The sequence below is a fragment of the Giraffa tippelskirchi genome, chromosome Y, assembly GCF_054371585.1.
Source record: "Giraffa tippelskirchi isolate mGirTip1 chromosome Y, T2T-mGirTip1v1.2.pri, whole genome shotgun sequence".
Classification (NCBI taxonomy): domain Eukaryota; kingdom Metazoa; phylum Chordata; class Mammalia; order Artiodactyla; family Giraffidae; genus Giraffa; species Giraffa tippelskirchi.
The window spans coordinates 19591571-19663659 of NC_137290.1; the positions used below are offsets into that span (position 1 = coordinate 19591571).

At 43.8% G+C, this 72089-nt stretch overlaps 1 protein-coding gene across 1 annotated transcript; it reads left to right on the plus strand.

Annotated features, from left to right (window-relative positions):
* The first annotated feature begins 34973 nt into the window (after nt 1-34973).
* LOC145537723 (MYND-type zinc finger-containing chromatin reader ZMYND8-like) lies at nt 34974-57888 on the plus strand. Its single transcript, XM_081568560.1, is given in 11 exon segments — nt 34974-35467; nt 42001-42130; nt 45556-45597; nt 46763-46805; nt 47745-47903; nt 47906-47983; nt 50606-50763; nt 51888-51935; nt 52041-52055; nt 55403-55406; nt 57749-57888. Coding segments are annotated over 11 exon segments (1311 nt in total).
* The last annotated feature ends 14201 nt before the right edge of the window (nt 57889-72089 follow it).

Below are 72089 nucleotides of genomic sequence, written 5' to 3' on the forward strand. Positions count from 1 at the left end.
CATATCGAGTGCAGCACTTTCACAGCGTCACCTTTGAGGATTTGAAATAGCTCAACTGGAATTCCATCACCTCCACTAGCTTTGTTTATAGTTATGCTTTCTAAGGCCCACTTGATTTCACATTCCAGGATGTCTGGCTCTAGGTGAGTGATCACACCATCGTGATTATCTGGGTCGTGAAGATCTTTTTTGTACAGTTCTTCTGTGTATTCTTGCCACCTCTTCTAAATATCTTATGCCTCTGTTAGGTCCATACCATTGCTGTCCTTTATCGAACCTATCTTTGCATGAAATGTTCCTTTGGTATCTCTAATTTTCTTGAAGATATCTCTAGTCTTTCCCAATCTGTTGTTTTCCTCTATTTCTTTGCACTGATCACTTTCTTATCTCTCCTTGCTATTCTTTGGAACTCTGCATTGAGATGGGAATATCCTTCCTTTTCTCCTTTGCTTTTTGCTTCTCTTCTCTTCCCAGCTATCTGTAAGGCCTCCTCAAACAGCCATTTTGCTTTTTTGTGTTTCTTTTCCATGGGGATTTTCTTGATCCCTGTCTCCTGTACAATGTCACGAACCTGTGTCCGTAGTTCATCAGGCACTCTGTCTATCAGGCCTAGTCCCTTAAGTCTATTTGTCACTTCCACTGTATACTCATAAGGGATTTGATCTAGGTCATACCTGAATGGTCTAGTGGTTTTCCCTGCTTTCTTTAATTTAAGTCTGAATTTGGCAATAAGCAGTTCATGATCTGAGCCACAGTCTGCTCCCGGTCTTGTTTTTGCTGACTGTATAGGTACTTGCAAATTTAGCTCAAATGAATCCTTTTATACTTCTAAATTTTAGTAATGCTTTTTCACCTTAAAATCCATTTGCTTGACAGTAATAAACTGGGGAAAATTCTGAAAGAGATGGGAATACCAGACCATCTGGCCTGTCTCTTGAGAAACCTGTATGCATGTCAGGAAGCAACAGTTAGAACTGGACATGGAACAACAGACTGGTTGCAAATAGCAAAAGGTGTACGTCAAGGCTGCCTATTGTCACCCTGTATATTTAAGTTATATGCAGAGTAGATCATGAGAAACGCTGGGCTGCAAGAAACACAAGCTGGAATCAAGATTGCCAGGAGAAATATCAATGACCTCAGATATGCAGATGACACCACCCTTATGGCAGAAAGTGAAGAAGAGCTAAAGAGGCTCTTGATGAAAGTGAAAGAGGAGAGTGAAAAAGTTGGCTTAAAACTCAACATTCAGAAAATCAAGATCATGGCATCTGGTCCCATCACTTCATGGGAAATAGATGGGAAAACAGTGTCAGACTTTATTTAGGGGTGGGGCTCAAATATTACTGCTGATGGTGATGGCCCCCATGAAATTAAAAGACGCTTCCTCCTTGGAAGGAAGCTTATGTCCAATTTAGATAGCATATTTAAAAGCAGAAACATTTCTTTGCCAACAAAGTTCCGTCTAGTCAAGGCTATGGTTTTCCCAGTGGTCATGTATGGATTGAGAGTTGGACGGTGAAGAAAGCTGAGAGCGGAAGAATTGATGCCTTTGTACAGTAGTGCTGGAGAAGACTCTTGAGAGTCCCTTGGACTGCAAGGAGATCCAACCAGTCCATCCTAAAAGAAATCAGTCCTGAGTGTTCATTGAAAGGTCTGATGTTGAAGGTGAAACTCCAATACTTTGGCCTCCTCATGTGACAGTTGACTCATTGGAAAAGACCCTAATGCTGCGTAGGATTTGGGACAGGATAAGAAGACGAAGACAGATGATGAGATGTTTGGATGGCATGACCGACTCGATGGAGATGTGTTTTGGTAAACTCCGAAAGTTGGTGATGGACAGGGAGGCCTGGCGTGCTGCGATTCATGGGGTCACAAAGAGTCGGACATGATTGAGCAACTAAACGATACTGAGTACAGCTGCATTGGCTTTCATTGTCAGTATATATATATATATATTCTTATTGTGTATTTTTCAACTGTTGTATATATTAGGAATCTTTCATATTTAGCCAGCTTTAAACAAACAAAGAAAAAAGAAACTGTCAGAAAATCTCTTGCGTTGAAACTTTGCCTTATTCCCATTTATTGTGATGAAATTTGGCTTTTTTGGATATCAGTTTACTTTGTGTCTTCTATTTGTCAGACTTCCCTTGTTTTCTTGTATCACTTCTTTGCCATATTTTAAAAATGTATTTATCTTTGCATGTGTTGGTTTTCATTTCCATGAGGGCTTTCTCTAGCTTAAGGTGGCAGGGGCTACTCTTTAGTTGTGGCGTTGAGGCTTCTCATTGCAGTGGCTTCTGTTGTTGTCCAGCATTGGCTCAGGTCAAGTGGACTCAGTAATTAAGCCTCCCGTGCTCTAGAACACAGACTCAGTAGTTGGAATGCATGAGCTCAGCTGCTCCATGGCATATGGGATTCTCCTGGATCAGGGATGGAACCAGTGATTCCTGCATTGGCAGGTGGATTTTTTACCACTGAGCCCCCAAGGAATTCCCCTCTTCTTTGCTTTATTTTTAATTACATTCTTTGCTCATTCTGTCTTTCCCCTTTGTTATGTGCAAAGTCAGGTTCCTGTTTTCTTTCTCTGCTGACTCCCCTGGAGAGAGACCCTCCTCTGAGTTTCTGCAGATGGATTTAGCTTTCTCCCCCACCCCCACAGGCCCAGGGAGTATTAATGACACCCTCTTTGGGTTCCTGAGGGCTAACTCTGCACAGGTCCTCTGCTGACCCCCTTGGCATCTGTTCTCTGTAGGTGTGACAGAGAAAAAGGCAGTTCAGAGAGGGTTGCCACTGGCTGAAGGCCACACAGCTAACAATGGCAGAGCAGGGATTCAGGGCAAAATGTGCTCTCCTTGTCACCTGTTTCTGTGAGAGGCAGGTGGCTGTAGGGTGAAGCGAGGGAGAGACCTGGGAAACAGAATTGAAAGAGGCACCTCCAGGACTTCCCTGGGTGTCCAGTGGTTCAGATTCTGTGCTTTCACTGCAGGGGGCATGGGTTCAAGCTCTGCTTGGAGAACTAAGATCTCAAAAAAAAAAAAAAAGGAACTATTTTATTCAGCTTTCCTCATAACTCTGTTGGTAAAGAATCTGCCTGCAATGCAGGAGACCCCAGTTCCTGGGTTGGGATGATCCCCCGGAGAAAGGGATAGGCTACCTTATCCAGGATTCTTGGGCTTCCCTGGTGGCTCAGCTCGTAAGGAAACTGCCTGCCATGCAGAAGACCTGGGTTTGGTCCCTGGGTCAGGAAATCCCCTGGAGAAGAGAAAGGACACCCCCTCTAGTATTCCGGCCTGGAGAATTCCATGAACAATATAGCCTAAGCGGTCACAAAGAGTTCTATATGACTGAGCGAATCCACTTCACTTCACTTCAGTTTATAAAGCGGCATCTCTGTCAGCTCTACCTCTTCGTGGCTCACTAAGGGAGGGCGGCCTTAGACCAGCAGTTCTTGAAGAAGGAGGAGTGACTGTGACAAATTCTAGGGGTGTGGTTTTTGACTGTTGTCATGATATGGGGGGCCACTACACATGGGGGCAGGTGCCTGCTTCATGGCATACACGTTAGACGTGAATGATTCTCAAATGTCCTGCCAGATATTTAGGTAAGTCCAAACCCATTCATAATACCCCGAGTGGAGGCCCTTATCTGCACTTTGTCCCATAAGTTTAATAAAAGATTTCCAGGGCTGCAATTATGGTGCAAACTGGAGAAGTCAATATTTTGTTTTATTCAGAGCCTAACCATGGGTTGCTTTGCAGTTTGTGGCAATCACATGATGGCCACAGTACCTCGATGGCTTTGTGAATGGCCGAGACTGCACACTTGTGTCCTCCTGCATTTGCCAGGCTGAATCCTCAGTGAGGGCACATTTGGGTGCAAGTGTGAGTGCTCAAACATTTACCTACGGGAGCATGCATTGTTGTGAGTATAAATACATGTGTGTGCTCAGTTGTGTTCAACTCTTCGTGATGCTATAGACCCCAGGCTCTTTTGTCCTGGGATTCTCCAGGCAAGAATACTGGAGTGGGTTGCCATGGCCTCCTTCAGGGGACCTTCCTGACCCAGGGATCAAACCTGTGTCTCTTATGTCTGCTACATAAGGTCTGCCTAAGTAGACCTTATGTCTACTGCATATGGGGGAATCTTTACCACTACCGCCACCTGAGGAACTGAATCCTTGAGTATAAATGACCTACTCTTAGTTCTTTAAAAAAAAAAAAATATGTGGACCATTTTTAAGCTCTGTATTTAATTTGTTATCATCACTTCCTTTATGTTTATGATAACATAAACACTTGTTTTATGTTTTGGTCTTGAGACACATGGGATCTTAGCTCCATGTGGATAGAAGCTGCACCCGCTGCATTGGAAGGTCAAGTCTTATGCACTGGACCACCAGGCAGTTCACTCCCTATTTCACTTTGTGTTACTGGATGTTGATCTCCAGGACAGTTTGTTTTTTTTTTTTTTAATTTCCTGGGACAGAACATTTTGGTTTTAAGATGGTTTTATTATCCATCAGTATTTCATTTCAGGATAGTAAATGATCATTTCAAAACATCTGCTACACCACCCTAGGAAACCTCCTTTAATGTGAGAAGGCAAGTGAATAGCAGTGACAGCTCTATGGACTTCTCTGTCATTCTCCACGTAAGAATGAGAGGGCAGGTAGTGGGGTGTCCACGACCAGGAGCCTAAGCAGGTCCTCAATCTAACTGATAGAAGCAAAGTTTCTTTTGATCACTCTCACATGCTCAGGGTAGAGTTTCTTCTCAATTAGATCTGTACTTGGAAAAGGGCCTCTAGACTCCCCCTCCTACCCCAGCAGAGGGCTTCACATAGGCTCACCTGAGACCAGCTCTCGACCCGGTACACCCATTCTGGAACCATGTGGTAATTCATTAGGTTCGCACCACTGATTTGTTCAGACCCTGGTATATCACCCTTATCAGTCAGTTCACTCTCTTAGTCATGTCTGATTCTCTGCGACCCCATGGAATGCAGTACGCCCTTCCGTACACTTCCCTGTCCATCACCAACTCCCAGAGGTTGCTGAAACGCCTGTCCATTGAGTCAGTGATGCCATCTCACCAGCTCATCCTCTGTCGTCCCCTTCTCCTCCTGCCTTCAATCTTTCCCAGCATCAGAGTCCTTTCCAATCAGTCACTACTTCCCATCACGTGGCCTAGGTATTGGAGCTTCAGCATCAGTCCTTCCAATGAATATTCCAAATGGATTACCTTTAAAATGGACTGGTTGGATCACACTGCAGTCCAAGGGAGTCTCAACAGTCTTCTCCAGCAACACAGTTCAAAAGCATCAATTGTTCGGTGCTCAGCTTTTCTCATGGTCATCCTTATAGCTATTATTAATATTGTCTCCTCCAAACTGAATATATACCATGCCATATCATGTGGCATGCAGAATCTCAGTTCCCCATGCAGGCGTCAAACCTGTGCCCCTGCATTGGGGTCCCTGAACCACCAGTGTTAAAGACAGACAGGTAACAAAATTCCTCTATATCAATTCACTGTTAACGTTAAAGAAATCTTCTCTAAAAAGAAGTGCTTGGACAAAAAGTTGAAGTGCCTCTGAAGGCCCCAGGCACCTCCATGACCCCACCATCCCCACCCCACCCGTTGCCTTTTGCTTGGTGCATCCTTGAGGGCACTCTGGCTCTCCACAGGAAGCTCCAGCCTTTGGACCTTTGAACTCCTTGCTTCCTCTCGGGAAATTCCGTCCTTCTTATGCTCACTGGGCTTACTTCCTCTCCTCCCACCTGTGTCCTGCTGTCACCTTGAAACCAGGCCGGCCTTGATCACCACCTACCCTCCCATCCTGACCACCCCTAGACACTCCTCTGTTCTCCATTCTCCACTTTATTTTTCTCCAAAGATCTGGTGGTCAATTGACACACTTGTTACACTTAGGTGCTGACTGCTTGTAGCCAGGCTGTGAGCTTGGTGAAGAATGAGACGGCCTGTGTGTTCTGCTCACTGCCCATGCACAGTGACTGTGCATGAGAGGCCAGCACACAGTAGGTGCTCAGCTAATGGAACTTACATTCCACATGGAGGGTCGTTGATGAAACCATGTGTCACAAAGGTAAATGTTTCTTGACAAGAGAGGAGGAGAAATATTGGGAGCTGGTGGAGGGAATTGCGGGCAGGCCTGGCTGAGCTGGAGGGTGGGAGTGCGAGCTGGGAGGGAATGCTTCCTCTAGAGTGAGCCGGAGCTGGAAAAGCGTGAGTCCAAAGAGCTGGGCAAGGGGAGGAGCCTTCCAGGAGGCTGGAACGGTATATGTATTTTTATCCCCATTTCACCGACTTAGAAACTAAGGCTTGGGGAGTAAGACAGTGGCAGCATTGGGACTAGAAATGGGTTTTATCCAGTCAGAGGCCCGAAGTTCTTCCTGGGACTTTACTCTTTCTGAGAACGGGGTCAAGGTGTAGATGGCAGATTTTATTATCCGCCTACTCAAATTGTATTCCCTTTACCAGCCAGTAGCTGCTTAGAGTCATCATGATAATCAAAAACATCCCCATGTGCCTCCTGGGGGAGAAGCAGCCTCACCTGTAAAGAGTCAAAGACTTAGAGAACTCCAGAAATAGTGATCAAGGGTCATTGGTGAATCAACCCTGCCTCCAGCACCTTCCAGGTTTCTTGTACAATATGATAAACCAATCCTCTCCTGACACTGAAGCTGGTGGCTTTCATAACTTGTCCACACATTAGAATCCCCCAGGGAACTCAGTAAGTCCCAATGCCAAGCAGCAGCTAGGCCAAAAAAGCAGAACGGTAAATTCGTCAGGGGATCCCAATAGGAGTCAAGCTTGAGAACAAATGTTTTCACGAATCACCTGGGAGTCTTGTTAAAGACACAGATCTGACCCTGATGCCTTGGGAGGGGCTTCGAGTCCACATTTCTAACAAGCTCCCAGGAGATGAACTCGTGTGGCTGCTCCAGGGACCACAGTCTGAGTAGTCAGGGCGAAGCCCGAGGTTCTCAACTTCCAAAAAGCATCAGAATCACCTGGAGGTCCAGTTAAGATTCAGAGGGCCAAATCCCACCCCAGAGCTGTCAATCTGACACGTTTGAGATGGGGACCAAAGAATCTGCATTTCCAAGACCCTGCATGTGACCCTGATGCTGCTGGTCCAAGGACCACATGTGGAGCACCACGGTGGGGCTGGAGGCATAATCATGGACGGGCAACACAAGTCATCTCTCCGTCAGCTTCCCCAGACCCAAAGTGGGGATGATGAGATCCTCTCCCAGAGGGTGTCATGAGGGCAACACTGAGTGAGCTAGGATGTGTAAGCCTCTTGGAAGCTGGCACCGAGCAGGTGGGATATGAATGATAGCATCCATTCTTAATGAATTTCCCTTGGTCCTGGGGTGCTCCTGGAGCCCAGGCAGACAGACCCTTCAACCACCATGGATGGCCCTCTCCCTGGCCCACTCACTGCCGACACTGTTTCTGTAGGCATTGTATATCTCCTTCACCCAATGGTCGCAGAAGGCCAGCTTTCTGATCCAGTCCACAGCATAGTGCACACTGGAACCTAGGCACAAGCTGGCTCCCGGGGCGGAACTGTGGAAGCCATCAGTGGAGAAGTTGCAAGTGCTGGGGAGACGGAAGAGGGCAGGGGGATGGAGAAGAGACAGTGTCACTGTGGGGAGCTGGGAGCTTTTTACCAGGAGACCCATGGGTGGGCTTAGGGCTGTGTTTCACTCTGTCCCCGAGTGCGTGAGAGTACTGTGAGTATCTGTCTTCTGGGAGAAGCAGGATCAGAGCTTCCATTAACTGCCCAAACAACAGTGGCTCCCTGTGCTCATGCCCAGTCAGCCTCCATTCTCTTTTCTTCCGGTATCAAAGAACATCTTTGGTTTTTTGAGGGGCAGTCATCCAGTCCCCTGCATGCACTGAGTGACCAAGCCAAAGAAAATCCCTCTATCTCCCACTTTGGGCTTTGGGGCACAAACACAATTACAAAATGTGGTTGGCCTTAGTGCATCCCAAAAGTAGGGTGCAGAAGAAAATACCAGTGGGCTCTTGATATTTTGATCCCCAAATTTGCTTGTTTCACATGCCTTGAAAGGCCTGGCTGCTAACCCTTTCTTCCTATTTTGTGAGCATCTCCGTATCTTTCTATAGGCATTCCTCATGTTAATTTTATCTTTTCAATTAGGCGGAGTCAGACTTCTCTGCTGGCCCACTGGTTGGGAATCCAGTTGGCAATGCAGGGGGACACAGGTTCAATCCCTGGCCCCAGGAGATTTCACATGCTATAGAGTAGTTAAGCCCCCAGGCCACAACTACTGACAACATATTCTAGAGCCTTTGCTCTGCAACAGGAGAAGCTACCTCAATGAGAAGACTGCACTCTGCAATGAGGAGTAGCTCCTGCTTGCTCTAACTATAGAAAGCCTGTTCACAGTGTTGAGGCAAAAAAGAAAAAAAGTAATAATAATAATAACAATAATAATAATCAGGCAGAGTCAATTGCATACGTACAGAGTACTTTGCATACAGTACCCTCCTTCAGCATGAAGCATGCCCTGGGAACACATCCGAGTGTCATGGGAAGTTAATGACAGGAGTGGCAGCTGAGAGCCAGAAAGGGAGTTGTGGGAAATTTGTCACCGATAGCAGCTAGAGTATGAAAATGAAAATCCCAGCTCTCATGGAACACCGGTGATTTTCTTTCCCTCCACCAGAAGCCTGGTATAGGTCTGCAAAATCACTGGACATCCCAAGGCAATGTGTAGACCAAAAACTTCAAAAAAACTTTTCAGAGAGTAAAAGCCTGAGTGGGGAGCAGTCAGCATGGTACACCAGGGCCTCTTAATGGGTGGATTTGGCTGACACTTTTCTTTTTCTCTTATTTTGCTGTTTCTGGATTTTCTGTGATGAGTTTAAGGGTAGAGATATGATGTACTAGGAATGAAAAAAATGCTTGGGAATTGTACCTAAGGTATTCCCAGATTAATGCCAGTGCTGCCACAGAGAAAATGAATTTGGAAATGGGAAGCACAGGATCATTCTCTCCTGTGCTTTAGGCTCAGCTTGAATATCAAACCGGAGACAACAAAATCCCTGCAGGATCCACAGAGATGCCTTGAGTGATACCTCAACTTCGAAAGCAAATTTCACCACTGGGGCAGGCAGACCAGAAGAACGCTGACTTAATCTGAAAGGGCTCAGTGGCAGACTCTAGCGTTCTCTCCAGGAGAGGCTGGAAAGACAATCACAGAGATACCAACGGACTGACAGAAGCTGTTCTTCAGATATCTTCAAATTCTTGCCAATATGCCCAGTAAACATACACTCAAGCACATACACTTTCACTTTAGTCGTTTTTCACAGACATTTGTGAGTGTGTACAAGATTGGAAGCAAGAAAGTGATAATGTCAGGAAGTGGTGTTTTGGAGATGGTGGGAATAGGGGTGATCACAGTCTCTGCTCTGCTCTTTACCGAATTACTCAGATTTAAAAAGATGAGGAATTCCCTGGTAATCCAGTGGTTAGGATTCCGTGCGTTCCCTGCTGAGGGTGTGGGTTCATTCTCTGGTCAGGGTACAGGGAGCCCATAAGCTCTGTAGCATGACAAAAAAAAAAAAGAATAATCAAACAAAAATCATGTGCATTTAACTTGATAGACCACTAGCTTGATATCATGGTATTGAACATCCTAACTTCTGAGATCTTGAGAAGATCACCAAAAAATGTTTTCTGCATGAAGATAAGTTGTGGCTGTTCTAATAACTTGCCGGTATGACTCTGTTCCCAGAGCTGACCGCCTGTGTCTCCCAGAGACACTTGGGTTAACACGCCCACTGCTGTTCTGTGTGCAGACTCTCCTCCCCACCATCCATGCACCACAAGGGAGCCTCCACAGTGGATCTGATGTAGTGGATGCTGGCCAGGAAGCCCTGCCTATGCTGGGACCATCTTCCTTGAGTACTAGAAAGTGAAATTATGAAATCCTTCTTCTTCTCCTCGAGAGATACCAGTGGGTTTATTACACAGAGGTGTTGCTGTCACTTTTTTCTCATCCCCTCCCTTGGGTGGCAGTAATCTGGGGCTAAAGAGAAAGAAAATACCGCCAACTACTGAAAGGGAGCAGACAACATCTAATCAGAAAGACAGAGAGCCATTTAGTGAGGATTACTCACTGTGCTTGTCACTTTTTGAGCACATTCTTAACTTTATGAGGAAGGGGTTATGTGACTTTATCCCATCAGGGCTTCTCTTTTCCAGAACCTATGAGTTTTCTTTTCACCTGAGAATTTTGATTTATTGGATGTTTTGGAAAATATAAGGTTACTTCTCATTAGAGTGACCACCACTATGACTAACGTAAAATGGAAATCATCACCTAGCTTCTTGTATATAGACAACTACAAGGCCTCTTACTCTTTTTTTTTTCACTTTTAACTCATTATTTTATCAGGTAAAGGGAATTTTATGTTTTTGTATCCGTTGATACAGTGAGGGAAAGTTTTTGGATATTTCATGATGCTTTATAAAAATATTAAAACCCTTTTTCCTGAAATTTAATATTTTCCGTTTTGAAATAGTATTTAAAACCATGGATATGACTAACCTAATGAGTGAGATTTGACTAGAATTTTTTGCATATTTTGTAAAAATTCATACTTTTTATGAAAGTCAGTGGATTTTGATAAATTACAATACAAGGACCATGTCCCTAGGAAGATACATTATAAGAGGCCATGTTCCTAAGTTTTGAAATGCAAATGTCGTTACTAAGGACAATCCTATTCCCGAAGAACCTATGCTTTTTGCCACATGCTCCTCCTTCTCTACTGTCAAAGTTCTCATCTTGCTACATGACTTTGTTTTTTTTTTTTTTTTTAAATTTCTTTCAACCTCTTTTCTGTGGATTTTTTTTTTTTTAAGAGGCTGTGGAAGAGTAGCTTCAGATCATTTCCCATCCAGTGGTCTGAGCACTGAGGTCTCTGGTAGGGAGCCACTGGGCAAGCAATAACGATATCTGTGTGCCTCTAGACCACAAGATATTAAGAAGAGGTGGCAAGAATATCCAGAAAAACTGTACAAAAAGATGTTCACGATGCAGATAATCACAATGGTGTGATCACTCTCCTAGAACCAGACATTCTGGAATATGAATTCAAGTGGGCCTTGCAAAGCTTTACTAGGAACAAAGCTAGTGGAGGTGCTGGAATTCTAGTAGAGCTATTTTGAAATCCTGAAAGATGATGCTATGAACGTGCTGAACTCAATATGCCAACAAATCAGGAGAACTCCGCAGTGGCCACAGGATTGGAAAAGTTCAGTTTTCATTCCAATCCCAAAGAAAGGCAGTTGCAAAGAATGCTCAAACTACCGCACAATTGCACTCATCTCCCACACGAGTAAATTAATGCTCAAAATTATCCAAGCCATGCTCCAGCAATATGTGAACCATGAACTTCCAGATGTTCAAGCTGGTTTTACAAAAGGCAGAGGAATAGCATAGTCGAAGCTATGGTTTTTCCAGTAGTCATGTATGGATGTCAGAGCTGGAGTAGTAAGAAAGTTGAGAACCAAAAGAATTCATGCTGTGAAACTGTGGTATTGGAGAAGACTCTCGAGAATCCCTTGGACTGCAAGGAGATTCAACCAGTTCACCCTAAAAGACATCAGTCCTGAATATTCATTGGAAGGACTGATGCTGAGCTGAAACTCCAATAGTTTGGCCATCTGACATGAAGGACTGACTGATTCGAAAGACCCTGATGCTGGGAAAGATCGAAGGTGGGAGGAGAAGGGGACAACAGAAGACGAGTTGGTTGGATGGCATCACCAACTCAATGGACACGAGTTTGAGTAAACTGCGGGGTGTTGATGATGGACAGGGAGGCCTGACTTGAAGCAGTCCATTGGCTCGCAAAGAAATGGACACAACTACGCCACTGAACAGACTGACTGAACTCAAAATCAAAGAAAGGGATTCTAGGAAATGTAGAACTAGCCTAGACAAATTAACACAGCAGAGCACAGACCACTTGACTTACTAAACCCTTCCGCTTTACTTAGTAGGATGAATTGAGCTTTGAAAAGCTGAGGTGGCTGATAAAGAGACTGTGGACAAGTCTGCAGGGAGGAGACTTTTTAGTCAATGCTTTAATTGTCCATCTTACAAATCTGCACTAGAAACAGTCAGAATCTCATTTTTGCCACCTCCTTTGCAGTCAGAATGTAACCATGTGATATAGGCTCAATCAATTAGATGCACCTAGATGGTACCCAGGCTCAGCCAATCAAATACATCCAGATGGCACCTAAGACTCAATTACTACAGCCACATGGAATGCAGGCTTAACCAATGGATACACCTACAGGTGAAAGCAATGCAAGTGGATTCTGATGCATGGAATTCAATCTAGCAGAGGTGCAAGAGACATAAGCCATCTCACTAGTGACAGCCGCTGTGTCTGAAGCCAGTGGTAGTGACAGTTCAGTTCAGTTCAGTCACTCAGTCGAGTCCGACTCTCTGCGACCCCATGAACTGCAGCATGCCAGGCCTCCCTGTCCAACACCAACTCCCAAAGTCCACCCAAACCCATGTCCATTGAGTTGACGATGCCAACCCACCTTCTTATCCTCTGCCATGCCCTTCTTCTCCTGCCCTCAATCTTTCCCAACGTCAGGGTCTTTTCCAATGAGTGACAGAAGATCCTGCAATTAATTTCTATATTGTCATGGCTGCCTCTCCAGCCTTCCCTCCCAGAAATCTGTGTCACTTAATATTCTTAATAAGTTTCTTTCCTGCTCAAAGTTACCTGTAATGGATTTTATTCTTTTCAAGTAGAAAGCTGACACCCCTCTAACTTCATTTAACCATCAAGCCTCTTTGCAAAACTAGACTAAGTAAGGAACAATGTCCAACCCCATGGGCAGTGGAGTCAGGGAGAGGCATTTTGTCAAATTATTATAGTGCCACAGACCCTGGGCCAGTGTCCCTCTGAGGGGGTCACTGACCTGGGTTGTGAGTCGGGTAGACCCATTTGAATCCAGGCTGTGGTGCTGACTGACCTGTTGTGTGACATGGAGCATTTCACTTTCCTCATCTTGACAGTGGACTATGATTAGTACTTGCCTCCTCGGGTTGTCATGGAGACCAAAAGATTCCTGTACGGAGCAATCTCTCAACCACACAGCTCAGCACGTGGGATACACCCACACCAGTGATGCTAGAAGGAATGAGAGTCACCTTTCTTATGCTGGATTAAAAAAAAATAAGTAATAATAGAGGTGGTGTCCTCATGTAGTCCAAGATGAAGATGGTCTGTCAACACTGCAGTTTAGAAAACAGTTACATGTTTTTCGTCTGAACTGAAGCGAAGCAAAGTCAGCTCACAGGTTTTCAGATGAGAAAGATGAAAAATTCCATATTTCATGTTACAAAACGTGACCTTATTTATTGCCAATTCTATGTGAAATACAAGAATTTCATATTTCAGGGGAACGTGCTCTGTGCCTCGAGTTTCAAATGCGAAAGTAGAGAAATCCATATTTCCTGTAGGAAAATCAGTGCCTAGATTGTCATTCATGAAATATAAAGAACTGAATATCTCATGTAGAAAAATTGTGACCCAGATTTTCCTCAATGAGATATAAAAAGTTCATTATCTCATGGATTAGGTCTCTGCCAAGATTTTTTTTTTACGTGAAATATAAAAGGCTATCCCACAAATGCAGATGCTGAAGAAGCTGAAATAATCAGTTCTCATGAAAACTTACAAGACCTTGTGGAACTAACATCAAATGAAAGAGATCCTTATCATCATCAGTTCAGTTCAGTTCAGTCGCTCAGTCGTGTCCGACTCTCTGCGACCCCATGAATTGCAGCACGCCAGGCCTCTCTGTCCATCACCAACTCCCGGAGTCTACCCAAACCCATGTTCATCGAGTCGGTGATGCCATCCAACCATCTCATCCTCTGTCATCATCTTCTCCTCCCGCCCCCAATCCTACCCAGCATTAGGGTCTTTTCCAATGAGTCAACCCTTCGCATGAGGTGGCCAAAGTATTGGAGATTCAGCTTCAATATCAGACCTTCCAATGAACACCCAGGATTGATCTCTTTGAGGATGGATTGATTGGATCTCCTTGCAGTCCAAGAAACTCTGAAGAGTCTTCTCCAACACCACAGTTCAAAAGCATCAATTCTGCGGTGCTCAGCTTTCTTCACCGTCCAACTCTCACATCCATACATGACCACTGGAAAAACCATAGTCTTGACTAGACGGACTTTTGTTGGCAAAGTAATGTCTCTGCTTTTAAACATGCTATCTAGGTTGGCCATAACCTTCCTTCCAAGGAGTAAGCGTCTTTTAATTTCATGGCTGCAGTCACCATCAGCAGTGATTCTGGAGCCAAAAAATGTAAAGTCTGACACCGTTTCCACTGTTTCCCCATCTATTTCCCATGAAGTGATGGGACCAGATGCCATGATCTTAGTTTTCTGAACGTTGAGCTTTAAACCAACTTTTTCACTCTCCTCCTTCACCTTCATCAAGAGGCTCTTTAGTTCTTCTTCACTTTCTGCCATAAGGGTGGTGTCATCTGCATATCTGAGGTTATTGATATTTCTCCCGGCAATCTTGATTCCAGCTTGTGTTTCTTCCAGCCCAGCGTTTCTCATGATGTACTCTGCAGAGAAGTTAAATAAGCAGGGGGACAATATACAGCCTTGACGTACTCCTTTTCCTATTTGGAACCAGTCTGTTGTTCCATGTCCAGTTCTAACTGTTGCTTCCTGACCTGCATACAGGTTTCTCAAGAGACAGGTCAGATGGTCTGGTATTCCCATCTCTTTCAGAATGTTGCACAGTTTATTGTGATCCACACAGTCAAAGGCTTTGGCATAGTCAATAAAGCAGAAATAGATGTTTTTCTGGAACTCTCTTGCTTTTTCGATGATCCAGCGGATATTGGCTTTGCTTCATGAGCTACAAAATACTGTATATTTAACAATTGAAACACTTGGCATCGATTTTCCTAAAGAAATGTAGAAATTTCTATTTCATATATGAAGTGGTTTTCATGCTTGAGGTGTGAAACTCTCCGTATTTCACCCAAGAAAACTCGCATGAAGCTCTTCAGTATGAAATATGGAATTCTGTATATTTTGCATTGGAAAATCTGGGGACATATTTTCTCATGTGAGATACAAAATGTCAGTTATTCACATGTGAATATTTGTGTCAGATTTTGACATATAAAATATGCAATTTTCCGTGATTCAGAAATTGATATCTGGGCCAGGCAGTCAAATATAGAATCAACTATATTTCATATATGAAAATCTGGCCACAGATTTCCCTATTGAAGTTTGGAATTCTCTGGATTTCACTTCTGAAAATCTGCGTGAAGGCTGCCTTGCATGATATATGGAATAATCTATATTTCACACATGAGAATCTGGGTGCCAATATTTCTACATGAATTGCGTAAATAACTGGAGTGACATTTGTATTTCTAGGTTTTGATTTTCCCATATGAAAAATGCACCTCTGTATATGTCACATATGAGATTCTGGAAGCCATTTTTTTTTCAGCGTAATATATGAAATTCTCTGTATTTTATTTATGAATATCTGCATGTCTGTATTACTACAAGAAGTTTTGAAATTCTGTGTATTTCACATCAGAAAATCTGGGCATCCATTTTCCTATATTAAATATGAATTTCACAAATTTTCCAACATCTACATCACAGCACAGTTTTCATTACATAAAATAGGGACTTATTTATATTTCACATCTGAAAATCAGGGTGCAGATTTTCCTGCATGAATGATGGCATTATCTCTGTTTCTCATGTGAAAATCTGGGCACCAATTTCTTTTTTGTTGTTTGTTTGGTTGGTTTTTGCTCACAATAAACATTTTAACAGAAATAGATGCATTGTTTCATTAAAAAAATGTGAAAGATTATGTCTAAGTAGATGTAAAGACTGGAAGGAAATCTACTCCATCTTTTCAGTAGTCAAAAAACAAACAAACAAAGAAACAAACAAAAAAAACCTGATGCCTAGTCCAAACTGAAGGGGCAGAATGGCACGAAGTTCAGTTCCCAAGACTTGTTAGTTCTAGAGCATTCTTTTTTTTTTTTCTTTTTGACGAAAATGTAAGTAGTTTATTTTCAGGTAACTTTTATTTTTTTAATATAAATTTATTTATTTTAATTGGGCGCTAATTACTTTACAATATCTAAGTGGTTTCTGAATACATTGACATGAATCCGCCACGGGTGCACATGTGTTCCCCATCCTGAGGCCCCTTCACTCCTCCCTCCCCATCCCATCCTTCTGGGTCCTCCCAGTGCACCAGCCCCGAGCACCTTGTCTCATGCATCAAATCTGGCCTGGCATATGATATGATATGGCATATGATCTGGGTTGACATATGATAATATACATGTTTCAAGGTCATTCTCCCAAATCATTCCACCCTTGCAATCTCCCACAGAGTCCAAAAATCTGTTCTATACATCTGTGTCTGTTTTGCTGTCCTGCATATAGGGTTATCGCTAGCATCTTTCTAAATTCCATATATATGTGTTAGTATACTGTATTGGTGTTTTGCTTTCTGATTTACTTCACTCTGTATAATAGGCTCCGGTTTAATCCACCTCGTTAGAAGGGAGTCAAATGCATTCATTTTAATGGCTGAGTAATATTCCATTGTGTATATGTATCACAGATTTCTTATCCATTCGTCTGCTGATGGCCATTTGGGTTGCTTCTGTGTCCTGGCTATTATAAACAGGGCTTCGATGAATATTGGGGTACACATGTCTCTTTCCGGAGAAGGCAATGGCACCCTACCCCAGTACTCTTGCCTGGAAAATCCCCTGGACGGAGGAGCGTGGTAGGCTACAGTCCATGGTGTCGCTAAGAGTCGGACACGACTGAGCGACTTCACTTTCACTTTTCCCTTTCATGCATTGGAGAAGCAAATGGCAGCCCACTCCAGTATTCTTGCCTGGAGAATCCCAGGGACGGCGGAGCCTGGTGGGCTGCCGTCTATGGGGTCGCACAGAGTCGGACACGACTGAAGCGACTTAGCAGCAGCAGCAGCAGCATGTCTCTTTCAGTTCTGGCTTCCTCGGTGTATATGCCCATCAGTGGGTTCACTGTGTTATATGGCAGAACCTCCACACTGTTCTCCATAGTGGCTGTACTAGTTTGCATTCCCACTGAGAGTGTAAGAGGGTTCCTTTTTCTCCGTACCCTCTCCAGCATTTATTGTTTGTAGATTATTGGATGGCAGGCATTCTGACCAGTGTGAGATGCTACCTCGTTGAGGTTTTGATTTGCATTTCTCTGATAATGAGTGATGTTGAGCATCTTTTCATGTGTTTGTTAGCCATCTGTATGTCTTCTTTGGAGAAATGTCTGTTTAGTTCTTTGGCCCAATTTTTGATTGGTTCGCTTATTTTTCTGGACTTGAGCTGCAGGTGTTGCTTGCATACTTTTGATATTAATTCTTTGTCAGTTGGTTCGTTTGCTATTAGTTTCTCCCATTCTGAAGGCAGGCTTTTCCCCTTGCTTCTAGTCTCCTTTGTTGTGCAAAAGCGTTTAAGTTTCATTAGGTCCCATTTGTTTATTTTTGCTTTTATTTCCATTATTCTTGGAGGTGGGTCATAGAGGATCCTGCTGTGAATTGTGTCGGATAGTGTTTTGCCTATGTTTTCCTCTAGGACTCTTATAGTTTTATAGTTTGTGGTCTTACATTCAGATCTTCAATCCATTTTGAGTTTATTTTTGTGTACGGTGTTAGAAAGTGTTCTAGTTTCATTCTTTTACAAGTGGTTGACCAGTTTTCCCAGCTCCACGTATTAAGGAAATTGTCTTTTCTCCATTTTATATTCTTTCCTCCTTTGTCACAGATAAGGTGTCCATAGGTGCATGAATTTATCTCTGGGCTTGCTATTGCATTCCATTGATCTATGTTTCTGTCTCCGTGCCAGTACCATACTATCTTGATGACTGTTACTTTGTAGCATAGCCTGAAGTCAGGCAGGTTGATTCCTCCTATTCCATTCTTCATTCTCAAGATTTCTTTGGCTATTCGAGGTTTTTTGTATTTCCATACAAATTGTGAAATTATTTTTTCTAGTTCTCTGAAAAATACCGCTGGTAGCTTGATAGGGATTGCATTGAATCTATAGATTGCTTTGGGTGGTATACTCGTTTTCACTATATTGATTCTTCTGATCCATGAACACGGTATATTTATCCATCTATTTGTGTACTGTTTGATTTCTTTCATCAGTGCTTTATACTTTTCTATATGTAGCTCTTTTTTCTCTTTAGGTAGATTGAGGTTTTTAAAGGCATAAGCCACACTTCTTGCATGGCTCTGCAGTAAAACATACTCTGCTTTAAACTTTAATGTTTCGATATTGCTTGGCCCAAGGTTGTTGGGTACAGGGGTATTTAGTTACAGTAACACCTTATCTCTTAAGTCTATGGAGGTTAACAGAATCTCTTGAGATAATGTCTCACTTCAAAACCACACACACTCATAAAAGGATGAGCAGTTTTTTTCTTGTGTGTGAAGCAAGTTAACAGACACTGAGAGCTCTCCTAGTTACCAGGTGAATTTAGGACAAAGTGTGACAAAGGTTTTCATCAGGTCTTACTTGAGGACTACTCATTATTTTGGAAACTTTGTCATGAGCTGATTTGCTAGGATATATAGAGCGAGTATATCTTTTATCTTTTCCATCGTTTAGTAGTTTGCTTCTCAAGTGTGTCACATTATGTTTTAATATGTGCATACATTTTCATACTGTAAAATATAGGGAATTCCATTCTCAATTTGGAAAGTTTGTGGTGAGATATTCACAGGCGAAATGCAGCGAATTCTGTATTTCATTCAGGAAATCTACATGCATGTATTCAGACGTGAAATACCAACTTCCATGCTTCACATAGAACACTTTTGCCCTCATGTCTAAATGTGATACAGACATGGAGTTCTCTCTGTTGAGAGAAATTTATACAGAGATGCTAAGGATAGCGCCCCGCCAAGGGCCATGGCTCTCCATTGCCAGAGGAATTGAAGTCTGTCCATTTATTGTACAGAGGCCCTTTCAAAGTGGTTCTGTTCTCATCCAGCCTCCCCGTGAGAACACAGCCCAGCCTACACCATCAGCCCAGGCCTGTGGGACTGGGAGGGGTGAGAGGATCAACCCAAGACACCCTTTTAAGGAGTGATGTTTCAAACTGACAAACTGCATGTAGCAGGTGCTTATGCTACAGTGCCACCAGTCTCCCAAACCTTACAGAAAAGGGCAAGCTGTGCTCAGATGCCTGGTCATGTCGAGGATAGAATGGTCCTGCACTTGAGAAGGACAGAAAACCCTTTGTAGCTGGGTGTCCTAGGGGCTGTGCATAGCCCCTCTTCTGTGCCTGGGAATCTGGCCCACTCCATTTCTCTGCTCCTTCGCATCCTCCCTGACTGCACCCAGGTGCTTTGTTCTTGCCTCTCCTTTCTGCTCAGGGATCCATGTTTATACTAACAAGCCTGTTTACACTTCTAGCTTGCTCTGTCGGTGAGATCCCTGGGCTTTTTTCCATGGCATCAGTGCTTCTGCTGCCCTATGATCTTTACATCTTACACAAGCTCTTTCGCGTTTTCAGTGTCCATTCTTCCATCCCCCAGCCAGACCAGTTCAGACAGCTCACACACACATTTGTGTCAGCGCACATGTGTCTGCATGCTCACCCACCCACCTACCCACATACACACACAAACAATCCTGAAAAGAAACTTGCACAGATGTGCAACTAATTGCTTACTTGTCCAGTCTAATGGACTTTGGTAAGCACCCCTCTTTTTTGGGCCCAGTTATTATTATTTTTTTCCCTCACTAGTTGATCAAATCAGCATCCTATTCTACTTCTATGATAATCCTGGAAGGTGAATGGGATTTTCTCATGAGGGGGACTGACATTCAAAGAGTTTGGCAGGGCTGGAAGTCCTCACTGTGGACGGTTGAGTGACGTGTGCCTCTGATCTCTACTCCCATCACAACAGACTGGTTCACAGTGCCAATCACGTTGGCATCATTCCATTCCCTGTGCTTTCCTTCCAGAAAAAGCACAGAAATAGCAAGGGGCTTTGAACTTGTACTTGATCATGCAAGCCCCTTTCCCCAGGCTATAGAAGGTCACTGAGGACAAGAATTCTTTAACAAATTCCTATTCACAGAAAGGCAAGCCCCCACTCTTACTGCCTGAGTGATGCTTCACTTAAAATCATGAAGAAATTCTGCATGGGTAATGTCAGGTTAACGATCACTGCAAGAAGTGGTAATAGTCAATGTCCTCCTTTTCTGCAGCAGTGTTTATAGAACACATAACAATCAACCCCAAATCTCTCCTGACAGACGAAAAATTTTCTGACAGATGCATTCCTGCAACATCTTTGCCTTTTGTGATCCTGATTCATATTCTCATTTCAACGAGTGATATTCTTGCCCAACGGGCATTTCTGTAAGTATGTGGGTATTGCTGTTTCCAAACGTGGGTCACTGTTAACTATTCCTGCGATAAAGCATTTCTTGCTGTTCACAAATATCGTGTATCTCTTAAAAAAAAAAAAGTCACAATTCAAGATGTTGGAAACATTTGATCCAGGAATGAAAGAAATCATCCAATTCACACACAATCTGACAAAGACACACAAACTTAAAAAACAAAAGTGAATACAAGCAACACAATTCATGTATGTTGAATAGGGCCATGCAAGAACTGACATAGCTATTGCAGCAGAGCTGTGTATAATGGCACAGGCATCGGTGCCACATCAAAGAAGACAGGAGTCATAGGCAGACCCACGGGAAGAAACATCAACTCATATTCATGGGCAGGCACAACAGAGACACCCAATCTTCATTCTAAACAGAGGAAAACATGAACATATCCAGGGAACAGGAAACAAATGCAGCTCAGGGTGATTGATCCAGAATGCTCAAGAAATTATCAGTAATCCGCCAAGTCTCACACGCATTGATATTCAGTGGAAGAAAACCTTACACAACACGTCCAAGTGTGCAGTCAAATCTAATAGCGCCTAGACCTTAGGGCCCAAGTGAAAGCCCGAAAGACATGGGGACACATGTCATGGCAAGTTTCCAGAGAATGACCATCAAGTCAACCATGCATAGTTCAGGTTTACTAACCGATCCATGACTATCTCTGCACTCTTCACTCCACGACAGGTTAGAGCTAAAGCCACCCCTGGTACTGAAGCACTGGTACTGAAGACAGGAGATAGTAGGTGTTGGGGAACCCTGTCCTTAAGGTTTCTTGTCTTTAACTTCTTTGAAATGCCTTACTAAAACTTCTGAATGTGGATAACTACCATGCAGCCCCTAGAATGAGCCCAGTCTAAGGTCCCCCAAAGCATGCACCAATACACCATCCCACACCCACAGCAGACTTATTACAGCATAGTTTCTGCTTTGTGTTGTTTTGTTTTGAACTGGCACTGAGAAAGACAGGTACCAGCCTGCCGGAGCCCCCAGGATCCTTTGAAGATTACAGATTAAGAAAGTAAGAAGACATGTTTCCATTGTTTGCTGCGCTGCTTGTACAGAAAGCACCCAGAGAAGGACAAGCCTTGCCTTCTGGAACTGTAGATGCTCCTCTGTAGAAGGGGCATACTAGGCTGAAGATATTCAAATGCAAAAGTTGGCCCTGAGCAGGAGATCTCATTCAGTGCACCTTGAAGGGGGCATCCATAAACCCATGAACTTTGACGTTCATCCTTTACCCTTTGCCCTCCAAAGAGATGCTGCTGTCGGGAGACAATTTTTGGAGTGAGAACTCCATGTGAGACAGAAATATCACCCACAGGAATGCCCACGTTGGAGCCATTGTATCTGGGGTGAGAGGACAAACGTTGACCTCTCCCTATTCCCTTTGTGCCAGTCTGTCCTTTGCCCAATCCAGAGGTGGACGTGATTCCGGAAAGCAGCCATCTACCTGGAAAGGGCCACCCTAAGTTCGACCAGTCCCTCCGTAAGCTCTGTATTCTCCAGGTGTTCCCATTGGCCCTTGGCCCACAGAGTAGCGACAAAGCCCAGAAGAAGGCCACTTGTGGTTTTATACAGCCTGTGCTGAGCCATTCAGCAAGGAATAGACACTGTCACCAGAGGGTTTGTGGGAAAATGTTATTTCTGCACCTAGGCCTGACAGAGGGCCTTGGGCACAGAGCTTAAGCCTTCCTGGAAAAAAGGATATTAAGCACTGAGCCATCATGCGACACAGAGTGCACGGCTGGGTAGGCTGGACTTTGCCTGTTTAACATCCCCATTCCCCCAACTTCTGCCCCTGCAGACTTTGTACCTAAACTGAGTTCTTGGAAAAAAGAACAGAGTTCACATGAGCTCAAACATACACGATGGGATCTGTTTTTGTTTGTGTGTTTCCTGGTGATTTATCTTTTCCCCTGGTCACTTTTGCCAGAAATTAATATCCTTACTGCCTTCCCACCCCCTCGCTTTTGCTCTGGGCCACAGCCCCTCCATATACTTTATGCCCCCATCCCCTAAGATGTTACCTGGAACCCTAGGCCTTCGAAGCTGACTCTGAGAAAAGGTGAACTGTGCAGTCATATACACAAGGAGGCTATGTGGTTCATAGTGAGTTGAATGTTAAGGCTTTTTCCTTGTCCTGTACTCTTAAAATGCCTGATGATATCCAACAGTGATGATACCTGGGGCACCACCTTCCAACAAAGTTGTGTCCCACTATTTTGATCTCTGGCTCTTGTTCACCAGACCCTTTCCATGAACATCCACATTTCCCTTGTCAAGTTGCCAGACCCACAGTTAATGGCCCCTCCTCTTCCTTCTCCTTCCTCCCCAACCCCACCCCACAGGAAGAACTTGTCCCCTGACACAACCCCAACATATGACTTAACCCCCTCTATAACTCTCCATGGTCTGGTAATTCCCACGCGTTAAAGTGAGAATCCTACATGGAGTTGAAGTATCTGTCCTGAGGACCTGGCCAAACAATACACAGACACCTATGGTTGATGCTTTCTATTTATCCTTCAGAATTATTTCATGTTTACTGGTTTCTCCCTCTCGATCTGTTTCACCAGCAGACCACTCTGCATTACTTTCATGTCAGAGAGGACTAGTTGGCCATTGATCTTCATGTGAAGCACCTTCTTAGGTTTTCTATTTTAGGTAAAGGGGGACACTCCAACATAAGTTTCTCAAAATCGGGGGTTTCCTTTCAAAACGGACAGAGAAACAGATACATATATGTCAACCTAGCCTCCCGGAACAACACTAAAGACAGCTTTAACCTTTCAAGTCAGTTAACAGGAGAGAGAGTCTGTGAACTTTTACATTTCCTCTCTCAGTTCGGTTCAGTTCAATTCAGTCGGACAGTCGTGTCTGACTCTTTGTGACCCCATGAATTGCAGCACTCCAGGCCTCTCTGTCCATCACCAGCTCCAGGAGTCTACCCAAACCTATGTCCATCGAGTCAGTGATGCCATCCAACCATCTCATCCTCGGTAGTCCCCTTGTCCTCCTCCCGCCAAACCTACTCAGCATTAGGGTCTTTTCCAATGAGTCAACACTTTGCATGAAGTGACCAAAGTATTGGAGTTTCAGCTTCAACATCAATCCTTCCAATGAACACCCAGGATTGATTTCCTTTAGGATGGACTGATGGCATCTCCTTGCAGTCCAATGGACTCTCAAGAGTCTTCTCCAACACCACAGTTCAAAAGCATCAATTCTTCGGCGCTCAGCTTTCTTCACCGTCCACCTCTCACATCCATACATGACCATTGAAAAAACCATAGCCTTGACTAGACGGACTTTTGTTGGCAAAGTAATGTCTCTGCTTTTAAATATGCTATCTAGGTTGGCCATAACCTTCCTTCCAAGGAGTAAGTGTCTTTTAATTTCACGGCTGCAATCATCGTCAGCAGTGATTTTGGACCCCCCCCCCCAAAATAAAGTCAGACACCGTTTCCAATGTTTCCCCATCTATTTCCCATGAAATGATGGGACCAGATGCCATGATCTTAGTTTTCTTAACGTTGAGCTTTAAGCCAACTTTTTCACTCTCCTCTTTCACTTTCATCAAGAGGCTCTTTAGTTCTTCTTCACTTTCTGCCATAAGGGTGGTGTCATCTGCATATCTGAGGTTATTGATATTTCTCCTGGCAAACTTGAATCTAGCTTGTGTTTCTTCCAGCCTAGCGTTTCTCATGATGTACTTTGCATAGAGAGTTAAACAGGCAGGGTGACAACGTAGAGCCTTGATGTACTCCTTTTCCTATTTGGAACCAGTCTGTTTTTCCATGTCCAGTTCGAACTGTTGCTTCCTGATCTGCATACAGGTTTTTAAACCACGCACCCCAATCTTCACTGTACAACTATTTACAAGAGCTAGGATATGCAAGCAACCTATATGGCCATCGGCAGATGAAAGGTTAAGGGAGTTGGGGTACATATACACAATGGTATGTTTCTCAGCTCTAAAAAGGAATGCCTTGAACTCAGTCCTAATGAGTTGGAATGAATATGGAGCCTATTAAGAGTGTGAAGAAAGTCAGAAAGAGAAAAAGCAAATACTGCATGTTAGTACAAATATATGGAGTTTAGGACCACGTAGGTGGTACCGGACATCGAACATGCAGAACAGCAAATAAGACACAGACATATAAAGAACAGAATTTGGACTCCGGGGTGGAATGTGAGTCTGGGTTAATTTGAGAAAATAGCCCTCAAACATTTACATTACCTTATGCAAAATAGACGACCAGCGCAAATTTGATGCGTGAAGCAAGGCAACCAAAGTCATGTTGTGGGACAACCCAGAAAGACAGGTAGGGGAGGGCGGTGGGGGTTGGGTTCAGCATTTGGGGGGACACGTGTATATCTATGGGTGATTCGTGTTGGCCAATGTAGGAAAAAAACCATCATGGTTTTGTAAAGTAATCATCGTCCAGGTAAAATAAATAAGTTAAAAGACTATTCTCCATAATCCTACACAGTGGTCAGTATTCTCAGAATGAGAGTGGCATGTGGAAAAAATGTAAAAGAAAACAAAAATAGAAACAAGTGTGATGATCAAAATGGAATCAAATGATGGTCAGTGGGGAACAGCCTAGCAGAAAGGAGACTCGCAGACCGTTGTAGAAAGGGGATTTCAATAGTAGGTGGGCCCCAATTTAAGAGGAGCCTGAGGGTTGCCTTGTTGGCCATGGAATGCCAGTTCAGAGATGTGCAGCTGAGCCAGATATAAATTGGAGTGACATTGCCATGACCAGGACACTTCATCTACCTCAAGCTTCTCTACTTAGAACCTGTTTTTCACTACATTTCTCTACTTCTGCTGTCTCTTGCTGATTCCCTCATTCCATGGTGTTACTCTGCATTCCACAGAGTCTCACTTTCTCCACAAGTGAAATAAGTGACCCAAGTTTCTGGAAAAAACTTATGCCAGTGCCCAATCCCTGGGCTCCTCGCCTCTCGTCCTCCCAATACCTCTCGTGTCAGAGCCTTCCTCCTCATATAGTACCACACGGGATTGGGCCAGAGATCCTTTATGATGAACTGTCAGGGCAATGAGCTAGGTCAGCACGGGGCTGGCCAGACCCTGAGCCCTCCTGTACACCGCCAAGAAATCCAACATACATCACCAGTTCTGGCCCAGTGGCCGCGTGGGACCCTACCTCAGCAATCCGGTCAGATCCTGTGAAATTGTGGTCAAAGGACCAGTTGAAGAAGTTAACGCTGCTGTCATGGTGCCTGCGGCTGTATGCCTTGCGTTCAAATCCCTGGTTCCAGCGAATTAGGGTGGAATGAGATTCTCGATATCCTGCAGGAAAAGGAGTATGGGAGAAAGACCTAAATCACTTTCCAATTCAACCTACACTTTTCTGCCCCCACCCACCAAATCCAAGGAGCTGCCTCTTACCAGTGACATTAATGAGATAATCCTTAACAATCACTTCATTCTGGAAATACCTATTCTTCCAGAAGGACAATGTGATCTTGCAGTGATGAGAGGGATGCCTGAGTTCCTCCACATGCCAGGACAAAGTGTGGGGAGTAGGGTAGGGGTGGATGGGTGTGAAACCCCTTTACAGAAGAGCTGTCCTTTCCTGTTTTCAGGGGTAAATCATGTCCTCTCCCCTCCACAGTCACCTTCCCCCCACAATTATCAGTGTCCCCTACCTGACCTTTAAGTTGGTCATGAAGTGAAGTATGTCTTCATCTTGGTCAGCCATCATAGCTGACATTTGAGGGTGGTTCATAAACTGCTTTAGGTCAAGGAGCCTCTAGATGCTAGAGGAAAAAAGTGCTGGAAGGACAAATCTAGCCTAAAGTGTAGAATGGCGCTGTCTGACTTCATCTTGCGACGAGTTAACTCGTCACATTTCTGTTAACGCAGACTGTATGAAGGCATGACAAGCCCCAAGGCTGTGCCTATAAATGCACTACCAGAGCAGGTTCTGTTCCTAACAGGAAAGGCCCTAAGCTCCATCTCAGCCTCCTAAAACATAGCTTACTTCTGGAAAACAGGCACTCCTACGTACAAGCAGCATGAGCATTTACACATCCCAACCTCACCGCCAAATTCACGCAGCTTTTCAGAGAAGACCTGGATCCCAGACAAGCCTTTTCTCTGAAGAGTCCCTGGTGCTAATGACAATTCTGATTGGGACCTCTGCAAATAAAGCCCAAGTAGCAATTTGTGCTACCCAGAACAGCAAGGACATCACACCTTATATCGGGAACAGATACACAGAACGGTAACCAATACTCAGCATCCAAAAAATGCATTTTGTACCAGAACTGCCAGATCTCTAAACTGCTTCTGCAATTACCCAGATTGAAAAAAAAAAAAAAAATTCACAAGCACCACACCAAGGGATACAACTTCGACCCAGAATCCACGGATTCCCTCGATGATGGCACTTCTGTGTTCTAGACGCAGCTTCCGCCTCTGGCAGTTCTTGTGTTTCAGGCGAGCGCGGGCCCTTTGGGCTTTCTTATTCACAAAATCCAGCTCCAGCTGCAGGGCCGTCAGGGCCTCCAGTGTGGGCTGATCCCTGGGGGCTCTGGGGCTTGGATGTTCCTGGCCCTGCTCCTGCGAGGACACCTGCTCCTGCTCCTCATAGGCCACCACCGCCACCTCCTCCATGATGTCTAACACCAGCAGCTGGAACTCCTGCCCGAATCCCGCCAACTCTCCCTCCTCCAGGGCTGCACCTTTCCCTACCGCCTCCACCCAGAAGAGGGCGGCCTCTTCGCCTGGTGCACTACCTGCGCCCTGCATTGCCTCTGCCGCCCCCACCGCGCTGGTAGGCCCCAGGGTCCCTCCCTCGAGAAGACCCGGGCTCACAACTAAGACCCAGGATCCCGGGGTGCTGCCGCCTTCCTCTGGCCCCGTCTCACTCTCTATGGTGTTCTGGCCGTAGCCCAGAGCCACAAAGAAGCTGGACGTGAGAGCACAGCTGGTGGCCGGCAAAGCCCGCCAACCAGCCGCAGTCTATGTGGCACAACCAACTGGTTACTTGCCCACAGCCAATGAGCAGGGAAAGGGAGACAGGCATGCGCAGAACCGTGTGCCACCACGCACGGGTAATATGGTGGCGGGAAGGAGCTGAACTCTATACCTTGACCTCCAGACCTCATCACAGAACCAATCAAATGGAGTCAAAAGGCGTTCATTCACGGGACACACCCCTTGGAATTCTGGGCACGCAGGGGCCCAACTTGGCTCAGTGCACAGTGCGCCGGTCCACACAAGCCGTTTGCCTGACCAACAGTATAGATGTGCCAGACCAGCGACTGGGCAAGCCAGGCCAGCTGGAGTCGAAGGCAAGGAATCTGAAGGTGACACTGCAGCCACCGTCAAGCTTGAAATTGCCACTGGGGAAGCGGGCGACTCTGTGTGCTCAGGGGTTCACACAGGTGACACAAGGTTCGTGGGTACGTCAGGGACACAGGTGCTCACCTTGGATCTAAACGGCAAGCCACGGGCAGAGCGTGGGTGGGTTTGGTGGGGGGTGCGGATCGGCGGGGGAGGCGCTGTTACCGCTGACCTCACCAAAGTTCACCGCCTGCAGAGTCCGTCCCTAACCGTGTGCCTTAGGCTTGAGCAGTGTCAGGAATGCAGCCATACTCTGAGGATGAAGCAGCACACTTTCCTTTGCTCGCTCTTTGGGCCCCACAATGCAGCCTCAAGCCAAACCACCCTGGAGCCCCTGGCCTGCTGTCTGTCAGCTCTTGGCCTTTCCCCTGGCCCACGGCTTAAAGCAGGCACCCCAGCGGCTAAGGATGTGCTCCTGCGGATGCAATTCCCAGAGAAGCAGAGCTCCTCCTGCAAGTGTTTCAAGTGGAGTAAAGTGCTCCTCCTGACCATTGCTTATTCTCTTCCTCTCGGCCACATAGCTAACGTGGGCACACTCACGTTAAGTGCCTGGATAGATGCAATGCTCACACTCTGCCTCCTAGGATGTCTGGTGTTTCACACTGAGCACCTACATTAGGCCACACACACACACACACACACACACAGGAACAGGTGACACAAGCACATATGTGTACACACACACATGTAACACACAGGGACACAAATGCAAACAGGTGTTTCAGAGACGGAAGAACCAATGGTTTACATGAAATGCAGAGATTTCCTTATTTCTCATAGGGAAATGTTCATTCTGATTATCAGATGTGAAATATAGAGAAGTTCAAGTTTCATGAAGGAAAATTAGTGCCTAGATTTTGATGCAGTTAATACAGAGATCTCCCTATTTCATGGTGGACAGTCATTGTTTTCTATGTAAGAAATACAAAGAATTAAGTATTTCATGAAGAAACAGTGGTGCCCAGAATTTCTTTTTTTTTTTTTTTTAATTTTTAAAAATTTATTTTTTATTGAGGTAACTTTAGTTTATAAGGTTCATGTATAACATGGATGGAATATTTGCTTTTTTTTACCTTTTTTTTTTTAGAAATTTATTTATTTTAGTTGGGGGCTAATTACTTTACAATATTGTAATAGTTTTTGCCATACATTGACATGAATCAGCCATGGGTTTACATGTGTTCCCCTTCCTGGACCCCCCACCCACCTCCCTCCGCATTCCATCCCTCTGGATCATCCCATTGCCCCGGCCCTGAGCCCTTGTCACATGCATCGAACATGGAATGGTGTTCTGTTTCACATTGGAACTGGAGGAATCAATCTGCCTGACTTCAGGCTCTACTACAAAGCCACAGTCATCAAGACAGCATGGTACTGGCACAAAGATAGAAATATAGATCAATGGAACAAAATAGAAAGCCCAGAGATAAACCCACGCACATATGGACACCTTATCTTCGACAAAGGAGGCAAGAATATACAATGGAGAAAAGACAATCTCTTTAACAAGTGGTGCTGGGAAAGCTGGTCAACCACTTGTAAAAGAATGAAACTAGAACACTTCCTAACACCGTACACAAAAATAAACTCAAAATGGATTAAAGATCTAAACGTAAGACCAGAAACAATAAAACTCCTAGAGGAAAACATAGCCAGAATTTCTTTTATGAAATAGAATTCCAATTTCCTGTTGGTTCCCATATCTTAATTGCATACTTCATGTCAGTAAAATTTCATTGAGATTTTTACATAGGAAATGGATACAACTTCAGAGGTCAGACAGGAAAGCATATGCTCAACTTTTCATATCTGAACTATCTGGAATTCCCCATTCATGTAGGAAAAAGTGTGCACAGATATCCACATGTGAAACAGACAAGATTCCATATATGATGAAAAAATTATACAAGTAGATTTTCAAACATGAAGTACATATTTCCTATTTCACGTAGAAAAATCTGCACCCATGTTCTCACATGTGAGATAAAGAAAATTACATATTTCATACAGAAAAATCATCTTTCAGATTTTCCTTGGCACGAAGCAGGGAATGCAAAGCAGTGCTCTGGAACAACCCAGAAAAATAGCATAGGAGGGGATGTGGGAGAGGCTCCAGGATGGGTGTGACCCAGATATACTTATGGCTTATTAATGTTGATGCATGGCAGAAACCATCACGATATTGTATAGTAATTAACCTCCAGTTAGCATTTACGAAAATGTTACAGTATGAGAAAAGTGAAAGAACAAGGGGACTCGACTCTGCTCTGTGGTGACCTAAATGGGAAGGAAATCCAAAAACGAGGGGATATGTGTACACCTAAAATGGATTCACTTGGACATACGTACTCAGAAACTAAAGCATCATTGTAATGCAACTATACCCCAATGATAATTGTTTCAATCACCTTACACATCAAGTATAATTCCAGCAGTGAATAAATAAATGGTAGCCTCGTTTGCAATATATATCCATTGAGACATTATTCTAAGTTAAATATTTCAGTTAGAGGAAGAATAAATCTTTTACATCACATGACATTGTGAAGTTGAAATCCCTTCATTATAGAAACAGAGTAGAATGTGGTCCTTGGGCTACTGGAAATGGTCCGTGATGGTCCAAGTTACCAACTTTTAGTCCCAGGTTGAATAAGCTCATCAAGGAAGATACTGTAATAGAGGCAGGGTGGAAAACGGTGCTGCAGACCTCAGCCCAAGACCTTCAGTGGCGTTAGAAACCCCAATACCACCAACAGAAAGCCTCTGAGCAGAGTGTAGTGAGATATATTACAGCCTTCCCATAGAGCCCTCTAGGCCCTTGGGCCTTGGGATGGGGAATGAACTGTGGAGCTTGGGAACAGGCTGTGTCTTGCAGAGTCCCAGAGCCCTTGCTGAAGCCACTGACTGGTCTGGACCAGGTTTGAAAGCAATGGCCAACGTGTTCCATCCCCACCTCCATGACCGAATGGTTGTGGCAATGTGCATGGGTCACAGTCTACAGGACCCAGCTCTCCAACTGGGTAGACTGAGGAGGCTGAGGGTCAGCTACATGCTGGGTACCTGGCTCCCTCATTGAAGGTGGCTGGGCAGTGTATGGGGGCCTTGGTAAGAGGAGGGCACAGAGAACTGAGAATTACCTCTTCCACCTAGGACTGAGCACTGCTGGAAGTAACAAGAGTGGGTGCTAGATGAATGCTCCATGACTAGAAAAACCAGCCTGCACAGGGACCCCTCCCCCCAACCAGGACCATGGAGGGTGAACGTCAAGCTTGGGACCTATCTTTTCAGGAAATAGGGAATAGGGAATAATATTTGCTTCCCTCAAGGTTACAGGAACACAGTTAGCTGACCACCACCTTACTTCAAGAACATAAGATCTGACAGCAAGAAATTTGCAAGAGCTAATCACACCTATCCCTCACCTTTCCTATACATAGCCTTTGCTGAACGCTTTGAGGGAGGTTTTTGTTTTTGTTTTTTCTTTTTTCCATTGCCTTAGGCTTTTATTCATTTTTAATAGAAGCATTTAAAATTGTGAACACTTCTAGACATGCATCTCATGAATTCTGATACGCTGTGTTTTTATTATCACTTAGTTAAAATATTTTCTAATCTTTCTTTTTATTTTTTACCTCTTTTTTAAAATTTATAGCAATTGGAGGCTAATTACTTTACAATAGTGTAGTGGCTTTTGCCATACATTCACATGATACAGCCCTGGGTGTACATGCGTTCCCCATCCCGACCCTCCCATCTCCCTCCCCATCCCATCCCTCAGAGTCATTCATCCCAGTGCACCAGCCCTGAGCACCTTGTCTCACGCATCAAACCTGGACTGGTGATCTATTTCACATACTATACATGTTTCAATGCTATTCTCGCAAATCATCCCACCCTCGCCTTTTCCCGCCGAGTCCAGCAGTCTCTTCTTTACATCTGTGTCTCTTTTGCTGTCTCACATATAGGGTCATCATTACCATCTTTCTAAGTTCCATATATATATATATATGCGTTAATTTACTCTATTGGTGTTTTATCTTTCTGGCTTACTTCGCTCTGTATAATAGGCTCCAGTTTCATCCACCTCATTAGAACTGATTCCAATGCATTCTTTTTAATGGCTGAGTAAAATTCCATTGTGCGTATGGGTCAGAGCCTTCGTCTCCATTCATCTGCCGATGGACATCTAGGTTGCTTCCATGTGCTAGTTATTGTAAACACGGCTGCGATGAACATTGGGGTACACGAGTCGCTTTCGGTTCTGGTTTCCTCGGTGTGTAAGTCCAGCAATGGGATTGCTGGGTCGTGTGGCCATTCTATTTACAGTTTTTAAAGGAATCTTCAGATTTCTTTGTCACTGGGTGCTCTGGACCTTTGGGTGAGAAAGGAGCTGTCGTTGGATGTCACCTAGGCTGTCTAACCAAAGCACTCCTTGCTGGATTGCCCATTTGGTTAGGACATTGAGTGACGTGGAGGAACTATGCAGTCCATATCTTTCTTGGGTTCTTCCAGGCAGCTAGTCTAGCTCCTCGATTTGTTATTGTCAGTAAGGAGTTACGGAGGACTTCCTATCCCCCCAGCACTGTGCAAAGATTGTCCTGGAAGGTTGATAATGTTATCAAACCCATTGTCCAGGGGAAGAAACTGAGGCTCAGAGAGGTAGTCCACCCGTTCAGGGTCACACAACTAATAGAAGCAGAGGAGCAGGATCTGAATTCACCTCCTTTGGGCTCCAGTATCCAAGCAAATGTGGTCATGCTTGTCATTCTTGGGTCCGAACATTAGTTACCAACTGCACCAGCCCTGAGATCCAGAAATCAAACCAGACTGGATTTTTTGATTCTTTCCCTTTGAGCCCTGGAGGAGGTGGATATAGTTCACTCCTGATCCTGCTGGGCTGTTTGTGGCTCTTGCCCTTTTACGATTTTCTCTTCCGTGATCCCACTCATGGTAACCATTGCTCTAGAATGAAGACAATACAGAGTTGATGGGGATTTCCTCTTTTCAAGCTTGTAGGGTAACGGATTATTTACCTACAGATGGATGACGCTCACTATTGGGAGTAGGAAATACAAAGAGGTTAAATGAAATTATTGTTAGAAATAGACTTTTGCCAATTTTTGCTTGTATATGTAGGAAACTCCTGTTGTTTTATCGTTTTTCCTTTTGCTTGAGACATGGAAATGGGTGCCTTTCCTCTGGACTCAGTTACCAGTAGAAAAACAGTAGAAGCACAATGATGGTTGACTCTGCTTCAGGGCAGGGAGCAAGATGGGGGCTGGGCAGCTGGGTGACCTGGAGACAGTGCTCCCCCAACCGAAATGGGACAGTACTTCTCAGCCCCAGCCAGGCTTGAAGCCCTGTGACCGAGAATGGCCAGGTCTTCTGCTCTTTCAGGCAAGCCTAAAATCTTAATTTCTGTGTGAAACTTCCGGGTTTCTGAATTGGCCAGCACATTCTAAGTTAAAAGCGACAAATAACGAAAGATTGGAAAGCATTGGGTCAAATCATTGCTTCCTAAATAACACGTCTGCTTGCCCCACGTGGCTCTTGCGCTGTGAGTTTGCAATCCCTGCTTTAAAGCTTGGCTTATTTCTTTGAGTCATGGACAGAAAGAGTAAAAGACTTAACGCTTTGGGAATATGTGGGAAGAGCCCAAGTGGTGACTCAAGAATCCATGTCTCTAGCCTCGCCTCTCTGTCTTGGTTTTCTTTGTGTCCCAGGACAAGGGATTTCTCAGGCCCTCTTTTATTTCTAATCTGTAAAATAGAAGCACAAGCTGGAATCAAGATGGCTGGGAGAAATATCAATAACCTCAGATAGGCAGATGACCCCACCCTTATGCCAGAAAGTGAAGAAGAACTAAAAAGCCTCTTGATGAAAGTGAAAGAGGAGAGTGAAAATGTTGGCTTAAAGTTCAACATTCAGAAAACTAAGATCATGACATCCGGTCACGTCACTTCATGGCAAATAAATGAGGAAACAGTGGCTGACTTTATATTTCTGGGCTCCAAAATCACTGCAGATGCTGATTGCAGCCATGTCATTAAAAGACACTTACTCCTTGGAAGGAAAGTTATGATGAAGCTAGACAGCATATTAAAAACAGAGACATTACTTTGTCAACAAGGGTCTGTCTAGTCAAGGTTATGGCTTTTGCAGTTGTCATGTGTGAATGCTAGAGTTGAACTATAAAGAAAGCTGAGAGCTGAAGAATTGATGCTTTTGAACTGTGGTGTTGGAGAAGACTCTTGAGAGTCCCTTGGGCTGCAAGGAGATCCAAACAGTCCATGCTAAAGGAGATCAGTCCTGAGTGTTCGTTGGAAGGACTGATGTTGTAGCTGAAACTCCAATATTTTGGCCACCTGATGCGAAGAGCTGACTCATTAGAAAAGACCCTGATGCTGGGAAAGATTGGGGGCAAGAGGAGAAGGGGACAACAGAGAATGAGATGGTTTGATGGCATCACCGACTCAATGGACATGAGTTTAGGTGCACTCCGGGAGATGGTGGTGGACAGGGAGGCCTTGAGTGCTGCTGTTAATGTGGTCGCAAAGAGTCAGACGAGACTGAGCAACTGAACTCAACTGAACTGAAAATTGATCAGTTTTAACAAATCCTGTGTAGTGTTCCCTTCCATCCCTCCCATTCTATGTTTCCCAGTACTTACCTATGCTGCCAAGATTGAGCTCTGTATAAATTAGAAATACAAGTGGTTTGGTCCGATGTCATTTTTGAATGTCAGTAACTGAAACACTCTCCAGGCAAGTTCCATTTGTCACTTGTATTCACCTGCAACTTAAGTCTACTGCTAACGCCACCAGGACAGTGTGAGGCAATGTAATTTTTTTTTTTTTTTTTAATTTCAGCATTGAGCATGTTAAATATTTGTGGTTTTCTGGTCCTGCTCCTTTTTCTGTGAGCATGCTACATCCTGTTTTCTTTCTTTCTTTTTTTTAATGTAGGCATAAATGAAATCTCAGAAGGTGTTTATATGACTGTCAAGCCCATCGATTCCAGGAATACAGAAAAGTCAGATAGTAGCGAAAGTGACCCTATCATTGATGAGGAGCAGAGGTCCAAGAATGAGCCAGAAGTTGCTGACGACACAGAGTTGTCTCAGATGGGAAAAGAGCCATCTGCTTTCAAAAAAAAAAAAGAAAAGAAAAGAAGAAAGTCCAAATTGGCAAACCCAGTAGAGATAGAAGAGGAGCTGAAAGCATGTCACCAGCCAGTGAGAAAGCCAAGATCAGTCAAGGAGAAGATGAGCCCCCAGCTTGAGAAGGACTTTTCAGACAAAGCAAAATTCTTTCCTCATCCCACAAAGGATAAGCTGAAGGGAAAAGGTGAGACTGACTCCCCAAGAGTGCATTTGGGCCTGGATTCTGGTTCAGAGAACGGATTTGTCACAGATTTAAGAGAAGACCTTTCTGCACTGGAGAGTCGAAAACCTAGGAAGGAACCCAAAGAAACATCTCCCAAGCAGGAGGGTAAGTGACTGTATCAGTTTCTGCTTTCTTGATTTGGTTTTAGAATGCCACATTGCCATTTATACTATCACATGTCATGTCACCCTCAGACATCATGAAGTGTGCACAACAAAGCTTGGGGTATCTCCAAGTCACCTAGCTAGTTACTGAGCAGGAAAAGGACTTGAGCTGGGCCTGCCTACTTTTAACCTTCTTGATACCCAATGTGGTTGATTTTGAGCACAGGAGAAGTCTCTTAGAAAGTAATAGGTGCTTTCAGCAGTCAGGTCATTTTGAACCTAAGCAGTTTCCTTTCCAATATATTCACTTACATGCCTCAAGTGGTTATCAATGCTAAGATGTTGGACAGGGCTGAAATTGAGAAAAGCGTTCAGTTCAAAGACCTTGATGAGTTTATTCTCCCTTACCTCCCCTCACACTGCCCAGGCATCTCAAAATACATTTTCTTACTAGAGTATAAGGTTTTCCGGGTGAGCGGCACCAGACTGCTGAGTTCTTCTTCAGGTCTGTAGAAATCCAAGGGGCATTGTATGATGCGCACCAGAGCCTGTTTTCTGCCATATTTGCATTTAGCTGACATGGGCCCAAGGCCTCTCAACCTTGGCGCTATTGACATTTTATGCTGGACAGTTCTTTGTCCTGTTTATTGAAGGATGTTTAGCAATATCCCTGGTCTTTACCAACTGGATGTCAGTAGCATCTACCCAGTGGAGGACTTCAAAAGTGTCTTGACAAAGCTAAATCTCACCTAGTTGTGAACTGCTGCCTGAGTCTTAGCAGTTCTCCCTTTACTGCTGTTAGGGACTGAACCAGCAGTGGCTTCTTTCAAACTTGAGACACCCCAGGCATGTTGGTAGACCCTACAGTGGAACATCAGTCCAGTTCAGTTCAGTTGCTCATTCGTGTCTGACTCTTTGTGACCCCATGAATTGCAGCACGCCAGGCCTCTCTGTCCATCACTAACTCCCGGAGTCTACCCAAACCCCTGTCCATCGAATCGGTTATGCCATGCATCCATCTCACCCTCTGTCGTCCCCTTCTCCTCCCGCCCCCAATCCTACTCAGCATTAGGGTCTTTTCCAATGAGTCAACACTTCGCATGAGGTGGCCAAAGTATTGGAGTTTCAGCTACAACATCAGACCTTCCAATGAACACCCAGGATTCATCTCTTTTAGGATGGATTGATTGGATCTCCTGTAGTCCAAGGGACTCTCAAGAGTCTTTTCCAACACCACAGTTCAAAGGCATCAATTCTTCGGCGCTCAGCTTTCTTCACCGTCCAACACTCACATCCATACATGACCACTGGAAAAACCATAGCCTTGACTAGACGGACTTTTGTTGGCAAAGTAATGTCTCTGCTTTTAAATATGCTATCTAGGTTGGCCATAACCTTCCTTCCAAGGAGTAAGTGTCTTTTAATTTCATGGCTGAAATCACCAGCAGCAGTGATTTTGGAGCCCAAAAAATGGTCTGACACTCTTTCCACTGTTTCCCCATCTATTTCCCATGAAGTGATGGTACCATATGCCATGATCTTAGTTTTCTGAACGTTGAGCCTTAAGCAAACTTTTTCACTGTCCTCTTTCAAATTCTTCAAGAGGCTCTTTAGTTCTTCTTTACTTTCTGCCATAAGGGTGGTGTCATCCACATATCTGAGTTTATTGATATTTCTCCCAGCAATCTTGATTCCAGCTTGTGTTTCTTCCAGCCCAGCGTTTCTCATGATGTACTCTGCAGAGAAGTTAAATAAGCAGGGGGACAATATACAGCCTTGATGTACTCCTTTTCCTATTTGGAACCAGTCTGTTGTTCCATGTCCAGTTCTAACTGTTTCTTCCTGACCTGCATACAGGTTTCTCAAGAGACAGGTCAGATGGTCTGGTATTCCCATCTCTTTCAGAATTTTGCACAGTTTATTGTGATCCACACAGTCAGAGGCTTTGGCATAGTCAATAAAGCAGAAATAGATGTTTTTCTGGAACTCTCTTGCTTTTTCAATGATCCAGCGGATATTGGCAATTTGATCTCTGGTTCCTCTGCCTTTTCTAAAACCAGCTGGAACATCTGGAAGTTCACAGTTCACGTATTGCTGAAGCCTGGCTTGGAGAATTTTGAGCATTATATTACTAGCCTGTGAGATGAGTGCAATTGTGTTGTAGTTTGAGCATTATTTGCCATTGCCTTTCTTTGGGATTGAAATGAAAACTGACCTCCTCCAGTCCTGTGGCCACTGCTGAGTTTTCCAAATTTTCTGGCATATCGAGTGCAGCGCTTTCACAGCATCACCTTTGAGGATTTGAAATAGCTCAACTGAAATTCCATCACCTCCAATAGCTTTGTTCATAGTGATGCTTTCTAACGCCCACTTGATTTCACATTCCAGGATGTCTGGCTCTAGGTGAGTGATCACACCATCATGATTATCTGGGTCGTGAAGATCTTTTTTGTACAGTTCTTCTGTGTGTTCTTGCCACCTCTTCTTAATATCTTCTGCTTCTGTTAGATCCATACCAGTGGAACATAGGAACGATTTAAAAGATATTTGGCCCGTTGGTGAAGCAGTCAGTGAATTTCTCTGCTGGCTTGGCAAGTGGCTGTTGATATGCCCAAGAAAGATAAGAATTAATTAAGAGCCCAGGAGAAACATGGCCTAAGAACAAGTTGGAGATTGTAGCCATAAAACCTCTTGTACTTTGTGAGTTACATACACGGATAGCCAGTTTTAATTATGTAGCTCAGTGGTAAAGAATCTGCTTGCCAATGCAGGAGATGCAAATTTGATCCTTGGATTGGGAAGATCCCCAGAAGGCAATGACAACCTACTCCAGTAGTCTTCCCTGGAGAATTACATGGACAGAGGAGTCTGGTGGTCTATATAGTCCATGGGATCACAAAAGAGCTGGGCACGACTTAGTGACAAAACACACGACGGGCAGCTTCTGATAGGACCCATCTTCTCAGTTCTGTGTGCCCTGGGGTATTCTTAGTCTCACTGCTTAAAGCAGGAGGGGGGATGGGTTTTGAGCTTTCATCCTCTGTGTTTGTATCATTGTGAACTGTTGCTGAACCTCAGTTCCTGGAATTCATTGAAAGAGGATAGAATATCTCTCAGTGATGCAGGGTAGGATGATAGAGAGCAGTTGAGTCGGTCAGGAAGGATGGATCACCACCTCATCCCTTAAAATTATGAGTGACATCTGAAACATCCAATTCTGTGTGGACTGCAGTTTGAGGGACCACTTCTGATGCTGCAGAAAGCAACAGGAGTAGCATTTTTTCCATGAAGTTTGTGGAATTGTTGGGTCCCAGATGGCAGTGTTCCTATGAGTGATAGATTTAAACTATTCCTTTCTTTCTGAAGTCGACTGTTTGTTTAGTTGTGGATTTTTTCACTGCTTCCAGAAAGGATTTCAGATATACTGATAAAATGGAAATCAAGACACCGAGAAAAATGAACATGAAATAGTGAGAGATATAGGGAAATTTTACATACAGAAATAACTATGTCAGCCTTCAGAATTAGCAAAGTCACTCTTCCCTTTTGGCCCTGAGCTTCCTGCAGTTGAAATGAAAAGGGAAAAAACATATGAGTGCTTTAAAAGAGCTCATGCCCCCCCCCCCCAAATACAAGGCACTCCAGGTGATAAAATGAAGCTGAGCTGTTCCTCTCACTGGTGTCGGAAGGAAGTTTCTCTAGGATCCTCTGAACGTGGTGGGAATTTTATGTAGAGGATGATTCTGAAACAATAGGTCAGTTAGAGGAACTTCACAGAAGTTGAAATCCAGAGCCACCTGAGGATGATTTCGGTCTTGAAGAATTGGCTTCCTGTCAGACTCTGCAGTTGAGCATCTTTTCAAAGGTGTGATTTCACTTATGTGCTTATTAAGTGACTGGTGCTTTGAAGAGTGCTTGGTGACCTCCAAGTGATCTTCAGTTAGAAGTGCAGCTTATACAGAGAAACTGAATCCTCAGATCGAAAGATGGCTTTTCTAGCTAGAGATGCCAGAGCAGAGGCTAATGGAGCTCGCTTCAGGACCTTGACTCCACTTACATGTGTCATATCAGTCGTTTCCAGCCTTCTCTGAAAAAGTCCTTTTTTAATGTACAAGACAGTAAGCTAAGTCTGATATAAGTAGGCTAGTTGGGTGGGGTCGCCTTTGGAGTGTTGACTTTTAAGAAAGTCACTTCTTTTTGAGACTGCAGGTGAGTATATACTCCAAAATTTTTAGGACAAATGGAATTTTCCATGGCCTTTCCTCTTCCTCCCCACCGTCCCAGTAAACCTTCCATATCCTTTAGAAATTAAAGCGTTTTAGTGACTAAATGAAAACTCTCCCAAAGTGTGTCAAGCCTGGAAAGTTTTCAGATTGCATACTCCTGCTTTGTTGTTGTTGTTTGTTTGTTTGTTATTTTAATTTGAAAAAGAGCCCGAATGGGACTCTTTCAGAGAAGTTACCACTCTACAAAGCCAGTTGTTTGCTTTTGCAAGATGAGAGAGAGAAAGGGCCTTTTTGTGGTTGCCCTTTGCCCAAGAAGGTATCAGACTAGCTTATCCACAAGGACAGTATGTTTCTTAACCACATGGCAGAAAAGGGAGGCACTAACCTTGGTTTTGCAAGTTAGAAGCCTTGCCTGTGGGATCTCTGCCTTTTAAAAGGAGCAAGCTCAAAGCCACTTCTGCCCCTGAAAGGGGAAGGGGCAGAGGCTGTGACCGATATCTGAAAGGTTGTCCTGGGAACGGGTGGGGGCCACCTCACTCTAGGTAGAGATCTTCTCTCAGTCCCACCCTGTGTTCTGGCCCAGGACTTGGGCTGAATTATTCCCCGGAGGAGCAAGAGGGCCAGTCAGTTGTTTAACCACCAAGACCCCCTCCCCCCTCGGGTGGAAAAGTCAGCCTGTCAGCACTCTTTTCCTTTCACACTCCTTGGTTTTCCTAGAACAACAGTTAACTGAAAATTTCCCCTAGAATAATCAAGAACTCACGTCTTTTCTGGGTGACAGAAATCTAAAAATGACAGGCATGGAGTCATGCAGTAGAAGCATGCTGAGCCCGCCAAAAAAGGTGTTGTCATTAAGGGCTTGCTTGGTGACTCAGATAATAAAGAATCTGCATGCAATCCTGGAGGCCCAGGTTTCTTTCCCTGGGTTGGTTAGATACCCTGGGGAAAGAAATAACAACCCACTCCAGTATTCTTGCCTGGGAAATCCCATGGACAGAGGAGCCTGGAGGGCTACAGTCCATGAGGTTGCAAAAGAGTTGGACACGACGGAGCGAACTCACTTTCAGTCCTTATTAAACCTAGTTTTATGTCCAGGCACATCGTCTGAGACCAAGGATGCTGACTTGCATCCGTGTTTTTTTGTGTGAACCCAAGGGAATCCTCTCTGGGGATGGATGTTCATCTGTCCAGTGCCTGGGGCCCCTGCAGTCGTAACGGACCCCTTCGCTTACAGATGAACACTCCTGTGGTCACCCCCGGGCCAGCCCTTCTCACTGCTTGACCTCACCCTCCAAAATTCTGCCTATTCCTGGGCATGTCTTGGCTAAAACTGTTCTCTTCCAAATTTTCCCTGCTGTCTGTTGAAATCCTGCCCTCCACTCTCATAGCTCATTTTCTCCCAGTAGATGCACTCCAAAAGGCAGCATTTTTCAAACTCAGCCACTCGTAGTCATTATTTTTGTCATTCCCAAAACCTGCTTGTTCACTTATTGCCCTAGTATATATTTTTTATCTGAAGCAGCAGCTGTTTAAAAAAAAATGAACTCAATTTGGAACTGAAACTTAACTAGCACACAGTAGGGAAAACAGTATTTTGTGCTGTGCATAAAAGATGCAAAATGGAGAACTACAGTCAAAACGAAAGCAAGGCTTCTAAAGTCTCCATAAATACCATTGTGCTGGGGATGGTTCTGTCCTTGGTGTGGAGTTCCCTTGAGTGGTAGGTGTCAAGACTGCCAGGACCACACTGAGACTCTTCGGGAAGGAATTAGAAGAGATGAAAGGGAACACTCTTCATTCTGGGTGGTTCATTGGTATTCAGTGCTTTGGCCACTGGGAGGCTGTCTGGTTCCTTGGGGTACATGCTCTGTAGGTTTCCTGTCCAAGCAAAGGATTCTTGTTAATGACCAGAGGGACTTTGGCTAAGTCTTTCTCAAAGTGCTTACTGAACTCTAACTGTGAAACAAGGTACTTGCAGCGATTCTGTTCAGCCAGTGGGTCATCGACTAACAGGTGGGCAACTCCAGGCCAAGGGGTGGGTCATGTTGGCCTCAGTCCCTCAGAGGCCTTGACAAGTTTCTCAAATGTGAGCAAGCCCACATTTGAGTAACCCAAGGAGTCTGATATTTGAAGTTGCACATGCTGAAGAAGTGGCCTAAGCATATAAAGCAAGAATATGCCCATTCATGGGGAGGCCCTTGGCATGACAGCCTGGGATGGTCACCTAGAACTCACTGACCTGGAGACCCTGCAGGTCAGCCTGAGTCCCATCTACTTTCTGTTTTGTTTTTTCATGTGTTGGCTTCCGTCGTAGGTGAAGCTCCAACATCCACAACAATGGGCAGCCAGTCTCCCCCCAAAATGCTGGTCCTCACCCACTCATCCTCCCAAACTTCCACGGCTGGGGTCACGGCCGCCAACGGCACCGTCTGCACAGTCACGGCCCAGCAACCACCACCACCACCACCAGCAGCAGCAGCATGAGAAACCCAGTGAAAAAGCAGAGGCCAGTTTTACCAAAGGAGACTGCCCTGGCCATGCAGTAGGTTGTGTGGAACTCATCAAGTAAGTTTCAAACGTCCTCCCAAAAGAGGCACATGCAGAAGATGCAGCACCAGCAGAAGCAGCAGCAAAGCTAGCAGCAGCAGCCTCAGTCTTCCAAGAGGACGACATATCAGAACAGACAGGCTGTGAAATGTACCGAGCCTCCCTACTCTGCACTCCATGGCACCAGCTCTATTTTTGCCTCATGGACAGGAGAAAAATAGTCCTTGTTTTATTTGTTTACTTCCCCTTGGTTGCCTGGCCACTGTATCCTAGAGGTCTGACACGTTCCATTTGGCATTATTTTTAAAAATTAATTTGCAGCTTGCTGTTTTACTTTCCTTTTCTCATTTTACAAACAGTGCATACATGTCTTCTTAGAACGAAGTGAAATGGATGCCTAGACACACAAAAATCTACAGTCTTGATTGAATTCATATTTCATTATCCACCCTTTCTCAGAGGTATTGTTAACCATAAGGTCTTTTTCTAATTCACGTATGCATATGTATTTTTCTGTAAGTTGGCTTAAAGCTCAACATTCAGAAAACTAAGATCATGCCATCTGCTGGCATCACTTCTTGGCAAATGGATGGGGAAAGAGTGGAAACAGTGGCTGACTTAAATTTTCTGGGCTCCAAAATCACTGCAGATGCTGTTTGCAGACATGAAATTAAAAGATGCTTACTCCTTTTTGAGTTTATTTTTGTGTATGGTGTTAGGAAGTGTTCTAGTTTCATTCTTTTACAAGTGATTGACCAGCTTTCCCAGCACCTTGAAAGGAAAGTTATGACCAAGCTTGACAGCATATTAAAAAACAGAGACATCACTTTGTCAACAGAGGTCAGTCTAGTTAAGGCTATGGTTTCTTCAGTGGGCGTGTGTGGATGTGAGAATTGGGATAACAACAGGGCTGAGAACAGAAGAATTTAAGCTTTTGAGCTGTAGTGTTGGAGAAGACACTTAAGAGGCCCTTGGACTGCAGGAGATCCGACCAGCCCATGCTAAATAGATCAGTCCTGGGCGTACATTGGAAGGACTGATGCTGAAGCTGAAAGTCCAATACTTTGGCCACTGGATGCAAAGAGCTGACTCATTTGCAAAGACCCTGGTGCTGGGAAGGATTGAAGGCAGGAGAAGAAGGGGACGGCAGAGGATGAGATGGTTGGATGGCATCACCGACTCAAAGAACATGGGTTTGGGTGGACTTCGGGAGTTGGTGATGGACAGGGAGGACTGGCGTGCTGTAGTTCACGGAGTCGCAGAGCGCTGGACATGACTGAGGGGCTGAATGGAACTGAAGTGTCTTATGTGTGAACCTTCAAGTTGGGAATTTTGAAAGACGTGAATCTTTGCATGTTTAATCCTGTAAGTTACTTCACCTCCCTGGCGTATATTGTCACCCGCACACATCCTCTACAAGTCGTTGTGCTTTGTGTGCTTTACTGTACAGAGTGCAGTATTACAGTATCTTTATTTCAAGCCCAGGATGTCCATAAGAAAGCATAAAAGCAGCAGTGATGTACCTGGTATTGTACTATCTAGCTGATTGTGTTAGTTGGTTGCTTAGGCTAACTTTGTTGGACTTCTACAAAGAAATTGGACTTAGGAACATGCTCTAGGAATGGAACCTGTTCATAAGTAGGTCACTCACTGTACTATTTATTTTGAAAATCTGGTCTTTTTGACTTTAAATGGCTTTTACTGGAGCATCTCTTAGAAAAGATGGACCACTGGTATTTGTTTTTTATTTGTTTGTTTGTTTTTTTAAGCAGAATTTCTCATGAATTTGAATTAACCAACTGACAACCATCTGGGGGAGGCGAGCAGAGACCAGGCTTCCCGCTCTTTGACTCAACACATGACATTAACCCTATCGTGATAGCTGGAGCTTCCAAGCCCTATTGACAGCAAACGCCCAGATGCACTTTATAAGTCTTTCTGTCTCCATACAGATCCATAGGCTGAGGATTGAGATACAAAGGGGAAACCAGAATTGAAAGAGACATGTATACCCCAGTGTTCATTGCAGCCCTGTTCATAATAGCCAGGATATGGAAGCAATCTAGATGTCAATGAGTAGACAAATGGATAGGAAAGCAGAGGTACATATACACAATGGAATATTACTCAGCCATTAAAAAGAATACATTTACCTCAAGATTGCTTTGGCTATTCGAGGTTTCTTATATTTGCATACAAATTGTGAGATGATTTGTTCTAGTTCTGTGAACAATACCATTGGTAGCTTGATAGGGATTGCATTGAATCTATAGATTGCTTTGGGTAGTATACTCATTTTCACTGTATTAATTCTTCCAATCCATGACCACGGTATATTTCTCCATCTGTTTGTGTCCTCTTTGATTTCTTTCATCAGTGTTTTATAGTTTTCTATATATATAAGTCTTTTGTTTCTTTAGGTAGATATATTCCTAAGTATTTTATTCTTTTTGTTGCAATGGTGAATGGTATTGTTTCCTTAATTTCTCTTTCTGTTTTCTCATTATTGGAGTATAGGAATGCAAAGGATTTCTCTGTGTTAATTTTATATCCTGCAACTTTACTATATTCATTGATTAACTCTAGTAATTTTCTAGTAGAGTCTTTAGGGTTTTCTGTGTAGAGGATCATGTCATCTGCAAACAGTGAGAGTTTTACTTCTTCTTTTCCTATCTGTATTCCTTTTATTTCTTTTTCTGCTCTGATTGCTGTGGCCAAAACTTCCAAAACTATGTTTAATAGTAGTGGTGAAAGTGGGCATCCTTGCCTTATTCCTGACTTTACGGGAAATGCTTTCAATTTTTCACCATTGAGGATAATGTTTGCTTAATGGAACTGGAGGAATCAACCTGCCTGACTTCAGGCTGTACTACAAAGCCACAGTCATCAAGACAGTATGGTACTGGCACAAAGATAGAAATATAGATCAATGGAACAAAATAGAAAGCCCAGAGATAAACCCACGCACATATGGACACCTTATCTTCGACAAAGTAGGCAAGAATATACAACGGAGAAAAGACAATCTCTTTAACAAGTGGTGCTGGGAAAACTGGTCAACCACTTGTAAAAGAATGAAACTAGAACACTTCCTAACACCGTACACAAAAATAAACTCAAAAAGGATTAAAGATCTAAACGTAAGACCAGAAACTATAAAACTCCTAGAGGAAAACATAGGCAAAACACTCTCCGACATAAATCACAGCAGGATCCTCCATGACCCACCTCGCAGAATATTGGAAATAAAAGCAAAAATAAACAAATGGGACCTAATTAAAATGAAAAGCTTTTGCACAACAAAGGAAACTATAAGCAAGGTGAAAAGACAGCCTTCAGAATGGGAGAAAATAATAGCAAATGAAGCAAGAGACAAACAATTAATCTCAAAAATATACAAGCAACTTCTGCAGCTGAATTCCAGAAAAGTAAACGACCCAATCCAAAAATGGGCCAAAGAACTAAACAGACATTTCTCCAAAGAAGACATACAGATGGCTAACAAACACATGAAAAGATGCTCAACATTACTCACTATTAGAGAAATGCAAATCAAGACCACAATGAGGTATCATTTCACACCAGTCAGAATGGCTGCTATCCAAAAGTCTACAAGCAATAAATGCTGGAGAGGGTGTGGAGAAAAGGGAACCCTCTTACACTGTTGGTGGGAATGCAAACTAGTACAGCCACTATGGAGAACAGTGTGGAGATTCCTTAAAAAACTGGGAATAGAACTGCCATATGACCCAGCAATCCCACTGCTGGGCATATACACCGAGGAAACCAGAATTGAAAGAGACGCGTGTACCCCAATGTTCATCGGAGCTCTGTTTACAATAGCCAGGACATGGAAACAACCTAGATGTCCATCAGCAGACGAATGGATAAGGAAGCTGTGGTACATATACACAATGGAATATTACTCGGCCATTAAAAAAATACATTTGAATCGGTTCTACTGAGATGGATGAAACTGGAGCCCATTATACAGAGTGAAGTAAGCCAGAAATAAAAACACAAATACAGCATACTAATGCATATATATATATATATATATATATATATATATATATGATTCAGAAAGATGGTAATGATAACCCGAAATGCGAGACAGACAGGGAAAGAGACACAAAGGTATAGAACAGTATTTTAGACTCTTTGGGAGAGGGAAAGTGTGGGATGATTTGGGAGAATGGAATTGAAACATGTATATCATCGCATGCAAAATGAATCACCAGTCCATTGTTGATGCATGAGACAGGGTGCTCGGGGCGGGTGCACTGGGATGACCAGAGGGATGGGATGGGAAGTGAGGTGTGGGGTGGGTTCAGGATGAGGAACACATGTACACCCGTGGCAGATTCATCTCTATGTATGTCAAAACCACTACAATATTGGAAAGTTATTAGCCTCCAAATAAAATAAATAAATTTATATTTAAAAAAATTAAAAAAATATAATAATGGAGAATTTGAATGAGAAATAAATATATAACTGCATGGGGGGGGGGATATCCAGTGGCTGCAGCAAAAGGAGCTCTTGGACATGAAATACAACTTGGGTAAGTGCTGCTGACCTGGCCTCCACTGACAAAGGTTTGGATAGGAACTTCTTGGCATGTCTAGAGTTAGGCCCAAATGTGCACTCAGTCAAAAGTAGTCCAGGCCGCCTTACCAATCTTAGGGAGAACACGGCATCTTAGGGAGTCTAACCTGGAGAAACCAGGTATGAAGCAGGAGCTGGCAGAAACCCGTTTTCCTCTCTTCCAAATACCAACATCAGCAACAAATTCATGACAACAACTGTGGTAGCTTCTCCTGCTTGTGAGCTCTGACTTGTTGTAAAACTGAGAGAAATCTCAGTAGCCTGAGCAGTTTGATCATTGTCCTGTCAGCCCAATGATCAGTCCTGATGCCCTGTCTGGAAGATTAGATCTGCTGCCACTAAACACATCAGAAAAGAAATATATCCAAGTTGTAGCCCCAGCTCTGCTCATCTTAGCTGTGTGCCTCAGTTTCCTCATCTGTGAAATGGGTATTATAGGAGTATACACTCCTTAAGGTTGGAGTAAGGATTAAAAGAGTTCACATTTATAAAGTGTTTACAACAGTGCCTACAGATCATAGGTACTCTGTATTTGATAGAGAAAAAGCTTATACAAATGATAAATTTCAAAGTGAATTGAGTGGACATTTTTCAGAGGTTTTATGTGAGTACTTCCTACAGAATCACCGCAGGGCCCCATTTTCAGTATCCTCAGGACCTGACGTTCATAATCATGCTTACATTCGTGGTCAGCGTGGTGGATGCCCATTTTACAGATGAAGACATTGGAGCTCAGGGAAGCTGGGTGATTCTCTGCACGGGCTCATATGACCAGGGCATCCCCGACCCAAGGTTTCACACCTGTTAGGATTCACCTTCTGACCTGGTGTGAATGAACCCATGGCTTGGGATGGGCGATGAAGTCAGTATCCTCTCCCCTCCCCTCCTCTGGCAGAGTTGAAAAAGGCAGAGATGCAGCAGAGCCTAGAACAGGAGCAGGACCAGCTCATTGCTGAGGTGAAGAAGCAACTGGAGCTGGAGAAGCAGCAGGCAGTGGCCGAGACCAAGAGGAAGCTGTGTTGTACCAACTGCAAGAAGGAGGATGTTTTCTACTGCTGTGGAATACCAGCTACTCTGACTACTCCTGCCAGAAGGCCCACTGGCCCGAGCACATGAAGTCTTGCACCCAGTCAGGTGGGACTAAGAGTGTCCCCTGGACCCGACTGTGGTGGACGGGTCCTTGGCTCCTCCTGGATCACAGGGAGCTTGCCACGTTCACTCACCACATATGACTCCTACACACACGAGAGTAGCAGGCAGACACATAGCCAAGTCTCCAGGGACCATTGTCTCCACCCTCCAGTTTACTTGGATGCATTCACTTGTGTGAATGGAGCTTGTAATGACAGCCCAGATGACTTTAGCTTCATGTGGTTTGCTGTGGTTCCCTGCTTGGGGCAATATTTGTCTCTGCCCCAAGCAATGTGGTCATCCCTGGTAGCTAAGGTGGTAAAGAAACTGCCTGCAATGCAGGAGACCTGGATTTGATCCCTGGGTCGAGAACATCCCTTGAAGAACGAAATGGCAACACACTCCAGTATTCTTGCCTGGAGAAGGCTGCAGACAGAGGAGTCTGGCAGGCTACATTTCATGGGGTTGCAAAGCGTCAGAAATGTGAGTGACTAAGCAGACACACACACACACACACACAAATCAAACACATCTTCTACCCCATTCTGCAATGCACAATGTACAATATACTAGACAGCCCCCACCATGGAGCCCATCTTGGACTCAAGGCTATAACAATCACTAGTGCTTATGTGAAGGACAAAGTGCTGCTTTGGAACTAATCTGCCTTTTAAATCTCTTTCCAAAACACAGCAAGCAGATCCCAGGCCAAGAAACTCTAGCTGGAGACACCACCTAGTAAGACTTGATTAATAATATGTATTAGTAATATTTTATACTTAGTGCTCATTTATGGCCAATACTAGAGTTCTGTGTTTAGAAGAACTCTCCACTTCAAAGAATATTTTTAAACACAAATAACATAAATAATGTGACAAGGAAATGTGTCAGTGGATTGCTAAATTTTTCAAGGGTGGTAGATAAATGACCCAAGTTTGAGAAGCTTAGGCAGGGGTTCGTAAGCTTTTTTTAAGAAGGTCTAGAGAATAAACGTTTTAGGATTTGTGGTCCATGTGGTCTGTGAAAACCTTTCAACTATGCTGTAACAGGGTGATAGCAAGTGCATGGGGGTGCACACTCGTCTAAAATAGGAAATTATGAAATTGGAACAGTCGTACTATTTGCTTCACGAACATGCTTATATCTCCAGAATGATTTAGTAAAACTGATGGTGACTGCAGCCATGAAATTAAAAGACACTTACTCTTTGGAAGGAAGGTTATGGTCAACCTAGATAGCATATTTAAAAGCAGAGACATTACTTTGCCAACAAAAGTCCGTCTAATCAAGGCTATGGTTTTTGCAGTGGTCATGTATGGATGTGAGAGTTGGACGGTGAAGAAAGCTGAGTGCCACAGAATTGATGCTTTTGAACTGTGGTGTTGGAGAAGACTCTTGAGAGTCCCTTGGACTGCAAGAAGATCCAATCAATCCATCCTAAAAGAGATCAATCCTGGGTGTTCATTGGAAGGTCTGATGTTGTAGTTGAAACTCCAATACTTTGGCAACCTCATGCGAAGGGTTGACTCATTGGAAAAGACCCTAATGCTGGGTAGGATTGCGGGCGGGAGGAGAAGGGGACGACAGAGGATGAGATGGTTTTATGGCATCACCTACTCGATAAACATGGGTTTGGGTGGACTCCGGGAGTTGGTGATGGACAGGGAGGCCTGGCGTGCTGCAATTCATGGGGTCGCAGAGAGTCAGACACGAATGAGCGACTTTTAGTTCAGTCAATCTGTCATGTCCCACTCTTTGCGACCCCTAGAACGGCACCACACCAGGCCTCCCTGTCGTTCAGCAACTCCCAGAGTTTACCCAAACTCTGCTGGATGGTGGTGATGCCATCCTCATCTCCTGTTGTCCCCTTCTCCTCCTGCTCCCAGTTATTCCAGCGTTAGGGTCTTTTCTGGTGAGTCAACCTTTAGTATTAGGTGGCCAAAGAATTGGAGTTTCAGCTACAACATCAATAATTTCATTGAACACCCAGGGCTGATTTTTAGGATGGACTGGTTGGATCTCCTTGCAGTCCAAGGGACTCTCAAGAGTCTTCTCCAGCACTACAGTTCTAAAGCATCAATTCTTCGGGGCTCAGGTTTCTTCACAGTCCAACTCTCCCATTCATTCATGACTACTGGAAAAACCATAGCCTTGACTAGATGGACTTTGGTTGGCAAAGTAATGTCTCTGCTTTTTAATATGCTATCTAGGTTGGTCCTAAATTTCCTTCCAAGGAATAAGTGTCTTTTAATTTCATGGCTGCAATCACCATCTTCAGTAATTTTGGAGCTCCACACAAAAAAAAAAGTCTGACACTGTTTCCCCATCCATTTCCTATGAAGTGATGGGACCAGTTGCCGTGATCTTAATTTTCTGAACGTTGAGCTTTCAGTCAACCATTTCACTCTTCTCTCTCACTCTTAAAAATGAACATATCTTCAAACACAGTCTGGAATTCCTGTGTCTGGGAAGGCTTCGATCCAGCTATTCAGGGACCACACTGTAACCTGGGTGGAGCTGGTTGGCATGTCTTAACACATGGTGGTTTGCACAGAGCAGGGTTCCCCGCAGTCCTGGGAACTACTATGCTCGGCGTATGTGACTTCTGTCCCCCTCTGCACTCAACTACCACCCCTGAGCAGGAAGTAGACCCCGATGTGAACACGGAAACACTAAATAAGTTATCCCAGGGCGCTTCCTCCGAAACTCAGGCAGCCCCCCTGTAAACCAGGGCCTTGAAAGCGAAGGGGATGCCAGCTGAGAAATGCAAGGACAGTGGCTCGGTGAGTATCCATTGCACACACCTAGGGCCAAACAGAACCTCAGAGCAGCCCCCTCCCAATACCATGGTGATTCCCGTGATGTGGGAAGTTGTCTGTCTTCAGGCTGCATGTAGAGGGCAAGCGTTGTCTAGTAGAACCTCCTGTGATGATGGGAATGTTCTACATCCCCTCTGCCCATTGTGAAAACCTGCGACCAGCCTCATATGGCACTTGAACAATGAACACTTGAACTGGGGCTAGTGTGACCAAAACCTGGATTTCAGGTTAATTTAATGATAATGAATGTAGATACAATAGCCATGGGTGGCTGGTGATTGCCATATTGGACACAGACATCAAATTTCTGATTTTCCCAGGGGGTGCCATATTGATTGCATGCAGATGTTATTTTAGAGGACACATTGGTCATTTTTTACATTTGTAGTCATTATGATTTTAATTCGTGTGTATCAGGGAAAAACATCAATTCATCCCAGAAGTCAAACCTCTTTGACTTTATTGATATCATTGCCTAGGAAGAGGTTACTGAGGAGTAAAAGTGAATTGATATAATATGATTTAGTATATAGGTAGCCTTGTCTATCCATGGATTTCTCATGTGTACATGCAAACAACCAAAATTCCATCTCTGTTTGGTTGAATACATGAATGTGGAACCGTTGTATACAAAGGCACAGTTGTATTCATCCTTCTAGGCCATTTTATATAAGGAACTTGCACGTCCTTGGATTTTAGTATCCTTGGGGGGTCCTGGAACCATTCCACCTTGGGTACTAGGGGATGGCTGTACATCCTTTGGGGATAGGATAGAAATCCAGAGAGTAGAATAGGTCAGAAAGGGGGGAGTTGACAAACAGTGTTCTTGAAGCTGAGGCTCTAGCATTGAGTAAGGGGCCTCCCTAGTTCTGTGTCCAGGGAGATGGAGCAGAAAAGGGCACAGGGCTTAGGCCACACTGACTGGCCTGGCCTTCCCTCCCTGAGCATGCCAGGCAGAGGGCGTTAAGGTGTTGTCGGGGCCATGATGAGCACCCCTATGGATCCCCGGGCTTCCCTGGGGCGGGGTACTGGGGAGGCCCTGTTTAAAACAGTGCCTTGGCTCCATCTGTCTTTTTCTGTGTTTCTAGATCCTTGACCTCTCTGGGTCCAAGGAAATACCCTCTCCTTTCTCTTATGCTCCAAGCTAGACTCTGGTACATGGCCCCCTGATGGTTGTATGTACTCTCATGTTCCGCAGGGGCAGGGGAGCCATCTCCTCCAGGGGAGTCTGAAGTGTTCAGGGAAGTAGTAGGGGAGTCTGAAGTGTTCAGGGAAGTAGTTTGCAAACTGTGGTTCCTTAGGGATCTTTGAGGGAACCCTGGGCTGGTCAGTAGAGGTGAAGGATGGCTTAGCAAGCAGCTTTGAGGCATTTCTCCAAGTTGAGAATTTACCTTATTTGTGTTAGTTTTTTTTTTTTTTTTTTTTGCTGTGTTTTGTTTTGTTTTTTTCAGTTCTGAATCAAAGACAGAGAGAGTTTGTATTCCTGAACTGAGGTGGGGCAGAAGATACATTTGGTTTAGACAGTTCTTCTGCCCTCAGAAATGACCATAGTAAATTAAACTGTGTGAACTTGTCCCTGAGGTCCCAGCATCCACATTCCGTGGAGGCCTTCAGAGGAGAAAAGCATTTCTACGGAAGTGATCTTTCTGTAGAAATATTTCTTATCGAGGAATAACCTGGCAGGCTGTTTTGGGTAGATTATCTGACACTAACTTTTCTAGTTCTCTTCTGTGGAGTTTGAGCTGTGTTCTTTAGGCTTTCCCCTGCAACCTCTCAAGTAAGTTTTAGGGCATTCTAAAATGGTTCATCCTCAGTGAGAACAGTTCTGCTTCTTTCAGGGTCCTTCAGCTCCAGGGTCTTTCTCTCTCCCAGATTATTGTCTTCAGCTGAAAACCAAACTTTTGTTTGTTAGTTAGTTTCTGCATATTGAGTACTTAGAGCAAGAAATGATGTATCTTGTTAGAGTGGCTGGAGGTTTCCCAGTGGCACTGGAAGCGGGGTTTAGATCCAGGAGACATGATGAGAGAGTGGCATGAGCTGATTTTCGGGGGAATATGAAGATGAATAGGCATGGAAGTATGACTGAACCGCCTGTCAATTCCCTTCTCACTCTCACTCGGGTCTTGTGACTGCATCTGGAGGACACGTTGAGTTTGGAGCTGAGGTGTCTTCCTCATCCCTTCTTCTAGCTTCTCTTTTTAACAATGGCAGAGGAGGCTTGAGACTTCAACAGCAGCACAGCACCCACCTCGAGTTTTCTGCTACAGTTGGGTTTTCATTATGTTGATTTGTAGAGTTGCCGTCTGTGTAGGGCAGGTATTCTGATTTGCTGCTTTTGGTGTTGATAGAAGAGTTTTTGTTTGACTTAAGTGGAAAGTGAGTTTAGAAACATTAGCTGAGCCATAAGTAGGGGGACTTTGGATGTGTCAAAGCCGTGGAGGTGGTTGGTCGGTGGAAGGGTTCAAGTTGGGAAAACACTGCTGCAGGCAGGGAGCCCTGTTGGGGATTTGGAGCAGCACAGTGGTGTCATCCACATGGGAAGAGGAGGATTGGTGATGCTGTGGGGTACAGAATCTGGTGTGACAAGGAGGCTTGCATGTACAAACGTGGTTGGGAGATACAGCATCTGGCAGTTGTGAGGTGAATGAGGTGTTTCCTGGCCTAGGGGTTGGTGGACCACCAGTTTTTATCAGAACTGCTGTTGTCAGATGAAAGCAGCCAGAGATGGCACATAAAGAGACGTTCCTGTGCTGCAGTGAACTTGCACTTGGGAAAGCAGGCATTGGGCTGGATTTTGCCTGTGGACCATCATTGGTTGACCACCCGACCTGAAGCACCCTAGTGTGTGAGGGGATGAAAAGGGAGGGTGGAGAGAAGAGGTAAGGGTCTAGAGATGCTGGTGAGTTGGTGCAGAGGCTGGAGTAGGAGAAGAACATCTCAGGGAGCCTGATGACTAGAGGGGACAGAGGGAAGGAGCCTCAATTGTCAGCATTTATTAGGGAGTGTTTCAGGATTATTCTAGAGTGTGAGCTGAGCTGGACGTTCCTGGATGCCTGATCAGGACTGTGAGCTCACGCCTGTTCATTTCCCCCTGTTTGCACTCCACAGCCTTCTGGCTGAAGGCTTGTGTCAAAGCAGGCAGACCAGCTCATTTTCTCATTCCTCATATGCCTGACGACTTCTGTATGTGCTCACTGCTTGCTGACAGTGTGGGTGGAAGCTGGAGGAAAGCTGAGCGTTACAAACATGGAGGTTCCTGTGCTCTTTATCAACCTCTGGAACCAGGCTGGTTAAGATGAGGGTCTAGTTGAGAGAAAGAAAGGTTAAACAGGAGTTAGGAACTTCCTTTGGGTGTCCATATCACTCTCCTGTTCACTTGTCTCTTCATCTTAAGATTTTAAAGTGATGCATGCATATCGAGTTGACCCTTGAACAACATGGGTTTGGATTATGCAGTCCAAATCTGAGCGGAATTATGTTCCTGTAATGAATGAATTTCTACACAATCTGTAGCTGGTTGAATCTGTGGATGTGGCTATGGAGGGCTGGCCATGAGATTAAGTTTCCATGCAATCTGGTGTCCATGGTGGGTCGTGGGATGAATCCCCTGTACCATCCCTGATACGACGGGATGTGTGTAGTCAGAGAAAGTAAAATCACACAGGGAAAAACAATTCCTTGCCCCAGTCTTCATGGCTATTTTTTGCATCCTGTACTTATTTATAGATAACTTATTTCCTCATATTGCTGTTTCTTGACTTTATCTAGACGTTGTGTGTTGACTTGTGACTTTTGAAGATGAGAATTGGGGTCACTTATCACCTCTCTTCTCCCCTCTCTCCAAGACCACTCTGTCACTGTTTGACGTGCTCTATAGGCTTCCTTGCTCCAGTACAACACTTATTCCTTAGTCCTTGTCCTCCCAGCTGGAGGAAACTGTCTCTGGACCCCTCTCTTGGTGCACATTTATTCCCTCACCTCTCCTCCACTGTCATTTTCAGACTTTTCCATTTTCCTGCTCTGAGTTCCCATCACCAAGGTGGAGAGATCTTGTGCATTCTATTCTATAACTGCAGATGGCCCACCTCAGTTCCGGCTGTTGGCTGAGTCATAAACCTTGCCAGATGACCATCTGTGTGTCCATCATTATGGTCGTGCTGTTGGTGTCAGAGTCAACTAGTGCACTGTGATTACATTTCCATCTCTGTATAGCCTTACTTTTCCCTGGGTGTTTTTTCTCCCCGCTCACCACTCGCATATCTTCAACCATTTCCCTGCCAAATTCTTTGCCATAAGGGTTGTTTTCTTGAGACACTTCATGGCGCACATTTTGGGCTCTTCCATTTCAAATAAGTATGTGTCTGAGTCCTACCATCATGGCTGAGGTATGGTCCAGTAAAATCTCACCTGTGGCTCCTTCCTCAACCCTTGTCACTCCAGGCACCTCCATCACACTCTCTTTCCTGATCTCTCATCAGCCTTGGCAGTAGATTCATGGTTATACTTAGCCTAAATAATCTAGGTTCCTTTGATGGAGCCTTGCCACCTAAGTGTGGTGGAGCCAGCGCCTACAGTTTCCCTGGATGAACTAAGCTCTTGGCAGAGTGGTTCTGAAGGAAATTTGCTTTCAAACTTCTGGGAATTTATGGCTTTTACATCATTGTATGCCTTATTTCCACCTGTAATCTCGTTCAGCGTCCAGTGATCTTAGTTCATGGTTTAATATACATTTGTAAAAGCCTTAGTCTTCTATGACTGCCTCAGTTTGGAAAATGGCAACACTGACTCAGAAGCTCTCCAGTTCTAAGATCAGTAGCCTGTTGGGCAGCAAGATAGAGAGCTGGTGGGTTTGTACGGACTTGAGCTCTCTTCCAGACTCTAGCTCTCTGCCAGTCTCTGACATTGCCTTGCTGTATCTTCAGTTAGCAACAGGTGTGACAAACCACCTGCCTCTGCACCCAAACATCACAGAGCACCAGCCTCACACAAACTACCCAGTGCAGAAGTGGAAGTATGAACCAACTTCATGACAGCCAACGGCGATCTTTTCCCAGCAGGCAGTGTGCTCGTCTCCTGAGTGAATGTGTGTGTGTGTGTGTTTTCTTTGTGAGCATGTATGTTTCTGAGTGATGGGTCTTGGCTTTGCCTGGTTTCTTCCTCACTGTGCTCCTGATGGCCATTGGAAACAGCAGGAGGATATGAGAGAGAGAGGATGGATGGTCTGGCTTCTCTCTCTCTCCTGCTTTTATTTTATTTTATTTATTTATTTATTTTTTGACCATGCTAACCAGCTCATGAGATCTTAGTTCCCCAAGCAGAGATTGAACCTGTACCCTTGGCAGTGAAAGCACGAGGTCCTAACCACTGAACTGCCAGGGAATTCCCGATCTGGCTTCTTGAAGGGGCTTCATCCTTGCTATTTTCATGGTGAGTGCTGAAGTAACACCCATTTCCTCTGCAGTGATTGGCTGAATCAGCCAGCATGTCCTGTCCTGTCCATGGGAGAGGTCAGGCTCTGCACTTACTCAGGTGGCCTGGCTCTGGGATGTGGCTCCTGTGCTAAGTAAGCTAAGCCCCGCTGCCTAGCTGTTCTCTGCCTTCAGCAGAGCTGGGGAGATTCGATGTGACTTGAGTACATCTTTGTCAGAGCTGGGGAGATTCGATGTGACTTGAGTACATTGTTGTCAGAGTTTCCGTGTCGTGATGACCAGCTCAATCACCGACTTTCCAGAGGACTAACAATGTAGGTGTCACGAGTAGGGAAGAATGTCTAAGAAGGCGTGGATTTGGACTCAAGAACCCTAAGATAGCTCCACCCTGGAACCCAGCTCTGCCCACCACAATAGCGCTCCCTTTGGGTCATAGATACAAGTGACGAGAATGTGTTCTCTCCTGAGTGAATATGTGACTTGGGAGATCCTTATCACTGTCTTTGCTGCTTCTCTTCTCGAACCAGAGCTCAGAACCACACACATTCTGCCTATCACTAGGCGATGATAAGAGTACTTACCCTTCTAGGTGATGATCTGGTCCCTCGCTCCCCCACTCTGATTCTGTCTCTAAGCTTGATAGTCGACCTCTTGTGTTCATATATTATCATCCCACCTCAAGAAGTTAAAAAAAAAAAAAGTTTTGTCCCAATCTGTCTGAACTTGGTAAACGATCTAATATATGATGAGATCTCAGTGATGTGCTGGTGGGTCTCTCAGAGTCGGCCATCCCACTGAGCCTGCAGGCTGGGTGTCTCCCCGCTGGACAGACACCTCATTTGGCTCTTCCTTCAGTGTCCTCACGTCTTACTCATGCACGATGTAGCTCCTTATGGTGCACGTGTCCTTGAAACTCCCTTAGCCCTTACTGTGGTTCTTTCATCCTCTGTTGATCCATTAGCTTGTCCATACTCGGAGCCAGTTGGGCTTAACTGTTAAGCCCAGGTGGGCTTAACCATTCTGGTCTTCACTCTTTTTCCTTTGGCTGGTTGAGGTATAAGTCTGCTTTCAAGTTGTCTATACAGTGATGAAAGAAACTCCGTTAACAGGATTAAGTAGACTGAACACCAAATCTCAGTGCCTTTCTTGGTGCCCAAGGTTAAATATAACAAGGGCTTGGGGTTCTTTGTGTCTACACATGCAGTAAGAGTGCCTGGTCCCAATTACTGCATAAGAAACCCCTTTCTCGATACGTTAATACGTTTCCCCCCTCATCTTTATTTTTTCTGAGCACAAAGCCCTTCTGTCTTTCCAACCAGCTCTTGTTAAATCCTTAAAGACCCAAAAATCCAGATCAGTAAACAGTGGCAGGATTTCCCCCCTGTGTGTTGGAGAGTTGGGAGGGGAAGGTGGCTTCCTGGGGAAGCAGGTGCAGATCAAGTAGAAGAGGGTGGGCAGGAATGGCCAGGGATGAGCAGGAAAGCTAAATCTCCCTTTCCCCTTGGCTTTCCCCCTCCCAGACCGTTCCCAGAGCAGTAAATCCACTTGCTGGAGCGGCAGTGAGGAGAAGCGAGGCTCAGCCCGCTCTGAGCAGAACACTGGTACCAGTTCAAGGAGCCTCATCCTGAAAGAGTCCCACCTGGACACCTTCTGTGCCTAGGGACATGCTAGGACACACACCACCCACTCCATAGAGGGAAAAAATCCAGACACCAGGGAAACCAGAAATGGCAAAGAAACATGAGACAGGAGGACTGCCACCCTCTGACTTGGCCTCTGCAACTGGCATGGAGGGCAGGGCACATTATATCATGTCTGGCATTACCCTTCACTGTGGAATGTTCCACCCACATGAAATCTTTGCTTTAGATGTAAATAATATACAATTTGTGACTGTCATCAAGCCTAGAGTACCTTCCCCTTTTCACACTTGTACTAACTTTAACTTCTTTAAAAGAGAGAGAGAGAGAGAGAGAGAAAAGCAAAACAAAACAAAACAAAACAAAAGACACACACAACAACAAAAAGAATGTTTGGATGCTGGAGAAAGGATGGTCACCCAGCCAGTCTGACACAGGGGTACAGAGAAGGGACAGGGGTTGCTTTACGGTGCACAGCTCCTTCTCTTTGACACCCTGTGAGCTGTTTCCATTTTATGTCTGTACACAGCACATTGGGATCAGGAATTTCCAGCACGGAGTTTAGTGCTGCTATGGACACATCACATGCACCCACTGGCCCATTTCAAGTGCTATGTTACCATGTTTTAAAAGGGAAGCTCTCTGGACCAGAAGAGCACATAGATGTGCTCATTAATCTGATGTGATTTCCATGATGACTCTACTCCAATAAAAGGGACAAAAGAAAAAAAGGAAAAACCCATATCTTTGTTTACAGATGATTAACTAGAAACAACGCCACTCACCGCAGTTTGCAGAAGAGAAGACCGTAGAAAGCATTCAAGTCCGAAGCTCCAAAACAGAGATTTTCTTTGCTTTGTGGTTCCTTTAAAGACACTCACACCTTCTTGGTAAGAGATGGCCATGCTTCATAGAAGTGAAAAGTCAAAGGCGAGACACACTCAGAGGACATTTGAGCCTGAGATGAAGCATGTATGTAATATTTATACGATGGAATTTTAGGTTTATATGTCAATATGAAACAAAAGCAGTTTGAGGGGAAGCAGGACACCACTCTGCCGTTACACTCTGTATGCTATAGTACCATTTTGTATGTATGTTCAAGAAGCGTTGAACAAAGCAAAAAGGTGATGTATGTATAGGATAAAAATTAATTGTACGATACCATTTCAGTACATTTTGTTGTACACTTTAATCTTGTTTCCTTTCTTTTCATTATTGATAAGAGGATGTGAACTGTATAGTTTCCAGCTAGTTACTCATAATAAAAAGAAATAAAAAAGAGGGTACTAGAGGAAAACAAGAAAGAACATTTGTCAATTGCAGTTGTCAAAAGAAACAAAAACCTAGCCTTATTTGTGAAGCATAATTGCTTTTCGCATACGGAAGTATTTTTTTCACAATTTCTTTGTATAACATTTGTATGAAACTTAAATATCTTCTCTGATGAGGGTGTTTCTTTGTGACTGAACCAGTAGATTCACGAGGTATGTTCTTATGGGTTCTCCCCACCCCCTAATTTTTTCAGAATCTTCACCTTTTTTAAATGAAGCTGTTTTGGAAAAAATATGCCTTGCTCTTCCTCGAACTGACAGTTTTCCATTTGGTCAGGATGGATGTATCAGGTTTGGGCCAAAGACGGAGACGGGGTCACATGAGGTCAGCAAGGTTTCTCTCCACATTATAAATAAATGTCCCCACTTGCAGCTTTCCTGGGAAGTTCAGTTCTAGAGAATTTACTGACAGAGATGGAGACAGAAGGGAAATCTGGGGTCAGTCTCAGAAGAACACTGGCAGGGAATGAATTTGTTTTTCAGTAGCCAAGATGGCAACCTGAGCTACAAGGAGCTCTGTGGGCAACGTGTGACCTTGACTCTGCCCAGGCACATCCTGGTCATTTCATCTTCATGGGTCACATAAGTATTTTTTTTTCCATCATTAAACATGGGAACACTCCTCAGCTCCATGGCTAGACAAAAGCAGGGCATGTTTGGCCCCTCAAGCCATCCCTGGCTGGTGTTGTGAAAGGAATGGAATGGAACTGGTTTAGAGAAGACCTTACAAGAGCTTCCTTATTCTTCTCTCGGGGTATGGGAGCCTGCCACGTGGAAGGTGGCAGTGTGTGTCACAACTCCCAGTTGATGGATATTCAGGTTGTCTGCTGATACCAGCCATGGCCAGCAGACCAGCCTTGTGTGCAAGTCATCAGCTAGGTGAGGGACCTATGGAATTCATCTCAGGAGGTTACATCCAGGGCTCAGGGACTGGCCAGGACTTGAAGGTTCCAGACAGGGAAGCAGGACCTTCTGCCTCTGACTTTAGTCTGAGTGGGCTGTTTTCAGGGCTCAGTGGCTCAGAGTCTAGAAATGAGGAGGAGAGGGAGGCCACCAACTGTCTGCCGTGGTCCTTTCTCCTTTCTCTGAGCAATGGCTAAGCACAGGGCAGGATGGGCCCCACCACCTACCCCCTTCTACCACTGCCCCGACCTGCACAGTTGGCCTGGTAGGTCTCCTGCTGCTGCTAAGTCCCTTCAGTTGTGCCCGAGTCTGTGGGACCCCATCGATGGCAGCCCACCAGGCTCCCCTGTCCCTGGAAATCTCCAGACAAGAACACTGACGTGGGTTGCCATTTCCTTCTCCAATGCATGAAAGCGAAAAGTGAACATGAAGTTGCCCAGTCGTGTCTGACTCTTCACGACTCCATGGACTGCAGCCTACCAGGCTCCTCCATCCATGGGATCTTCCAGACAAGAGCACTGGATTGGGTTGCCATTGCCTTCTCCATTGGTGGGTCTAGAGATGACCTTTAATGCAGCCAGGCACTATCGCCACCTAATGGTCGTCATGGAGAACTGCAGCCCTTAGAGCGGAAGCTAGACCCAGGAGGGCACCGGTGGAGGGTCATTCATGAAACAGTTGTGTGCTGAGCATCTGTGGGGAACCAAGCACTGAGGACACAGGCTCTGCCTTCATCCATCTGACATTCTCACTGGGAAGCAGATCTGTATATGATAGACTCTTAGGTGGGACAGAATCAAATATGTAGCATATGGAAGGGAAGTAGTTGGTGTGATTGGGGACGGCCTCTTGTAGAACTGGCCTTTGAACTGAAACCTTTATGTGGGAACTGAGCATGATGTCTTCAGCAGTGATTTAGTAGTGCCGGTTGAATGTTAGAAGTGCCTGGCAAGTATTAAAACAACAATAAATGTTCAGGTGCCACCCTCTTTCCCCCAAGTAACGATATCTGACTCTCTCAGGTGGGGTTGGGGCATTCATAAGTTCTTCAGGTGATTCTGCTGGGCAGCTAGATCTCAGAGCCTGTACCTTTATTGGAAGAACACCCAAGGTAGAAGGGAGAGCAACTAAAAAAACCTCAGGGGGCTTCTGGATCTTCTCAGAATAGGAGAAAGTTGAGGGGGCCAGAATGAGGGATTCAGCATTGGAGATGGAGCTGATGAGATCAGAGAATGAAAAGAAATCAAGGGGTATGGGGGCTGAATTATGATCAGAAGGAACTGGGAAGCCAGGTTGGTTGACATTTTAAAAAGGATTTATTGAGATAGCATTTAAAGTGTATAATTGCTTTGGGTATTTCACATTTTTTTTAAATATGGTAAATGAGATGTAACAAAATTTTTCCTTTTCATCATTTTTTAAGTGTGTTAGTCAAGGTTGGGGTTTAAACATGTAAATCAGCAGGAAAGGAACATGATAAATGTGCACCAAACCAAGCAAAAGAGGAGGAGATAGAGAGTCTTCCGGAAAAAGAATTCAGAATAAGGAGGTTAAAAAAGATCCAAAATCTGGAAGACAAAATGGAGTTACAGATAAATAGCCTGCAGACAAGGATTGAGATGATGGTGAATCATTGAACAGGGACCTAGATGGAAAAAAAAAAGAGCCAATCAATAATGGATAATGGAATATATGAGATAAAAAACTCTCTGGAGGGAAAGAAAAGTAGAATAACAGAGGCAGAAGATAGGATAACTGAGGTAGAATTGAATGGTAGAAATAAATGAAGCAGAGAGGAAAATAGAAAAAAAAAGAATTAAAAGAATAGAGAACAACCTCAGAAACCTCTGGGACAATGTTAAAGGCCCCATCATTTGAATCAGAGGAGTCCCAGAAGGAGAAGAGAAAAAGAAATGCCATGAGAAAATACTTGAGAAGATAATAGTTGAAAAATTCCCTAAAAAGGGAAAGGAAATAGTCACCCACATGCAAGAAACCCAGAAAGTCCCAGGCTGGATAAACATAAAGTGAAACACCCCAAGACACATATTAATCAAATTAACAAAGATCAAACACAAAGAACAAATATTAAAAGCAGCCAGGGAAAAACAACACATTACACACAAAAGGATTCTCATAAGAATAACAGCTGATCTTTCAACAGAAACTCTTCAGGCCAGAAGGGAATTGCAGGACATGCTTCCAGTGATGAAAGAGAAAAACTTTCAACCCAGATTACTGTACCCTGCAAGGATCATAGTCAAATATGAAGGAGAAATCAAAAGCTTTACAGACAAGTAAAAGTGGAGAGAATTCAGCACCACCAAACTAGCTCTTCAACAAATACTAAAGATCTTCTCTAGGCAGGAAAAACAGAAAGGTTGCATAAACCTGAACCGAAAATAGTAAAGCAAATGGCAACAGGATCATACCTGTCAATAATTACCTTACATGTAAATGGGTTGAATGCCGCAATCAAAAGACAGAGACTAGCTGAATGGATACAAAAACAAGACCGCTACTTATGTTGTCTACAAAAGGCCCACCTCAAAACAAGGGACACATACAGACTGAAAGTGAAGGGTTGGGGGGAAAAAAAAACAGAAGGAAGAAGGGGTAACAATACTCATATCATATAAAATACACTTTAAAATAAAGCCTGTGGAAGAGACAAAGAAGTACACTATATAATGATCAAAACATCAAACCGAGAAGAAAATGTAATGATTAAAAATACATAAACACCCAACATAAGAGAACAGCAATATGTAAGGAAAATGCTAACAAGCATGAAAGGGAAGATTAACAATCACACAATAATAGTGGAAGATTTTAATACCACACTCACACCTATGGATGGATCAAGTAAACAGAAAATCAACAAGGAAACACAAACTTTAAATGATACATTAGAACAGAGAAACCTAATTGATATCTATACTAATTTTACACCGAACAATGAATTTCACATTTTTTCTCAAGTACACATGGAAACTTCTCCAGAAGAGATCACATCCTTGGCCATAAGTCCAGCCTTGATAAATTCAAAAAACCTTGAAATCATTCCAGGCATATTTTCTGATCACAATGCAGTAAGACTAGATGTCAACTGCAGGAGAAAAACTGTTAAAAATTCAAACATATGGAGGCTGAATGTCACGCTGGTAAATAACCAACAAATCACAGAGGAAATCAAAAAGACATCAAAATACGCATAGAAGCAATTGAAAATGAAAACACAACAAGCCAAAACCTATGGGGCATTGTAAAATCACTGCTAAGGCGAAGGTTCAGAGCAAAACAGCCTTACCTCAAGAAACAAGAAAAAAGTTAAACAAATAACCTAACCCTCTGCCTAAAGCAACTAGAAAAGTAAGAAATGAAGAACCCCAGGGTTAATAGAAGCAAAGAAATCATAAAATAGGGCACAAATAAATGTAAAAGAAACAAAAAAGACTAGAGCAAAAATCAACAAAGCTAAAAGCTGATTCTTTGAGAAGATAAATAAAATTGACAAACCATTAGCCGGACTCATCAAGAGGCAAAGGGAGAAGAATCTAATCAACAAATTAAAAATGAAAATGGAGAGATCACAACAGACAACACAGAAATACAAATGATTATAAGAGACTACTATCAGTAACTATATGCCAATAAAATGGACAACTTGGAAGAAGTGGACAAATTCTTAGAAAAGTACAACTTTCGAAAACGGAGTCAGGAAGAAACAGAAAATCTTTACAGACCCACCACAAGCACGGAAATGGAAAGTGTAATCAGTAATCTTCCAGCAAACAGAAGCCCAGGACCAGACGGCTTCACAGCTGGATTATACCAAAAATTGAGAGAAGAGCTAATATCTATAGTACTCAAACTCTTCCAGTTGCAGAGGAATGCAGACTTCCAAACTCATTCTATGAAGCCACCATTACCCTACTACCAACACCAGACAAAGATGCCACAAAAAAAAGAGATAACTACAGGCCAATATCACTGATGAACATAGATGCAAAATCCTTAACAAAATTCTAGCAAGCAGAATCCAACAGCATATTAAAACGATCATATATCATGACCAAGTGGGCTTTATCCCAGGGATACAAGGGTTCTTCAATATCTACAAATCAATCAACATAATACACCACATTAGCAAATTGAAACATAAAAAAAACATATGGTTATCACAATAGCTGCAGAGAAAGTCTTGAACGAAATTCAACATCCATTTATCATCAAAACACTCCAGAAAGCAGGCATAGAAAGAACATACCTAAACATAATTAAAGCTATATATGGCAAACCCACAGCAAACATTATCCTCAATGATGAAAAATTGAAAGCATTGCCCCGAAAGTCAGGATCAAGATAAGGATGTGCACTCTCACCACTACTATTCAACATAGTTTTGGAAGTTTTGGCCAAGAGGGATCAGAGCAGAAAAACAAATACAAGGAATCCGGATTGGAAAAGAAAAAGTAAAACTCTCACCGTTTGCAGATGCCATGATCCTCTACATAGAAAACCCGAAACACTCCACCAGAAAATTACTAGAGCTAATCAACGAATATAGTAAACTTGCAGGATACAAAATGAACACGCAGAAATCCCTTGCATTCCTGTACACTAACAAGGAGAAAACTGAAAGAAATATTAAAGAAACAATTCCATTCACCATTGCACCGAAAAGAATAAAATAGTGAGGACTATATTTACCTAGAGAAACAAAAGTCCTGCATATAGAAAACTAGAAAACACTGGTGAAAGAAATCAAGCTGGACACAAAGAGATGGAGAAATAGACCATGTACATGCATTGAAAGAATCAATACACTGAAAATAGGTATACTACCCAAAGCAAACTATAGATTCAATGCAATCCCTATCAAGCTACCGACGGTATTTTTCAGGGAACTAGAAGAAATAATTTCACAATTTGTATGGAATTACAAAAAACCTCTAATAGTCAAAGCAATGTTGAGAAAGAAGAATGGACCTGGAGGAAATGCCCTGCCTGATTTCAGGCTATACTACAAAGCTACAGTCATCGAGACAGTGTGGTCCTGGCACACACACAAAAAAGATATATAGATAAATGAATCAAAATAGCAAGCCCAGAGATAAATCCACGCACCTATGGATACTTTATCTTTGACAGAGGAGGCAAGAATGTACAATGAAGACAAGACAATCTCTTTAACAAGCATGCCGGGAAAACTGGTCAACCACTTGTAAAAGAATGAAACTAGAACACTTTCTAACACCGTACTCAAAAATAAATTCAAAATAGATTAAAGATCTAAACGTAAGACCACAAACTATAAAACTCCTAGAGGAAAACACAGGCAAAATACTTTCTGACAGAAATCACAGCAGGATCCTCTATGACCCATATCCCAGAGTAATGGAAATAGAAGCAAAAATACACAAATGGGACCTCATTAAACTTAAAAGCTTTTGCACAAAGAAGGAAACTCTAAGCAAGGGAAAAAGATGGCTTTCACAATGGGCGAAAATAATAGCAAACGAAGCAACTGACAATGAATAAATCTCAAAACTATACAAGCAACGCCTGCAGCTCAATTCCAGAAAAATAAGCGAGCCATTCAAAAAATGGGCTAAAGAACTAAACAGACATTTCTCCAAAGAAGACATACAGATGGCTAACAAACACATGAAAAGATGCTCAAATTACTCATTATCAGGGAAATGCAAATCAAAACCATAATGAGGTACCATCTCACACCAGGCAGAAAGGCTGCTATCCAAACGTCTACAAACAATAAATCCTGGAGAGGGTGTGGAGAAAAGGGAACCCTCTTACACTGTTGTTGGGAATACAAACTAGTAGAGCTACTATGGAGAACAGTGTGGAGATTCCTTAAAAAAAAACTGGAAATGGAACAGCCATATGTAACAGCAGTCCTACTCCTGGACGTAAGCCCCAAGGGAACCAGAACTGAAAGAGACACATGTGCCCCAATGTTCATCGCAGCACTGTTTATAATAGCCAGGAAACGGAAGCAACCCAGATGTCCATCAGCAGAAGAATGGATAAGAAAGCTGTGGTATATATACACAATGGAATATTACTCATATATCCAAAAGAATGCATTTGAATCAGTGTTAACGAGGTGGATGAAACTGGACCCTATTATACAGAGTGAAGTAAGCCAGAAAGAAAAGCACCAATAACACACACACACACACACACACACACACACACACACACACACACACACACACACACACACACACATACCTATGCCATATGTATATATATATATATATGGGCTTCAGAAAGATGGTAATGATAACCCTACATGCAAGACAGGAAAAGAGACACAGATGTATAGAACAGTCTTTTGGACTCTGTGAGAGAAGGCAAGTGTGGGGTGGATTCGGAGAATAGTGTTGAAACATGTATATTTCCATATATGAAACAGACCTCCAGTCCAAGTCCGATGCATGAGATAGAGTGTTCAGGGCTGTGGCACTGGGGTGACCCAGAGGGATAGGATTGGACGGGTGAGGGGTTCAGGATGGGAAACACATGCACAACCGTGGCTGATTCATGTCAATGTGTGGCAAAACCACTACAATATTGTAGACTAATTAGCCTCCAATTAAAATAAATAAATTAAAAAAAGAAAGAAAACTAAAAAATTCAAAACGAAAAACATGTAACTGTTTTCTAAACTGCAGTGTTCACAGACCATCTTCATCTTGGACTACATGAGGACACCACCTCTATTATTACTTATTTTTTTTAATCCAGCAAAAGAAAGGTGACTCTCATTCCTTCTAGCATCACTGGTGTGGGTGTATCCCACGTGCTGAGCTGTGTGGTTGAGAGATTGCTCCGTACAGGAATCTTTTGGTCTCCATGACAACCCGAGGAGGCAAGTACTAATCATAGTCCACTGTCAAGATGAGGAAAGTGATATGCTCCATGTCACACAACAGGTCAGTCAGCACCACAGCCTGGATTCAAATGGGTCTACCCGACTCACAACCTAGGTCAGTGACCACCTCAGAGGGACACTGGCCCAGAGTCTGTGGCACTATAATAATTTGACAAAATGCCTCTCCCTGACTCCACTGCCTATGGGTTTGGACATTGTTCCTTACTTAGTCTAGTTTTGCAAAGAGGCTTGATGGTTAAATGAAGTTAGAGGGGTGTCAGCTTTCTACTTGAAAAGAATAAAATCCATTACAGGTAACTTTGAGCAGGAAAGAAACTTATTAAGAATATTAAGTGACACAGATTTCTGGGAGGGAAGGCTGGAGAGGCAGCCATGACAATATAGAAATTAATTGCAGGATCTTCTGTCACTCATTGGAAAAGACCCTGACGTTGGGAAAGATTGAGGGCAGGAGAAGAAGGGCATGGCAGAGGATAAGAAGGTGGGTTGGCATCGTCAACTCAATGGACATGGGTTTGGGTGGACTTTGGGAGTTGGTGATGGACAGGGAGGCCTGGCATGCTGCAGTTCATGGGGTCGCAGAGAGTCGGACTCGACTGAGTGACTGAACTGAACTGAACTGTCACTACCACTGGCTTCAGACACAGCGGCTGTCACTAGTGAGATGGCTTATGTCTCTTGCACCTCTGCTAGATTGAATTCCATGCGTCAGAATCCACTTGCATTGCTTTCACCTGTAGGTGTATCCATTGGTTAAGCCTGCATTCCATGTGGCTGTAGTAATTGAGTCTTAGGTGCCATCTGGATGTATTTGATTGGCTGAGCCTGGGTACCATCTAGGTGCATCTAATTGATTGAGCCTATATCACATGGTTACATTCTGACTGCAAAGGAGGTGGCAAAAATGAGATTCTGACTGTTTCTAGTGCAGATTTGTAAGATGGACAATTAAAGCATTGACTAAAAAGTCTCCTCCCTGCAGACTTGTCCACAGTCTCTTTATCAGCCACCTCAGCTTTTCAAAGCTCAATTCATCCTACTAAGTAAAGCGGAAGGGTTTAGTAAGTCAAGTGGTCTGTGCTCTGCTGTGTTAATTTGTCTAGGCTAGTTCTACATTTCCTAGAATCCCTTTCTTTGATTTTGAGTTCAGTCAGTCTGTTCAGTGGCGTAGTTGTGTCCATTTCTTTGCGAGCCAATGGACTGCTTCAAGTCAGGCCTCCCTGTCCATCATCAACACCCCGCAGTTTACTCAAACTCGTGTCCATTGAGTTGGTGATGCCATCCAACCAACTCGTCTTCTGTTGTCCCCTTCTCCTCCCACCTTCGATCTTTCCCAGCATCAGGGTCTTTCGAATCAGTCAGTCCTTCATGTCAGATGGCCAAACTATTGGAGTTTCAGCTCAGCATCAGTCCTTCCAATGAATATTCAGGACTGATGTCTTTTAGGGTGAACTGGTTGAATCTCCTTGCAGTCCAAGGGATTCTCGAGAGTCTTCTCCAATACCACAGTTTCACAGCATGAATTCTTTTGGTTCTCAACTTTCTTACTACTCCAGCTCTGACATCCATACATGACTACTGGAAAAACCATAGCTTCGACTATGCTATTCCTCTGCCTTTTGTAAAACCAGCTTGAACATCTGGAAGTTCATGGTTCACATATTGCTGGAGCATGGCTTGGATAATTTTGAGCATTAATTTACTCGTGTGGGAGATGAGTGCAATTGTGCGGTAGTTTGAGCATTCTTTGCAACTGCCTTTCTTTGGGATTGGAATGAAAACTGAACTTTTCCAATCCTGTGGCCACCGCGGAGTTCTCCTGATTTGTTGGCATATTGAGTTCAGCACGTTCATAGCATCATCTTTCAGGATTTCAAAATAGCTCTACTGGAATTCCAGCACCTCCACTAGCTTTGTTCCTAGTAATGCTTTGTAAGGCCCAGTTGAATTCATATTCCAGAATGTCTGGTTCTAGGAGAGTGATCACACCATTGTGATTATCTGCATCGTGAACATCTTTTTGTACAGTTTTTCTGTGTATTCTTGCCACCTCTTCTTAATATCTTGTGGTCTAGAGGCACACAGATATCGTCTATGCCTGCCCAGCGGCTCCCTACCAGAGACTTCAGTGCTCAGGCCACTGGATGGGAAATGATCTGAAGCTACTCTTCCACGGCCTCTTAAAAAAAAAAAATCCACAGAAAAGAGGTTGAAAGAAATTAAAAAAAAAAAAAACAGCAAAGTCATGTAGCAAGTTGAGAACCTTGACAGTAGAGAAGGAGGAGCATGTGGCAAAAAGCATAGGTTCTTGGGGAATAGGATTGTCCTTAGTAACGACATTTGCATTTCAAAACTTAGGAACATGGCGTCTTACAATGTATCTTCCTAGGGACATGGTCCTTGTATTGTAATTTATCAAAATCCACTGACTTTCATAAAAAGTATGAATTTTTACAACATATGCAAAAACTTCTAGTCAAATCTCACTCATTAGGTTAGTCATATCCATGGTTTTAAATACTATTTCAAAACGGAAAATATTAAATTTCAGGAAAAAGGGTTTTAATATTTTTATAAAGCATCATGAAATATCCAAAAACTTTCCCTTACTGTATCAACGGATACAAAAACATAAAATTCCCTTTACTTGATAAAATAATGAGTTAAAAGTGAAAAAAAAAGAGTAAGAGGCTTTGTAGTTGTCTATATACAAGAAGCTAGGTGATGATTTCCATTTTACATTAGTCATAGTGGTGGTCACTCTAATGAGAAGTAACCTTATATTTTCCAAAACATCCAATAAATCAAAATTCTCAGGTGAAAAGAAAACTCATAGGTTCTGGAAAAGAGAAGCCCTGATGGGATAAAGTCACATAACCCCTTCCTCATAAAGTTAAGAATGTGCTCAAAAAGTGACAAGCACAGTGAGTAATCCTCACTAAATGGCTCTCTGTCTTTCTGATTAGATGTTGTCTGCTCCCTTTCAGTAGTTGGCGGTATTTTCTTTCTCTTTAGCCCCAGATTACTGCCACCCAAGGGAGGGGATGAGAAAAAAGTGACAGCAACACCTCTGTGTAATAAACCCACTGGTATCTCTCGAGGAGAAGAAGAAGGATTTCATAATTTCACTTTCTAGTACTCAAGGAAGATGGTCCCAGCATAGGCAGGGCTTCCTGGCCAGCATCCACTACATCAGATCCACTGTGGAGGCTCCCTTGTGGTGCATGGATGGTGGGGAGGAGAGTCTGCACACAGAACAGCAGTGGGCGTGTTAACCCAAGTGTCTCTGGGAGACACAGGCGGTCAGCTCTGGGAACAGAGTCATACCGGCAAGTTATTAGAACAGCCACAACTTATCTTCATGCAGAAAACATTTTTTGGTGATCTTCTCAAGATCTCAGAAGTTAGGATGTTCAATACCATGATATCAAGCTAGTGGTCTATCAAGTTAAATGCACATGATTTTTGTTTGATTATTCTTTTTTTTTTTTGTCATGCTACAGAGCTTATGGGCTCCCTGTACCCTGACCAGAGAATGAACCCACACCCTCAGCAGGGAACGCACGGAATCCTAACCACTGGATTACCAGGGAATTCCTCATCTTTTTAAATCTGAGTAATTCGGTAAAGAGCAGAGCAGAGACTGTGATCACCCCTATTCCCACCATCTCCAAAACACCACTTCCTGACATTATCACTTTCTTGCTTCCAATCTTGTACACACTCACAAATGTCTGTGAAAAACGACTAAAGTGAAAGTGTATGTGCTTGAGTGTATGTTTACTGGGCATATTGGCAAGAATTTGAAGATATCTGAAGAACAGCTTCTGTCAGCCCGTTGGTATCTCTGTGATTGTCTTTCCAGCCTCTCCTGGAGAGAACGCTAGAGTCTGCCACTGAGCCCTTTCAGATTAAGTCAGCGTTCTTCTGGTCTGCCTGCCCCAGTGGTGAAATTTGCTTTCGAAGTTGAGGTATCACTCAAGGCATCTCTGTGGATCCTGCAGGGATTTTGTTGTCTCCGGTTTGATATTCAAGCTGAGCCTAAAGCACAGGAGAGAATGATCCTGTGCTTCCCATTTCCAAATTCGTTTTCTCTGTGGCAGCACTGGCATTAATCTGGGAAAACCTTAGGTACAATTCCCAAGCATTTTTTTCATTCCTAGTACATCATATCTCTACCCTTAAACTCATCACAGAAAATCCAGAAACAGCAAAATAAGAGAAAAAGAAAAGTGTCAGCCAAATCCACCCATTAAGAGGCCCTGGTGTACCATGCTGACTGCTCCCCACCCAGGCTTTTACTCTCTGAAAAGTTTTTTTGAAGTTTTTGGTCTACACATTGCCTTGGGATGTCCAGTGATTTTGCAGACCTATACCAGGCTTCTGGTGGAGGGAAAGAAAATCACCGGTGTTCCGTGAGAGCTGGGATTTTCATTTTCATACTCTAGCTGCTATCGGTGACAAATTTCCCACAACTCCCTTTCTGGCTCTCAGCTGCCACTCCTGTCATTAACTTCCCATGACACTCGGATGTGTTCCCAGGGCATGCTTCATGCTGAAGGAGGGTACTGTATGCAAAGTACTCTGTACGTATGCAATTGACTCTGCCTGATTATTATTATTGTTATTATTATTATTACTTTTTTTTTCTTTTTTGCCTCAACACTGTGAACAGGCTTTCTATAGTTAGGGCAAGCAGGAGCTACTCCTCATTGCAGAGTGCAGTCTTCTCATTGAGGTAGCTTCTTCTGTTGCTGAGCAAAGGCTCTAGAATATGTTGTCAGTAGCTGTGGCCTGGGGGCTTAACTACTCTATAGCATGTGAAATCTCCTGGGGCCAGGGATTGAACCTGTGTCCCCCTGCATTGCCAACTGGATTCCCAACCAGTGGGCCAGCAGAGAAGTCTGACTCCGCCTAATTGAAAAGATAAAATTAACATGAGGAATGCCTATAGAAAGATACGGAGATGCTCACAAAATAGGAAGAAAGGGTTAGCAGCCAGGCCTTTCAAGGCATGTGAAACAAGCAAATTTGGGGATCAAAATATCAAGAGCCCACTGGT